The sequence below is a fragment of the Apteryx mantelli genome, chromosome 3 (genome assembly GCF_036417845.1).
Source record: "Apteryx mantelli isolate bAptMan1 chromosome 3, bAptMan1.hap1, whole genome shotgun sequence".
Taxonomy (NCBI): domain Eukaryota; kingdom Metazoa; phylum Chordata; class Aves; order Apterygiformes; family Apterygidae; genus Apteryx; species Apteryx mantelli.
The window spans coordinates 132784450-132845397 of NC_089980.1; the positions used below are offsets into that span (position 1 = coordinate 132784450).

A 60948-nucleotide genomic window follows, 5' to 3' on the forward strand; every position below is an offset into this window, starting at 1 on the left:
CATCACAGTAAATATTCTGGTCTGTGGAAGGGACCTTTCTATTACGGGGGTGAGACCCTGAACTGCTGCTGTGGTAAGCTGAGGAAGAATGGGAGCTCTTTGTCAAAGGAGCCAAGGGGGTCTTTGTCTTGATCTACATAAATTAAATGGTATCTTCCTACACATTTCTCACTGAACTTGGCCTCTAAAAATACTAAGACCACGAGTATGACAGCTTGCCTCTATGCACTGTAGCTCCTCAGCTGTTAAAGGAGAAGAACATTATTCTACTTTAACTTTACCAAATGTGATGAACATTTTCAGACTTGTTGGCCAAAGGACTTGCACACAGCAAAGGAAGATGACTTACAGCTCCTGGGCCATACATATACTGCACCAAACTCTGTCTGTGGGCTGGCTCAGCCCAAGGTGAATATCTACCTGTGTAACAAGGGGAATCGATCAGCACACAAGACGAGGAAGCAAGGACAGAGAAATTCTGACCACCCAAAACCCAGCTCTTTTCCACACACAGGCATGTGCCCCCTGCTCCCTCAAAGGACCTGTGCAAACAAGATGTGTGTTGAAGGATGTCTGCCCAGTTAGCCCACCAGCCTCCCTAAGGCCTCTAAGAATGAGAAGGCACAGGTTCCCCTTCCTCTCAATAGCACCATGGTCACAGGAGGACACAGAAGCCCCTAACTCCTTCTGAAGATCTTGTGGTGAAGCACTAGCAGGAAAAGTTCTATCTGAGATCCTCCACTGCATCCACAAGTCCTCGCCTTGGCACGGAGTAGTACAAAAGGCTTCACTGTGAGACATGGTTCTTCCAGTCTTGGTTATTTCACTGGCCCATATTGCACCACTACCCGAGCTTCCAGCCTTCACAAAGTCCCAAATAAGCAAACTAGACGTTTTAGACCCCTAAGATGCAGGTAAGCCCTGAAAGGGACTTTCCAAGCCATTTCAAAGCAAAAATCCATGTGAATATGGCAGTCCCCAAAGGTACCTGCAGGCTGGTAACTGACTTTGACTAGATATATCAGGATACTTATAAAATTCATCAAGAATAAATGCAAAGTCTGATAAGGAATAAGGAATAATCTCCTGCTACAAAACAGGCTGGGAACTGCCTGGCTGGAAAGCAGCTCTTCAGAAAAGGCCCCAGGGGACCTGGTGAACAGTAACCTGAACATGAGCCAGCAGTATGCCTTCGCAGCAAAGAAAGCCAACAGCCTCCCAAGCTGCATTAGGAAGACCATTGCCAGCAGGTCAAGAGAGACGATCCCTCCCCTCTGTTCAGCACTGGTGAGACCCATCTGGAGTGCTGGGTCCAGTTCTGGGCTCCTCGGTACAAGAGAGACATGGACATACTGGAGTGAGTCCTGCAAAGGGCCACTGAGATGCTCAGGGGGCTGAAGCACTTGCCCTGTGAGGGGAGGTTGAGGGAGCTCGGCTTGTTCAGCTGGAGAAGAGACAACCTGGGGAGGGATGCAACCTCCAATACTTACAAAGAGGTTAAGATGATGGATCCAGGCTCTGCACAGTGGTGAACGGTGAGAGGACAAGAGACAACAGTCACGAGTTGAAATAAGGCAGGCTCAGACTGGACATGAGGAAGAACTTTTCCATCATGAGGACAGTCAGGCAGTGAAGAAGGTTGCCCAGAGAGCTTGTGCAGTCTGTGTCCTTGGAGGTTTTCAAGAGCTGACTGGATAAAATCCTGAGCAACCCAGCCTGACCTTCTAGCTGGCCCTGCTTTGAGCAGAAGGTTGGGCTAAAGACCACCTGAGGTCCCTTCCCACCTTAATTACCCTGTGATCCTACAATCCCAAATACTGTGCCCAAGTCATACAGCATATCTGTGGGCGGAGCTGATGCTCAAACACTGGTCTTCCCATCTAGGAACAGGCCCTGGTAACAGCTTAGTCTTCCCTCCTGCAAGCCCTGCAGAACCACTACAAACTCACAGCTGGCAGATGGAAGCAAGCTGCCTTTTCGCCCTCAGCACTAGCAGAGAGGGGAGGAGGGGGAGCAGGGAGCTGCTTTGCATTCTCCCAGGCTTTCCTGGCTTGTAACTCTAACCACAACATATTGCTCTGAGCATCAAGCAACAACCCCAGATGAAGCAGCGCGTAGCAGGGGAGCAAAATACGCAGTCATGTCCGGGATGCTGCACGTCACCCATAGGAATAAAGCCTTGTGGATGAGGGGAGGGAGGGCTGTGCACTGCTCCATTCCCTGGGTACGTGGGAACAACAGGAAGGAAGGAGGAGAGTAAACCTTCCTTCTTTTTTGCAGTCAGCATTTGATTATCCACCACACGATCATAAAAGTCCCCCACTCATCTGGTAACAATAATGAGTTGAGGAACAGACAGTCACTTATTTGGCACCAGGTCATTTGTCAGTCTATCTGGTCAGAAATACACCTCCTGGTTTTTGTATTTTGAGTCTCTCCACTTCCACTCCTGCTTGAATAACAAGGTGAATCCAGTGATGAAAACCCAGAGATCTTCAAGTACTCCTGTTCATGGGTCAAATTCCTGTCTCCCTACCTCTCTGTGACCTTGAGGCCTCCAACTCCATACAGCAGCTATCAGAAATCCTTCATAAAAATGGTTTGTTCTTGGGGTTTTTACTTTACTTAGTCTTTTTCTCATAGAGGGCAATATGGGGTTCCTGCTAAGGAGCAGGCATCACTGAATAGCTAAAGAAGAGCAGTGGCTAATGGGATAGATAGATGGATGGGTGGATGGATGGATGGATGGACAGATGGATGGACAGACATCTGCTGCCTTGGAGAAATGCATAGCCTGAGGATTGACACCAGTGAACTCAGGTCTGGGAGAGTGCGGGACAGAGGAAGTACCAGTTTTCCTAGGAGGCCCCAGAAAAGTAAAAAGAAAGAGAGAGCTGAACTCTGTGTACTTTGGATGGTGTGGTTGTTTGTTGTTATATTATCTGTTTTCCTGTTTCCCTTGCCTCTCTTCCTTTCAATGAGGTACTGGTTTGCGAAGTTTCTTTGTCTGAAAGTGGGGAAGGACAGCTGGGAAGGGTAGAAGGGCAAGGAAGGCTGGGGAATGACAGTGGAGGAAGGACAGCAGAGGCAGGACGGTGGAGAAAGGGACGTAGAGGCAGGATAGGCCCTTGAGTACCCAGGCTGCTTTGACTGAATTTTCCCAGGTTTCTGGGTGAAGGATTCGTGATGTGTTTATAAGGATCCTTTAAAATTATGGGTTGCTTATTCGTCCTCTTGTTGCCGACAGCAAGGTTAACATTTATTACGATGTTAGCCCTAGACAGAGCAGCGTCCTGACCCTTTCGGGCTACGTCCTGGCTAAGCATTGTCAAGGACAACTTGTTGCACAGATGATACACAGCCTGGAAAGGAAGTTCACGGAGGTGCAAACAGAAGATAGAACTGGGCTGAGAACGGAAATGTGGTGGGTCCAGCCCTACCCTTCATGCTTCTCTTGGGCAGGCTCATCCCTCAGGCACGGCTCGTGGCGTCACACTGCCCCAGTGCTCCTTAACCAGGCCATGAAGGTGCAGAGCTCGGGTGGCCTGAGCCAAACTTGGCCTGGTGCCACCCCACAGCTCCCCACCACCGCCAGGGCACCGCAGGGGCTGGGGGCTGTCCAGGGCCGGTGGTGGCGGGGGGCTCCTGGTGGCGGCCGGGCCTGTCTCATCGCTGAAGGTGAAACAGGGATGGCCCAAAGCACTTCCCCAGCACCCTCCCAGCCTGGCCCCAGGAGAAAACCTGGGTTCATCCTCCCTCACGCCTCCTCTCCGGCTGGGGTGTAACTGCAGTGGCAGACACGATCGGAAACCATAGCAGGAGAGGGTCTGAAAAACTGCCAAAGGGAGTCCAGAAAAAACAGCCAGGACCCTGACGGGCTGGTGAGACCAGAGGGAAGAGTCCTTTGCTCAAGCTGGCGTGTGATCTCTCTGCTGTTTCACACATCAAGCCCTAAGAAGGGATGTTATTTTCTCAAGCAATAATCTGCGCTAAAGTTTCTCTTTTTCCAGAGTAATTTAACAGCGGGGATAATACTAAATTGCCTGGAGGAGGATTTGCACACTGTAAAAATGTGCGAATGCAGTAGAGTGCCAGACTCCAAGGGGTTTCCTACAGGCTTTTCTTGCCTCATAAACTGTTGCTTAAAGCAAGGCTTTAGTTCTCCCGTTCTGGAGGTCTTGCTCCCTGGGCCTTAGCCTCTACTAGAAAGCTCTCCGCGGCATAAGGAGCTCCTTATACAATCCACCAAGCTACTCTAACTGATGTTAAGTTGTTAAGTCCTAAGTCAGTCTTTAAGCTATGTTTGCTTATGTGCTGTTTAAATAGTCTGAATTGATTTAAATCAGCCAAAACTGGTTGAGGCTTTTAAGTAGTTTGGACAAGTGCCGAAGTGCAGGACACAACAGAAGGTGAGAACGACAAAGCCACTTTCCCTCAAAGCCGTTTTGTTCCTCTACCGTTCACCACAAGGACCACAACATCCAGCGCCGCTTGGATCCCAGGGAGCTGCGTATGATCAAATCAGGCTGCTCTAGGCATGCTTTTCACCGCTGAGCACTGCAGAAAACCACTCCCTTACAGCACTTAGCTGGTGCCTCTGGGTACACCCAATGCTGCAGGGACTGAGCTTGCACAGATTCTGATGATTCAGATACCAGCATGTTCCCAGGCTCCTTCTCCTACATACATTATGAGAAACCCCAGTTACTAATTCCCTGCTCACTTTTTCTGTATCGTTCATGATTTTATAGACCTCTGTCGTCTCCCGCCCAGCCTCATTTCTCCCCAAAGCTAAGGAGCCTGCTGAGTCTCTCCCCAACCAGGGGCTATATCACAGCCTGCCAGATCCACGCTGATGCAGGGGATGCTCTTTGCTGTCTTCGCCTGCTGCTGTGCTGTGCTGTGATATTCAGTAGGGAGTCTCTGGAAGGCTCTAGGATCTCGTTCCTGCATGGTGGTAATCCATGTGGAGCACTGGGCACTGTGTATGAGCCAGGTCGTTCCTCCTGCCCCAGTCCTTCCCCCTCTTCATGGACACTGAATTTTACATGTGCTCGTATTGCCTGATCATGCATTATTTTAAGCTTCTTGCATCTCTTCACAGTCACCTTTAGTGTTGACTGCCCTGTCCTGCACAGACACATCAAATATGATATGTAGTGCAGGGCCAGCGTAGTCCCTGTTATTGCTACTGTGAAACTGTCCCTTTACTCCTAGTCTCTGATTACTGTTTTTCACCCACAGGAGAACAGTCACCCTTATCCCGTGATAGACTAATTTCTTTAAAAGTCTTTTCCAAAGTATCACATCAAAAGCCTTTTGGAAATCCAGGGACTACCTATTGATTAGATTGCCATAAGAATATGTTTATGGAGAACAACACTTTTCTTAAGGGTTGGGTGAGAAAGCCAGGCTGAATGGTGTTTCCCAGTGCTGCCAAGACCAGTTCCTAACTGTTGACGCTATTATCACATATTTGGGATAAAGCCTCAGGAGACAGGTGAGCCACCGCACTGGTCATGGGCACCCACACCATAGCTTTGAAGTCCCTCTGTCCAGGAGCGGGGTCCCCCCTTCACCGGGAGAGTGACAGGAGCCCTTAAGCTGTAACATAAGATTATTCATGATCACTTGATAATTAGGTTTGCCTTGCTGGGTGCAGCTGAGTTGGCTGAGTAGGGTCACTAGTGAAGTGACATTCTCCTGGGGCTCCAAAAAAAACCCCACAGCAGTACATCTGGCTTTGAGCTCTCACTAGAGCGAAAACAAAAACAGTAGTTACATATCACTGTGCTGAGCTAAGATAAATGAACTGTGCTGGGTTAGAGGTGGTGAAAGTTATTTGCTGGTTTGTCTTTGTAGCAAGAGGATTTGGGCTGGATTAGGTAGTGTCAGTCCATGCCACTCCAAAACTCCTTCTGCAGGCGACATGAAGAGTAAAGCTGGCACTACCACATGCTCTGGGTAATTTGACTCAAACATCATCTTGTGTCCACAGCTGATCAGAGTTGTACTGATCAGAGAAGATGTGCAGAGGGCTTGTCCAGTGTCTTTTTCTGACCAGCTGAGACAAAATAGATATTACAGGACCTCTGGCAAAACAAGACTCCATATATTTCAAAGGGGTAAAACACACACACAAAAAAAGCATTATATTTCTTCTGAAAGGTGCAGACACGACTGCTGGGCTTGTTCCACCTGCACTGAATTCAGCATGAAGGCAGCTGTGGCTTTCAGAAGGAGATAAACTGTTCCACTTTAGAGCATTTGCATTATTGCACTGCTCTGGGGGAGAGAAGGGAAACATCTTTACAGCATGCCACTGACCTGGAAAGGATTTGATGTGCGAGTCCTGTGCGACCCTCTCCCCTTTCTTGCCAGGGTTGAAGAAGCAGCTCCAGCTGTGCTTCTTTCACAGGCTCATTTCCCTGTCCTACCTGCTCGTCATCTCATGGCCTTTACTCTGGATGCAGGGTTAAGCTCACTTAGAGTTGTTTACTGATGAGCTTCTTCCTTCTTTAAGCCCATGGGGAAAATATGCTCTTTGGCTGTGCATCAGCCTTTTACAAGACAGATCAGCTCAGAAGTGAAAGCCACCAAACTCGCGCTGAAGAGCGCCACGTTACATTTCCCAGTAGGGTACCATCTTGGGTTCCTCAGCTCTCTGCCCTGGTATCCCATGGGGTAACCAGGCAGGAAATCCATCAGCGATGTATATGTTGGTGAAGGAGCTCTCTCTTCTGCAAGATACTTCCCGCTTAGTGGAAGCAACATAATATATGAAAGCAGCCTGCAATGTTGCTGCTGGCAAGAAGTTTAAGGCAGGAACTGGATTCTTTACAAGAAGACCCAGCCTGATCTTGGCTCTGTAATGGAAAACATGATTTTATTTTCCCACAAGCATAAGGTGAGAAAAGCTAGCTTAATAGTGAGACACCACGCTCTGTCCCAGTCTGAACAAACATCCATGGCAGAGCTGCTCTGTTCTCTAATCTGGAGGACATTCTCATGCTCTTTTTAGTCGCCATTTCACATTGGAAGACCAGTGTTTTTTCCATTTCACCTCAACAGGTCAAAAGACCTTCCTGTAGGTAATCCTGCTTTTGGCATGGATCCAACTAGAAACCGTTGTGTTATGTGTTCCCACTGGGAAGAGCCGCAGTTAGTAGGTGTTTCCTTTCTCCATTCCCAGGAGATTATACAATTTCTACCAGAGTCTTCAAGATAATAGAAAGAAATTCATGCCAGCCTGATGCGAAAGTCAAGCCTCCTCAGAATCTTTTCTTCCGGATGCTTATTATGCCCCTACTATAACCTGGAGGTGAGGACAACTGTCACTCCAAATCATTCCTCCCAGTCAACCCCTCCTGGAAATATCTAAGACTGCAGAACACCAGATATGGCTGCTGGGGCCTTCTTACCTTATTCAACCATTTGGTCTTTAAAGACCAAATCCCAGTTTTCCAGAGAGAAAGAAAATGACAGGGACTAGAGACAGCATGACCGCTGAGCTGATCCTGCTGCTGGGAAGAGCCCAGGACGGCCCAGAGAGCACCAGAAGGGTGAAAACTCCCACCCAAATTCTCCTTTCCCAGACCCAGCTTAATTCTATGGGCTTTGCTGGTTTATCTTCCCGCTTTACATTTGTGCAAGTGGTAATTGTGGTTTTTATGTGAATTGGAACTGAAACAGGCCAGACTTTGCTGTGCAGTGGCTATTTTCATACAACAGTGACAGAAGATAGAAGAGCATTTTGTACAGAAGGTGTGGGCATGATTATCCATGTACAAAGAATGAGAAAGTCTGAATGTAAACTGTGATATCTGCCCAATTAATCTGGCTTCTTTTATTACAAATAAATGACCGGAACTTGCTTCCCAGAATGCTTCAGGTTTATACCAGACTAAGCAAGTGATGGTTCTGTAGAGTATTCTTTAACATTAACCAAGTAATTTCTTTTGGCCAAGTAATTCCTCACATTTCATGAACTTTAGAAAGAGCAAGATCTCCTCACTGCAGGTGCCAGATCATCGGAGACTTGTGTTTTAAATAGTATCAGGTGTCTAAGCATGATGCCTGGGTTTTCCTAACAACAGAGACTGTAGTTTCAGGGAGGATGTTTTTTGGTGGCAAATCAGGTCAGGGAGTTCCTGTCCCTCCGTTGCTCGTTTTGACTCCCACCACCACCTCAGTGAAGACCCACAGCTGTCTGGTGAACGAGAGCAGTGAGGTTCACCAACTTGGATTAAAAATACCCTCCTTTTTTTAACAGCGTTAGCAGTTTGCTGACCTGGTTTATCTTGCAGCCCTGTGACCCGTATTTGCATGACTCATAGGGTGGTACAAGGGGGGAAAAGGGAACCGAATGCAGAAAGGCGAGCAGGAACTTCTCAAGCCAGTGCTACCAAAAACACTTAACATGAAACTAGGACCAAGTCACCCACTTCTCTATTTTCCTTACAAAGTTTCAGAAAAGTAGAGATGTAGCAAGATGTACATTAATAAGCAATTTATGGAGCAGCCAGTAAGATCCAGTCTAGGCAATGTGACTCGTGTTTGTCTTTATAAGGGGGGTGGGATAGGGCAGAGCAGTCCATGCATTTTTGGATAATCCGTGGACTGCCTTTAGGTTCTGTATAAATAATAATAATTAAAAGCGGATGTAACTAATTGGAATCCATTCCACAGCAGTAACATGATCCCTTTTATTGCCAATCCCCCGAGTCACTCAGTTCTCCAGATGATTATTTTTCTGCTTTTCCCTAATACAACTTGAATACTGTCTTTCACACTGCTAATGGATCCAGCGTGGGTTGACGCTCTCAGAGCGTTTTAAGTCCACTGCTAGCCCAGACAGAACTAGCTCAGTTAGCTCTGCAGCAGCAGGGCAGACTTACCCTGTATTTCACCAGAAAGCTGCTCAATTTTGTACTTAAAATCACCTCTGCCATCCACAATTCTAGCACTAACCCAGCTGTGTTATTGCCTATTATTTGCCCAGTACATTCTGAATTAAAAGCAGTGATGGGCATCGCATGACGGCGGCTTCCTTCTGGGAAGCCTTACTGGCATTTGCTTCGCAACATGATCTGTATTTGGGACTTAGTGGCTTGAGTGAGATCTTTTATTTCCTGATGGCCAGACAACATGGACACTCCAAAAACTGCCCAACTGATATGCGTATGTCAAAAAAGCAAAGCTGCTGATGACAGCCACCCTGCCTGGGCAGCCACAAGGCTCAGAGGCGCCCCGTTGCAAGGCAGGGCTCCACTTTCTTGACCTCCCGGGAGGAGGAAGTTGTTCCTGGGTTTGGAGGTCCCAGGGGAAGGCAAAGCCCAGAGCTGTTACACAGCAACATGTCCAGATGCAGAGGAAGGTCCTCTCCCTGCACACGTGACACTGGGTCTCTGGTCACCTCATGGGAATGGCAGTCCTGTCACTGCCTCCCTGGACGGGGAGAGGGGAACCGTTCTCCAGGCTCATTCCCAGGCTCCTTTAGGTGGTTGCTCCCTTCCAGCTCACTCCCAGGGTTAGGAACAGAGCAAGTATGGGGAGAGAAAGTCCACCCTGACTGGAAGAGGAGGCTGCCTTTCAGGGGGGGTTGTAGAAAACCTTGCCAGGCCTGGTAGAGTTGCGAAGCACGTTTCCCTCCACCAGACACTGAACAGGGTCAGTGCAGGCAGGGCCACTGGAGGAGCGCTCTCAGTGCCGGGCAATGAGATCCACCCAGCAGGGACCGCGGGAAGCTGGTGGGCTTCACACCAGCCCTGGTGTTGCTATGGGTTTCGATCAAGGCAGTTTCTGCAGTATAAACTACGGCGCCTATTGCACTCAGTGGCTGTTGCCTAACAAATATGTTCCTGGCAAAGCTGATGACATCCGAGGGCTGGATTCAAACCTCTTTGAAATCAGGAGGCTTCTTATGGACTTTGAAAGAGTTTGGATGAGGTCCACAGCCCTGTGGAGCAAAAGCACCTCTTTTCTTCAGGAGCTTGGCTATTTCTGTCACTCATGTGGGATCTGTGCTCTTAGCTTTGGTGTGTCACTGAAACCCTCCCTTTTTTCATCTGCTTTCTGGATGCCTCCTAAAATAACATGTGTGATGGCAAATTGGGAAGCTGGCAGCCTGGTGGAAAGCAGGGCTCAAAAGCTCATATGAATTGATGGCTTCAGTTAGTTTTCAGCAAAGCCACAGCTCAGTGATGAAGTGAATGCAGGTTGCTAGCAGGGGATCAAATGCAGCCTAGCTGCATGGAGCAAAGCGCTTCCAGTACAAAGTCATCTTTGCTAGCTGACATTTCTTGAAAAAATTTTGAAGGGTTAATTCTGTCCTAACAGATTTTATGCCAGGTCAAGAACTTGTCTTGCAGGAACAAGTCCTGGACAGGTTTTTGAACCCTCGATTGATAACTATTTGTCAACAGGAATTCTGCAGGCTCTGAAGATCATGTGTTTGAAAACTTTCTTTCATGGGTAACCCAGCAACGTAGAGAGACATATAATGTCTTGATTTGGTGCGCCTGAAGGGGCTCACATTCTGTCAGGCACTGAAAGCACTAAAAGGCTTTAATGGTCCTAACCAACCTCACCTGAGGCTGCCCCCAAAACCCTGGCCCATGGGCTCCATTTCAGCTCAGGCCTGGGCCCTCAGTCCTGGCCTTGAGCTATGTTGAAGGTGTGCTGGTCTCAGATCTTGTCTCTAGCCCTGCCTCCTGGAAGGACCTCAGACCTACATTGTAGTGTCATCTCCGGTCCTGTCTCCTGGAAGGACCTCAGACCTATGTTGTAGCCTTGTTTCCAGTCCTGTCTCTGGCCCTGCTGCTGCCTGGGCTCCCTGGGCGGACCTGGTTCGGGTCCATCACTCACCATGCCTGGGGCTGCTGACAGCTCCTGTTACCAGATCCTGCTGTGCACCCTGTTCAGGTGCTGCAGGACTGCGCCCTGGTGGGTGAGAGCACTGCCTGGGCTGTGGTCACCCTCGGCTTGTAGCTCATCTGCCCTCAGGGAACAGCCCTGCTCTTGCTGCTCCCTGACACATCCTTTCATCACAGGAAATATCGTGGAGAAGAAAAAAGCAAAAAAAACCTGCACATGTTAAACAGTGATTGCTCCGCAAGTCTTATATGCTCATTGCCTTAGGAACAGTGAGCTCCACCCCGACAAAACTACCATGGGGAAGAGAAACTATTACTACCCCATTTTTATGGAGGACAAATAGAGGTAAGGAGATGCTGAAGTAACACGTGGCAGAACTGGAGCAAAACCATTCCCAGACTAGTGCTCCTGGGAGGATGGGTAAAGAACGTCTCTGGTTTGGGAGGACAGATTTTTCACCTTGCCTGTTGCATCCTGTACATCTTCAGGGACAGACCCAGGCAAAGACCGACTTTGGAGACTGCTGGCACCAGCTGTTCTGGCTCCCCACAGCCCCCTCCAGAATACCCCCTCCATAAAAGGCCCAGCACACCAGTCTTTCCAAAGTTGTGCCTTCTGCTTGGCAATGCAAGGCGTGAGCCCTGAAATGTCTTCTGTATCTCCTGCCGCCACGGGACTTAAACCTGCTGTGACAAAAATTAGTGGAATAATTCCTATTGACTTCAGCAGGGATGGGATCGATGCAGAAGCAGCGAGACCTGGGCTAGGGCTTTTGCTATCACAGGCTCTCGCATGGCCAGCTCATGGATTCCCCCAGGCAATACCTGAAGGAGCTGAATAATACAGATTGTGTCAATCCTTAGACCCTGGAGGGAAGGTGATGCTGCATCCATGCAGGCTGCTCTGACTCCTCTGCATGATCCGCAGGCAATGCTAGTTTCTCTCAGCACCTGCTTTGACACTAGCAGAGCTGGCTTAGAAATGCCTCTCCCATACCTCCTTGTCACGGGGGGTGTGTGTGGGGGGAATTCAGTCCTGAGCTGGAGGAAAAAAACAGGATGAATTGTATGGGTTTTTTCTTCTTTGATAGAAATCCTGCCGGCCCTTGGGACCTGGTCCGTGAGTGGCATTGCCCAATGCGCAGCAACGTCCATGTGTAGTCTGCTCGTTCTGCTTGTGGAAATGCCGGGATCTCACACAGGTATGGTGGGAGCCTGAACTTGCAAAGCTGGAGCACAGCACGAGCATCTCGTATGGCCCAGCTCTTCAAAACGCTTGAGGTGCTGACAGTCAGCACAGCTATGGATTTGGCATTGTGGAGTTGGAACGTTTTTTTCCAACCAACCACTCTCACAACACCTTTGTGGTGACAAGGTCCCCCCAAAGCCTCCAGCTCCCACCAGGCCCTCTCCTCCGTCCACGTGGCAGTGGTTCGGGTTCTTTGTTCATCTCTGCGACAGCCAACGCAGAGGAGCCGGGCGGGACTGAGACCCAGCGGCTCCTTCTCCCCAGCTCTCTGCTGCCGGGTCTCCTCTCCCTTTCTCCCAGCCTCAGCCCTGCTACTGGGGTGACTTTCTCCTCACTTCTTCTCCTTCCAGCCTGGGTCTGTGGCCAAGGGGGTTTGCAGTGGGTTATGCAGTTTAGGCTTTACCACTCCTCTGAACTCAAGTTCTGCCTCCTCCAAACAATAAGCAAAGCCCTCCACAAATGGCGCTTTTCCTAAAGCACTTCCAGTCATTCCTGCAGCCAGTTTGGGGGGAAATGAGCTACAGCTCAGTGCCCGGCAGGAGCTCCTGGCCACCCGGACAGGCCCCCTGCAACCTGCCTTGACTAGTCCGGCCGTGTGCGTGTCGCAAGCCGTGGGGCTGGGACCAGGGAGCCCGATTTTAAGGAGAAAAACGAGGGTGGGAAGCGGAGGGAAGGTGGGTGTTTTTCTTCTGTCGGTGCTGATTTCCCGGGGAAAAGGGCAAGCCGGGTCACTAGGTGCCACCAAGCGCGGAATTGCCTCAAACGCCGGGGGAAGAGCGGCAGATTGCATCACCCCCTCGGTGGGCGAGGCAACCGCGGAGCGCGGCCCTCGCCCGCGGGGGCAAGCGGGGCGCAGCAGGAGCCCGCGCGGGCTGCGCGGCGCTGCTGCATTGCGGGCGGCCCCGCAGAGGCTCCGCGCGCTGCGGGGGGCGCCCTTCCGCGCCGCTTCCGCGGGCCGTGACGCCACAAAGGGCGGCCCCGCCCCGCCCCGCGCCGCCCCACGTGCGCGCCGCCCCGCGCCGCCGCCGCCGCCACTGCGCCGCCGGCGGCGAGGCGGGCAGGTGGGAGCGCGGCAGGGCGGGCGCGCCGCCCCCCCGGCCCCTGCGCCCGGCCATGGGCGCCGCCGCGCCGCCCCCGCCGGCAGCCCCCCGCCGCAGCCCGCCGTGACGCCCTGCGTGCCCGCGCCCCGGCCCCGGTCCCAGTCCCGGCCCCGGCTCCGGCCCCGGCCCGCTATGCGGCGGCGCGGCTAGACGGCAGCGCCTCGCCCGCGCCCCGGTGCGGCGGGCGCCTCCCGCCACCATGGGGGCCCCGGCGGGCGCAGCCGCCGCCCGCCGCGCCGCGCTGCTCGCCGGCCTCCTCGCGGTGAGTGCGCCCGGGCGGAGGGGGGGGGGCACCGTGGGGGGGGGGGGGCGGCGCAGGTTCCGCGGCCGCGCGAGCCTCCGCCCCGCCGGGACGGCCGCCGACAGCGCCGGGGGGCTGCTGCCGGCCGGGGTGCGGATGGGGGTCGGGGGGACGAACGCCCCGGGAGATGGGGCCGGGGGGGCGATTGCAGTGAGAGAGGGATGGGGGGGCGCTTGCACAGGGAGTGGGGTTGAGGGGCACAGTGCACTGGGGGAGGGATGGGGGGCACAATGCCCTGGGGGAGGGATAGGGGGCAATGCATAGGGAGTGGGATTGGGGGGCACAACGCCCTGGGGGAGGGATGGGGGATGCGTTTGGGGCGCCTCGCGGCCCGTCGCCAGGCAGCCCCACGGCTGCGGCCGCCTGCCTGCTGCGGGGGCCGGGGAGCGGGGAAGCCGGGCCGGCTGCGCCCCCAGCCCCCTCGCCCTCACCGGCCGCCGGCCGGGCAGGTAAAAGGGCAGCGTCTCCCGTGCAGACCGCGCCGTCGGCCCTGCGGGACCTTCCTGAAGGATTCGGCGGCGGCGGCTGTGCCGTACGGGGAGCCGAGCCCGAGTCCTGCCTGCCCGCCCCGGGCTCCCGAAACCTCTGGGGCTGGGAGAGGCCGGGGGGGCTCCGGCTGGTGCCGCCGGCTGCTTTTTCCGCAGTCCTCGGGCGAGGAGGGAGAGCTGGCCGCGGGTATCGCGCCGTGGACGTGGGCTGGTTCTCGCGCCGAGCTCGCCTCGGCGTTTCCCTTCCCGGGCAGGGCTCTCCCGCTTCGGGGCTAAATCCCCATCTTTTCTGGGAGCGACGGTAATTTGGTGCGTCATGTACGTAACATAGTTAGCAGCACCTGGCCGAGTCCGAACTGAATTGTATAACGAAGGAGTGTGCTTGTTCTTGAAGTCAAGGTGGATTTTAGCAAGCTAGTGCTGGCTCGACAGGAATTTGAGTAAACAAAAATAATCTAAAGCTGAGCGAGAGAGCATTAACTGGGTATTGAATCCGAAGCATTGCTTTGCGGAGAGCGGCCGGGCCCGTGCAAGGCGCTTGCTCGGTGCGCGGACATCGGGATCGCGTTTTGACCCACTGAGGGAGGCAAATGCTGCTGCCGCATGTCTGAAAAATGAGATGTTGATACAGGGCTTGAAACAGAGCTCCGGTTGGGTTCGGGTTCCTCTAGGTCAGTCTAAAATGCTGGGTCTAGAGTGTCCTTAAAGGGTGGGTGGGGTGACAACATTAAAAAAAAAAAAAAAAAGTGTATATACAAATATATATATGCATTTACCCACCTATGTATATGTAGGTGGGTAAATGCAACAGCAGTTTTCCAAAATCAAGCTAAGAACCTGAGCAAATTCGTGCACGCACACGTGTCGCACACCCCTGCATGCGCTGCACTCAGACCTCTGCATCTACTGATTGTATGAGCAAACGAGCTGGAAAACCGAATTCCTGTATGCTTGCGACCTTGCTTTTTTTTTTTTTTTTTTGGCTGCCGTTCAGCAATATGGGACACGCCGGCAAAATTTTGGATCGCTCCCTTTGGCTTGCGAGGAGTTAATGTCTTTAAAGACCGACGCAAGGGCGTGCAAATCGATATTTGGTGGGTCCTTTCCTGCGATCGCAAACCCCAGGCGGCCCGGCCGCTGGGTGTTGGAGCGATGGCTGGGGCGGCGATTGCGTAACGCGGGTGTTTATAGCTGTTTACCTTGCCCGGCGTGGAGAAAAGTGTCTCCGGATGGCTTTCCTCCGCTGCGGGCTCCTCGTGCGCCCGCGGGTCTCGGCAAGGTAGTTTTCTCCTTTATCTCCCCCCGTTTCCTCACCTAGGATCAGCGCTGCCTGGTTTCGCCGGCGCCCCTCTGGGATTTGGAAAGCCTTGGGAATTTCGTCAGCTTTTTAGCGAGATGAATGAAGCGACTGCGATTTATGGCGCATACGGGCTCTGGGCTGCTTTAGCTGAAGTGCTGTAGACATAGCTGCCGTTTTAATAGGGAGCTGTCAGTACGGCTGCTTCATTTTCCCTCATGGAGACCAGATGAGCCTTTGCTGCCGTTTTGGCACATTCGGCTGTCTGCGTTTCACTCTCTGACCGTGTTACAGTGAGCAGGCTAAGCCCAGGGCTCATCGTTTCATTAAACCCCCGAACCACCTGAAATATTTTCTTTCTTTTAAAGAAGTGAAAACTTTTTTCCTTTGCCTTGAGACCCTCGTCACAGTCAACTTTTTGGGAGTGAGTGACTTAATCTTTCTTGCAATGTCTTGTTCCTCCTCTTCCCGATTCCCTTGGGCGTGAGAAGTGCCTAGAAGCTGCGATTTCAACCAAGAGTCAGGGAATTTTGCTGTTTTCTCTTGGAAACAATTCCCAGAGGGTCAGTTTAGCGTTGACGGTCTCTGCGTGCTTACAGCTCTCTGTGCCTGTGCTTCAGCTTTTTTCTCTACCTGGGTCACGTGCCCTGTGTTTGGCTGGCTTTTGCCTTTATTTTTCATTGTATTATTTTATTTTTTAAGTCTGTCATTGCCTTGATGCTGCCCGCAGGACTCTTAGGTGGGGTGGTGCTATACACAACCAAGATGACAACAGTCTCGAGGCGTTGCACTGTTTCAGGAGTTGCAGATTCCCATTATTTTGCCAATTTTCTGTTGGCGTCGCTGCCAGGCTCACCAGGATCGGGAGCAAATTTGGGCCCTGGCGGGGCTGTTGTCTTCTCTGCCATGGTCATCCCTCGTGCATTCACCCTGGAGCTCGTGGCCCTGTAAAAACGATTTACTGTGCAAGTTGTCCATTGGGCTTGTTTGACCCAGTCGATGTTATACTCAGTTGGCAACACTGGGCCTTGTTTAAGAGGGTGATAAAACACAACGTCAAGGTGGAGAAGATGGTCATCAAGCTCGGTGGCTGTAGGACGGGTCATGCCTAGTATCAGCTGCAGGGGTATTGCTGGCTCGAGGTTTTGGCACTTTTATTTTCCCTAACTTATTTGTTTCCAAGAATTCCCATCTGCTTTCCTCGTGCTGTAAAGCCTCTACGTGGTGGAGTAGATTGCAACCTCCGGCACGTCTTTGCTGACACAAGCGCCGTTCTGGCGCATGGCTGGAGTTGGAGCTGGAGTTGCTCCCCGAGATCCTGGAGCAGAAGGAGCATGGTTGTCCCGGCTGAGCATTTTTGCTGCAGAGCACTTTAACGTTCAGAGCTGCTTCCGTGTCTGACGCGGACACAGAGAGTGACACCGAAACTGCTTGAAACAAGACACACTCTGTAGTGTTGTCTTGCACCAGTTTCTTTTTTCTTGTTCTTTGCTACCCTATATGCTTTTTTTGGTGTTGGAGTAATGAAATGGGTTGTACTTAGCCATTGGATTTCGGTTTGTTACTCTTTCGCTTTTGCTGCTGAAACTGGGTGTATTAGGCAGATGAGCCAGGAAGGTCTGTCTTTTGATGCTGGTAAGCAGACCTGACGATGGGAGATCTAACCAGCAGACATGCTTTTTATTGAAGATGTCCCCCTGCTCCTGTTACTTTCAGAGATCTGAGTGGCGATGGCTGTAAAATCTGAGCAGCTGGATTTTTTTTTTCTTTTAACCAAGAAGCACAAATGCTATTAAATACTGGATGTTCAATACTAGATAGCCTTCCCCCACTTGCTGTTGTCCCTAAGCTTGGAAGTGCTATTGCAGCTGAAGATCTGGAGATGTTTAACCCAGGTGCTGGTGTATGTATTACTTGATGTGGGGGTGTTTGTGGTGGTGGAGCTCTTGAGAGCCTCCACTGATGGACAGGTTGTGTTCTGAGTGTGGTAGGGACAGTAAGGAGCCTTTTTACCCATGTTGCAATGGCATTTTTGATCCAAAAACTGCTGTGGGAGTTGCGGTACTGTTACGTTAGTCCCCTCAGCTTTAGTTACCCAGATGACGTATGGAAAATCTCCAGAGGTGGAGGTTAAAGGGTGTGTGTTGGAGAGCAGAACGGGGCTCCGTGGTGTGAGCCTTTGGCTTGGTTGTGCGTTGACTTTCCAGGATCTGGCTTGTGCAAAGGTAGGAATCGGGACCTGGGCCAGTGGCATGCAGCATCCTTTGCCGTGCAAGGCGAGAGAGCTGCTGCTCTGAGCACTCTCCCGATCCCCCATCCCACTCAGTTCAGCGAGAGCAGCACATTTGCACCCCCGTTAGTGTCTACGTTACAGTGTCAGAGCAGAAATCCAGGCTGCCCTCTCCCAAAGGGTTCCTGGCCAGAAGCTTTTTCCCGGATCAGCCGGCTTTAGAGATTTGCCCGTCTCCTGCTGGCAGAAGCAGCTGCAGAGGTGGACTGAGGTAGATGGACACCGGCTGGCCCTCAAGCCCTGCAACGGGGGGCACAGCGGTGTTCTCCGTGCCGCTAGTCTTATGGGAAACAGCCCTTGCTTCTCGCACCCCTGGGCAACGACTTGCGTGAGCCCTCCGGAGACTGAATCCTGTTGCATCTGGCTTGCTAATTTGGGGTTGCGTCACAGAGATTATGGGTGGCAGGTTTCCTCAGAGCTAGCTAAGCGCTTCATAAATTATGTCTTGAGGGAGGGGGGAAAAAATGCATCACAAGCCTTTACGGACTGCCAGCGCAGTCTCTCTTTTTGTTTTAATTTAACATGCGGTAATTGGCCTGGCCACTGCAGGATCGGTGTCAGCTCCTGCAGGCTTGTCTGCTTCTGTCTGCTCTGTAATTGCTGCTTCAGGAAAAAAACATATATATATATTTGTAGTGTTTTGTACAAACCCTGAGCCATAAATTATTTAGCAGGTGAAACAGCAATGTGCTGCCAGAGCATGTGTTTCCAGGAAGCAAGTGACTGCACCAAAAATGATGCGGCACAGCTTGCTGCCCTGCTGCTATGTGTGTTCTGCAGAGTCATGTTGTTGGGAGGCTTTTTTGAATATATTCTCTTTGGCTGGTATCCCAGAATAGGCGGCAGAGCGAAACCAAGGTCCCGCATAGCACAGCAAAGCGAGTCATGTCCCCAGCTGGTCAGTTGAGAAGCATTAGGTCTTTGGTCTGGATCACAGGTTCTTTTAAAATTTATTTGCTTTTAGTCTAAGAAATCACCTTTGGAAATTCAAGGTAATGTGAGCTGGTTCTTTTTTTTTTCCCCTACTTCCCTCCCCCTTTCTAAGTCTTAGCCTTCAGCTATTTGAAAATGTGTTTTCTAATGCCTCGCATGGCGAATAAGGTAATGATTGTGACAGCCTTTCCTTGGCGTGTCATTTGTTCTCAGTATGTTATCCCTGCTGGCATAGCTGATGTGAAACCTGTAGAGTAAAGGTTTTCTGGAGGAAGTGGAGGTCCTGCTTGGTAGGTGTAGCTTCTCTTGGGGAGATGGAGCAGCCTGCTGGAATTGGTGCAAAAAAAATAAGGGAATAATACCATGGAATTGGTAATAGGTACAGAGACGAACAGTCCTCTAGTTGTAATATAGCCAAACCCATCTGGGTACAGTTTGGTGTCCAGGAGCTTGGCTTGTTGCTCAAGAAATGAGGCGGAGACCTTTTACCTGCGTATGATGCAATGAGGAACTACATTACAGCAGGGCCCCTAAAAGAGCTTAAAAATAGCATTGTTTTTTCCCTCTTCTGTTGCAAATACATCCAGGCTGAAGTAAATTCAGATGTGGCTGGAAACCCAAAGCAGAAAATCTTGCAGCCTTGCCAAAGTTACTAGCAATGGAAGCCACTGTACAGATAGTGCGAGCGGTGCCGTATAGATAGGAGGAAGGTAGAGCAGCTGAGAAATAGTCTGGTAACACATGCTGGTTTGGGTTTCTTCCTGTCTTGTGTTATTTTAAAAGGTAACTCTTTGAAAACAGCAGACTAACAAATATAGAGGAAGAAAGTTTTACAGGTCAGAGCTGCCACCAGTGTTTTTGTCTTCTCAGCAACTGCCTGACTGTTATTGGGTTCCTGCTGAACCTCTCACCCTTGAAATGCAAAGCTGCTCTGAACTCTCTTGGGGTGGCCAGGTAGCACGTACTGCTGAAACACAGCTAGTAGTATTTACTGCCCTGGCAGGGTTGCACTGTAAATGATGCTTAGTCTTGCTGAGGAGCCTGGTATCAAATTTAAGGACTATAGTCATAGTCATTTCTTAATGCCTTCATAGCAAACTCCCTCTATCCAGGCTCTGGCTAAGTGTCCAGGAAGCATGCTGTCATCAGTGCCCTTTCTCCTCCACCCTAACGTTAGTGAGCTCTCTGCCCTGGGTGCAAGAACTTCTCCCTGGTTCCACAGTCCTGGGATGATATTCTTAGTGATCCTGCAAGGAACTGGCAACGTGCTTTCCGGGAGGAGTGTTTGGCGGAGAGGACTCCGGTTGTGTGCTGTTGTTGACTAATACTTTGCCTCTCTCTTTCAGTTGCTCATGCTCCTTGGCACCACTGATGCTCAGTCAAAGCTGACCTCTGAACAGAATGCCATAAGCCTCTCCTCTGGCAAGTACCGCCACCTCGACCGTGCCACTAACAAAGAGCTCATCTGCGACAAATGTCCTGCAGGAACCTATGTGTCTAAGCACTGTACAAAGAGTACCTTAAGAGAGTGCAGCCCATGTCCAGATGGGACCTTTACCAAGCATGAGAACGGCATAGAACGATGCCACGCTTGTAGGAAACCTTGTGAACTGCCAATGATTGAGAAAACTCATTGTACTGCCTTGACTGACCGCGAGTGCACTTGCCTGTCTGGTACGTTTCAGACTAATGACACCTGCATCCCTTATACAGTGTGCCCAGTTGGCTGGGGCGTCCGCAAGAAAGGAACCGAGACGGAAGACGTTAGGTGCAAGCCGTGCCCTCGTGGTACCTTTTCTGATGTGCCTTCTAGTGTGATGAAGTGCAAAACATATACTGACTGCTTTGGGAAAAACATGGTGGTGATAAAGCCAGGGACAAAAGAAAGTGACAACGTCTGTGGTTCTCCAGCATCTCTTCCTAATACGTCTTCGTCTTCATCAAACCCAGAAGCGGGTGGAGAGCCCTATGAAGTTCCATCAGCCGCTTATCTTCCCAAAGGTAATGTCAGCTGCTGAAATATAGCTATATTTTCAGCCATGTGATTGCATTCTTACCTCAGTTGAGGCTGCTGTTTGTAGATATTTTTATGCTGTTAAAAGGCAACCTGATCTAAAGTATGCATGGTGCTTCTGTTTTTTGGCCAGAGCACACTCCAGAGTATATCAGTTTGCCCTTATTTTTGCTAAACTGCATTTAACAATGTTTTCACTGAGACTTCAGTCATGGTTAGACTTTTGGCTGTGCTACTATTTGGGCTAAATGAACATCACTTTCCCCAGCCACTTTTCCCATCTATATATTGTGCTGGCACAAGTATTTGTGCATTTTTGCCAAACCTGAGAAGGGAGCTGGTGCAACAGAGAAGATCCAGAGGGGGAAGAGGAAAGCTTCTCTCCACTGGACTGGTTTCCTGATGGGTTCATTGCTTTCATGCCCATGCTTTCCCTGCCACATGTTGCCTGTACTGTGCAAACATATTGGCTTTAACTGAAACTGTTGCCAGAACAGAGATCAAGGAACCTAGACTGTGACATAGCTTCTTTTTTTAACCTCTGAGACATTCATTAGTTATCACTTGTGGGAAAAACTGGATTTAACTTGACATTCTGAAGCTTAATTAGAAATAATATATCATCACAATCTTTATGGGAAGACTCTCCTTGGGTAGGAGACAGCCTCATTTGAGGTGGTCCTCATCACTCTCAAAGGAAGAACCTCTTTTAGGTGTCTCAAATGGGGCATTTTAACAACAAAATGCAATTTGTAGTGGCCTTCAAGCCTTAGCCAGTAAATGCAATTGCAGAGAAGTATTGACGCTAATGAACTCTAGTGCTTCTACTTTGTTAGGTCTCAAAGCTTGATATGATGTTGATATGTGGTTGGGAGAGGAAGGGAGGATCTTCCCTGAACTTTGAAATCAACTGTAGGCAATTAGGTAGAAGTTAAAGTTTCTTCCCTGTTGGTGTCCTGATCAGAATGCTTTGAGTAACTGAATCCGAGACAAAGTCACTTTACAGATGGTTATACCCTCTCTCAGTCTTATTGGGGATGAGACACAATCTTTGAAAGCCTAGTTTCCAAAGTGGGCTCTAGTTCTTGCTGCAGCAGCCCTTCATCTTCTCACGAGGCTTTGGGTTACATGGCTCACTAGGACTTGAGAGCTGTCAGTAAAGCATAATTTATTGATAAGAAAACTCAGTAAAGGTTGAAAATAGATCTTAAGGGAAGGTTAGGTAGCTCACATCACTTTCAGAAACGTAGTCGATACCTCTACAACAGCTTGTGGTGCTGAGCTGATGCTTGTGCTTCTTTAAGAAAACTCATCAGCTCCCTTCGGTATCCAGCAGAGAGATAATAAGCCTCCAGATTTTCACCAGGGGTTTCTAGCCCAAATACCAAACTTCCAAGAATTGAAATAAAACTAATGTTAATAAAACTTTAAAAAGTGTGGTTTTCTAAAAATACTGAATTTGGGTCAAATACAGATTGACAACATCCCTTTAATCACTCGGTTTTTAACAAGCTGCCACTAACCTTAACCAGCAAAGGTCAGTTTTATCCTGAACTTAACTCTGTAACCGTAGCCATCTGTTCTTAGATCCAAACCTTAACTTAACCTCTTTACCTTCTGTCTGCCTGGCATTGGATTTCGGTCTCCTGGCCAAGCAGATGCCCAGACAGTTCTTAGACCATGACATTACGCTGTTTTGCGTCTCTGGTGCCATGACACCACACTCCCTCTTCCTTTCACAGGTCTGAACTCTTCAGTTCCCGGTTTTGCAGCCTCTCCCACACCACACGCGTACAACGGCACAGGGGACCTGACGGGGTACTACAACGAAACCTCAGTGAATGATACGGACGGTGCCAGCGGGATCCTTGCGGGCTCCGGGGCCGTGAGCCACGTGCAGAACTACCGGCACAAACACACCAGCCAAGCGCTCGAGAAGCAGCCGGCGATGGAGATGACGAGCAGTGAGAAGTCCAGCATCCCGTACAGGCCGCCCAGGAGAGGACCGCCGAGCACCCACAAGCACTTCGACATCAATGAACACTTGCCGTGGATGATCGTCCTCTTCCTGCTGCTGGTTCTCGTGGTTATAGTTGTCTGCAGCGTCAGGAAGAGCTCACGGACTCTGAAGAAGGGACCTAGGCAAGATCCCAGTGCCATTGTGGAGAAAGCTATCATGAAAAAATCCACGACCCCGACGCAGAACAGGGAGAAGTGGATCTATTACTGCAATGGGCACGGTGAGTAGTAACAACGGCAGATAGTAACAACAAACGGCAAATTGTAACAGCAGATAGTAACAACAAACGGCAAATTGTAACGGCAGATAGTAACAACAAACGGCAAATTGTAACAAACTGAGCAGCAGGCTTAGAGCGAATAGTATCTTGTCCTCCTTCAGGTTTTGAAGAAGCTTTTTCTTCCTCTGGGCAGTTGCAGATGTCAGACGGTGCTTTTGATGAGCTGCCCTCATGCCTGGTGACCAGCTGCTTTTCTAGTTTTTGGGGCTTTGCAGCAATCCAAAACCCATGTACTGTAGTTCCTCAACTATCTCTTAATCCTCTGCAGCTCCTCCTCCCCATCCTCTGTCTCCCCATCCCTGCTCCCATGACATCTCTCTGCTCCTGCTTTAACTGTTTCTGAAGGAGTGGTTAATGGGCAGAATGTTACCTGCTCTCCTTAGCTCCTGTCCTTGCTCCTTCTCTTCTCACCTACCCCCTTGCTAGGAGGATCTTGAAAAACTCCTCTTTTTCTCCTTCGATGGTGGTTCTGTTTCTCTCCCTCCTTATTTTCTCCGTGACTCAGGCGTGGGTCTGATTGTCTTTCACGCTGTTCTCTTTTCCATCACCAGTTTTGTTCCTGGAAGGCTGAGTCATCCCCTGCTTCTTGGCTGTGCCTCAATTTATGGTTCTTTCCCCTAAATCTTGACCTACTGGCTTGTTTCCTCTGCTTTTTTCCTTTGCCGGAGTGAGAAAGGTTATCCTTAATGGCTGTATTATGTATGGATCCCACTTCATGTATTTAGGGAGAACAGATCTTCCTGGAGAGTTTGCTTTTTAGTGTTTCCTATGCTTTAGGCAGATGACCTGCTGTCAACTTTGTGATGAGACTTAAAGGTGAACTGCGATGCTCATAAATGGAGACTTCTGAAAATCAGCTATCCATTAATGATGGCATGAACATGAGCAACCTCTATTAGCTATGAGGAGCTGTGATCTCCCTACTAGGGATGCACAGTTCTGCCTCTGCAAAGCGACGGTGGCAGTTTTGACCACCTTACCCTGCAAAGGCAGTACTGACAAGCAGTTCTTAAGGTTCAGATTGCTCAGCCTTAAACATCCTTTTACAGTTAACCTTCAGAAAAGCACATTTAACAAGGGGGGCCAAAAAAAGACGGAACAGATTGAAAAAAAGATTTAAAGGCTTAAGAGAGATCAGTCCTTGGTGAAAATCATCATTGAGTGCTTAAGCACAAGGCAAAGAAGGCTTTGAGTAGGGTGTCTTCTGCCATGTGCTGGGTTTTCCTTCCTGCTGATTAACAGACCCCCACTTTCTTTTCCTCCGTTAGTGTATTTATAGAGCAATTAAGATCTTGTTGGAATGAATTTTGTGCTTCCTTTTGGGTTTGCGCTGTTAGTTTACTTTTGTCTCTTTAGAATTCTCGGGTTGCAGTTTGTTGGGCTTTTTTCCCCCTTGCAACAAGTTCCAATAACTTTTTTCAGTAATTTCTGCACTCCTTTGTGCCTTAAACCTGTGGTGCCCAAACTGGTCCCTGAGGCTGTGGTGAGTGATCCGCAACAGGGCCGCAGAACCTTATTAAACAGTTTTACTTGTGTGTGCTTTAAGAAATACTATGGTTCATTGATTCGGCCGTGGTTTAATGGCCAAAAACGGCTGGTTATTACTGACTCAGTGTTTTTTTTCCAAGACCTTAATTACCAGTTCCCTGGGTTGGTTGAATTTCTCACTCTTTCCTTCTCTGGAAACAGTGAATTCTGTCATCTCAGAGGAGGGATTGAATTTATACAGCTTGGGCAGCGATCAAGTTCAGAGACTAGTGCATGTTGACTTGAGCAGATATGAAAACTCCTGCAGCTAGTTTTTCTGCTGATGTCCACAAGGAAGCTTGAGAAGCTGATGCTGTTTGCATGGAGGGGCACAGGGAGTTCAACTGCTCAGGCATAACGCAGGGGAGAAGGGGTCTGTCTCTTGGGATCCCTTACGGTGGGTGATGTAGCTGGAGTAGGCAGACTTTTAGTTTGGTGGGGTTGTTTGTTTTGCCTGAAGGTGAAAGGACTTCATTCAGCCCTAAGACCTTGGGGCTTAGCTGGCCACGCAGGTGTAACAGAGCAGATGCAACACTAGAGATGATGCTTCCTAACCTGGCTTTTCAACCCACATGCACTGCAGGTGGCCCTTCTCCCACGTGCAAAGAGCTCCCGTTGTGGGCAGTGCTGTGTATTAGATCACTGAGGTTAATTTAGGTCAGAGAAACTTCACAGATAAGATAATGTATGGTGAGCGATGAGGCTGAGTAAGATCGTTTAGGTATAACCCCACCTCCCAGATCTTGTCATCCTTTGCAGGACAGTGTAATTCGCGGGTCGTTGTGTGCTTCCCAAAATGAATCACTCCTGATCTTCCCTCTGTCTTCCTTTAAAAAGCTGAATTTGGCTATGACATGGGATTCATAAGATATTTGCAAAGTTTTCTCCCGGTCTTGGGAAATATGCAGAATGTATCTGCAGCAACAGCACTTAGTTAATAAACTGGCCCAGTATCTGATCCAGACTCTATAGTCTGGAGGCACAGATTCCCTAATTACTCCTGCCTGACCTGTTTTACACCTCACTCCTGATCCTTTCTGTGATGGTCAGCGGTGCCTGTGTGCCTGGATGGCTTCAGGACTTGCTTCTGCCATCAGAAGTCTTCATTTGAACTTCACACAGTGAAGGCAAGACAAGCACAAACCGACTGTTTTGTCTCGCTTTACGTGTGGCTGTGCTGTAGCTTAAATTGTGTTGGATGTGCCTGGGGCGGCCCTGCTGGTTAGCTCCTATTTGGTGGCATTGCCCTGGCCCTTCAGGTGTGAAACCTTTCTGCAGCAAGGCAATGTGTGAAGCCCTCTCTGGCTTTTCTTATTGAAAGATCCAGCTCTTAATGCTCTGTTTACATGAAACACCAGAAAGCATAGCAAAAGGGAATTTGCCTTTTTTTATTAACTGACCTCAAGGCTATAGCAAAAAGGAATTGGCCTTTTTTATTAACTGACCCTAAGGCTAAGATGTGCTGCAGAACTGAAGTGTTATGGCTTAGCTTGCTGCTGCTGTAGTGGTTTTTTGTACCCAAATCACGTTTTGCAGACTGTCACCTGAAATGATACTTTAGACGTGGGCGAATCTAGCTGGGAACAAATGTACCAGGCTTTCCAGAGAGGAAACTTCTTCTGTCCTATGTTAGTTCAGCCCACTCCATGGTAGGAAGCTACAAATAAGCCTCTAAATCGGGTGCAAGAGCCTGGTTTGTAGTTGCACTAGCGATGCACTGGGCAGGCAGCTACGCTTAAATTATCTTTCCGGGCTGGGGTGAAGGCCTGGGGTCGGACACTTGCAGTGCACTGATTTCTATATGATCTCCCCTGCCTATATGTGAACAGGGTTGCAGGGCCTGATGGTCTGGTGGCTCCGAAGGGCTGCAGCGACAAGGGTGTCAGGGTGTGTTTATCGCTGCTGTGAAGCAGGGACGTAACTGTTACGCACAGCCACCTCCCTGCCCCTGTTTGCCATCTCCTCCCTCTTAATCCTTTGAGTAAACAGCTTTAACCTTTGAAAGGGAAGATTGTGGAGCTCTGCTTAGGGAGGGGTGGACAACTGTGCCAGCACCCTGGCAGTTCTTGCACCGCTGATGATGCTGGGAGGATCAGGAGAGCAACAGCAGCATTGCCAGCACAGCAGACCTTGAAGACTTTCCACCTCTGGAGGGATTTTTTTTTTTTTTTTTTTTTTGGCTTGTGCCCGTTGGTTCCAAGTGAAGTATAATCAGAGAGGCAGTAGCACTGCTTAGCGTCGGAGCAAAGATGTCTTGCTATGGCTAGGCTCCTTCCCAAAAGAGAATTGAGGGGTGGGATTTTGTCTGGGGTTTTTTTTGCAAGGACTTACTGTTTTGAAGAGCGTTTTTGTGAGAATATTGGAATTATCCACATGCAGGAATTGCAGCATTAAAAATTACATGTGTGCACGTTGTAGTTGCTGCTCTGACAGACCTCGGTGAAAGCAGTGGCTCAAACTCATGCCCGGCTCCTGATGGCACTTAATACTGAATTGCTGACATGCTTGTGATACACTTGTCATCCTGAACAGCTATTGTTACCGCGGAGCATTTCGCTTGTCTTTATCCTCCTGTGAGCTGGCGTTTATGCCCCATGCTCTCTCTCTAGTCATAACACATGCCTTAAATAACAGCCTAAACCTAAAATTAGTAGTAGGTTGGGAGGCTGGTGTTAAAATGAGACCCATGTCCTTAATATGGACGTGTTCCAGCTCAGATGGCAAATGCTGATTATTCCAAACAGCTTAAACGGTTCAGAGGGTTGGGGACAGCTCTCGATGACTAATGACCTGAGCTCAGGGCAGGGTTGGCACACTGGAAAGTCCCTGGCCCTCGGTGAAGGAGCAAGGGCTGGGTTTCCTCCACATCTTCCTGAACAGCGGGGTCTCCTCGGAGCTCTCCCCAAGAGTCCCAGCATCTCATCCTGAAGATGAAGCACCGGCGGTGCTGCCATGCTCGGAGACGTTGGGTCTCGTGCCACTTCAGTTTGCTCTTATTTTCTAGATCTGCAGATGGAAATCCTGAGGGCAAAGGCAGTTTGCCCAAGATGGCCAAAGAAACCAGTGGTTAATTTTCAGTATAACCGTGGTGTCTAAACCATGCAGTGTCTGCACTGTAGGTCCTACTCTTTTCTTGCACAGGAAAGTGGTTTTAACCTTGTATGACTGGTTTCTTTTAGTGGATTCAGAACAGCCTACATATTGAAAATCTTTATTTTCCTCTAAACAATCCTTTCATTTTAGCAAATACCTATTTCCTTTCTTTAGCTGTTTCCAAAGGTGAAGAATAGAACCAGCAAAGCCCTTCTGTTAAAAATGGAGAGTCAAAGTCTTCTGTAAGTCTTGGAAATGCCAAATTTTGAATCAGTCTGTACAGCACATGAAGACGGGCTTGAAATCATCTTACAGAAACTGCTGATAGTGTTGCCTTTGACTTCCACCCATTGAGTAGCAGAGGGTGGAAGCATAGACCAAAATGATGTGTAAAAAAGTTATCTTTCCTTGTAAAACCACTTGCTTATAGAAGCATCCTGAAATGATATGCCAAGAGGCAAGAAGTGATGTGGTAATCTCGGAGTCGAAAGACTGAAGAACAGATCTTGGCAGCGCAGGCCGGAATGAGATTTCACTTCCCTTTTGTTTTTCAAGTCTGGTAATTGCACATTATTGCAGTGGGCAAGTAAGAGTGAAGCTAGGAAGCCTCTGGTTAAATAACCAGCTAGAAAGCAGCTGTTTGGAAAAAGCTACCTACAGCTGAGGGAGCTGAGCCATGATGGCAGGTAGAACAGAGCTTATGGCAAGTGGGTCAGGATCAGAGGCCCTGTCGAAAGGAAAGAGTGGGGAGTCGAGGGGTGATGCTGGAAAAATGGAGAGTGGTAGGACTTCATGGTCTCAGTTGCTCAGTTGCCATGTTGGGAGCCGGGATCTTCTCGGCCGGTGATTCACCAGGGATAGTGCTTGGCTTGCAGCTCTGTTGCTGCTGGAGCAAGGCTAGACTTGACCTTGCTTTGAGCAAAAAATCGTCAAAGCAAGTAGGTGAGGGTGTTGGAGAGGGACAGATCCTTGCTGGAAAGCAGGGTGCCCATGAGTGCCTGTCGCTGCAGGGGTCTTCAGAGTGAATCTAGCTGCAACAGGAGTGTTGGCAGTGTGCTGAGGACACCTTAGGTCATGCAGGCTTGTCCTCATGTGAAATCAGATGTATCACGTTGGAAGACACTTCTCAGTCAAATTACTTTGTTGTTTTGTTTTGTTTTTTGATGACCTCAAGGTTTTGTGCCCAGGCCTCAGGTAACATGGAAATGGCCAGCAATATCTGGCGAAGGCAGATGCACCCATTGCTGCTAAATACTTGCTTTTACGCCTGGGGAGGAACAGCCCTGAGCGTGTGTGTAAATCCCAGTATGACTCTGGCAGGCAGCACACGAGCTCAGGGATTAATGCCTGTCTACCTGCCAAAACGGAGAGGCAGAGGGTTTGTTTAAAAGCAGTCTCTCCTCTGGCATCTGCAGTTTAATGATCTGCAGATGTCGGTCTGATCCTCTAATACGAGCCTGTCCCCTTCTTCAAAATAAGATCCAGACAGAAATAGTAGCATCGATATTTCACTGTTTTTTATAGTTCAGTTCAACTGCTGCTCGGTTGAAATATCCCTTCAGCTGGGCCAAAGTTGCTCCTCTGGGAATTTCCCGCAGCTGAGACGGCATCGCTTGGCCTGGGACGGACCTTGCCCCGATAGCGTGAGTTTGGGGGAATTTTCATGTTTTCCCTTCCTAAGACCGTGCCCGCTGGCTGTTTACAGAGGTGCCGTTTTCTGGCTGCGGGTGCTGTGCATTCGGCGCCTTCAAGCGGGGCGGCTTTGTGCCTGCTGGCCAACCTCGCGCCGCTCGCTGGCTCGACCCTCGCTCGGGAGGCTGGCGTAGCCTCCCTCCCCTCCTCTGAAGAGCCTGCTCATTTAAGAGCTGGAAAAAGCAGAGTAGTTGAATGCTTTGCCTGGCGTCGGTCTATTCAGTGCAAGGGTTTTGTGTGCGGCCCCGCCGTCGCATGCTGCCGACGGCATTGTGCAAACGTCTCGCGTTTGCCCTCTTTCAGAAATCTCCCGCGATCAGCAGAGCTGAATACCCTCAAGTGGATTTTTTTGCTTTTTTCTTGGCAGGAGGGGGAGCCGAAATGGTGGACTAATGTGGAAATTGCACATGGGTAGGAGCGCATGGGGTCCCCAACCCGTGGAGCTGTCATCCAGGCCCTCCTGCCTCATGGCCTGCTTATTTTAACCTCCTTAGATTGGAAAGGGCAAGTATGTGCTTGGTGCCGTGAGCCACATAGGTGCTGTTGTGCTCCTGAGTCTCCAGGCGCTCTGGTGGCATGCTCTCGTTGGGACTTGTTCATGCGCAGGGCAACGCTGGGTGCTAAATTTGTTCCGACACAGGGCTTTTCGTTTCAAGGTAGCTCCGGGGTTAAAAACAACCCTTCCCATAGCCAGCTGCTTAGTCTGTCCTGGCAGCAGGAACCTGCCAGCATGGAGGAGGCAGCAGGAGTGGTGGCCCCACTGCTGAAGTTGGCCAGCCCCAAAGGCAGCACATGCGTGTTGGGCCAAATCCATCTTTGAGCTTTTGGGAAGTTGTGCAGTTTCCAAAGGGCTCGTGCACGAGTTGAGCAAGGCTTCGTGGTGAAAGGGGACCTTGGAAAATGCAAGTGAGCGAGGCTGGTGTTCTCCATAGGGGAAGGGAAACCTAATCAAGTGCAGGTTTATTATAGCTTGTTCCTGGGCCTTATTGCATTAGCAGGCCTGAAGACTGGTGCTTGATTGCTTTTAATATGCGTTGCTACACAAGCCATCTGTCCACAATGTGTGCAGGTCTGTGCGATGCTGGCCTCAGAAGATAGTACATTTGCTCCAAAATCTGCTTTAAAAAAAAAAAAAAAGCATTCAAAAATGCTAGGTGGCTCCTGGGTTAATTAAATAAGGGATCTGTGCTCACCTGTTATGGCAAGACTGAATGTCTAAGGCACAGTAACTCTGCTGGGAGAGGATGGTTACCCTTGGAGAAAAATGTGCTGCCAATTTCTTGAAATCCTGCACTTATTTCTGCATTGAAAAGACTGTGGTTTCTCATGTCTGTAAGACTCTAGCACATAACTCCTCGAGTAATGAGGCAGATTTTCCCCGCTCACTAAGGCTTCATCTGGGAAAAATTCAGGAGATGAATTTAATCCTAGGGCTGGCATCTGTTCCTATTTCGATGTTTATACGTCTCTGGCTGCAGCAGTTTGTTTAAGGGTTACCAGCCTGTCCAAGAGAGTTACAAAGATTACCTCTACAAAAGCTGTTATTTAATAATTGCATAAAATGTTTAAGCTGGTTGGCCGTCCCCTTTTACACCTAAAGAGAGTGAGTCTATCTGGACACTGTTATTTGGGGCACTGTGGAGTCCAGGCAGAGAAGGCACCCGCCAGGAGAGTTTCCAGTGGTGCTAGATGGGAGCTCACATGGGTTTCAGGAATTTTGAACCAAAAGTGATGGTCTCAATGTAGTGCGGGATGAAAGGAAGGTCCCAGAGCTACAGCGTGGGGATTACCGCCCAGCTTGTCCATCATTGCTCTTCATGCTGTCCATCAAGTCCCTGGGGTTAAAAATGTTCTTAACCACGCAGTGGCTTATCGTAAGCCTTCCTTGACTGTCTGGTCTTGCAGAGAGTTATTTTCCAGAGCGTGTGTGGGAAGTGTTTGTCAGGAGTCCGTTTCCTGCCCTGCAAGATTTCTTGTGTGTGTGTTTTTTGTGTTTTTTTTTTTTTTTCCTTTAACAAAAAAGACACCCTTCAGTGGTTTGTTGCCCAAACAGTGCTTGCTGAGGATGTGAATCACTGGCTTCTGGGAGGATCTGACACCAGCACTGTCCTCCATGGGAAAAACTAGCAAAGCGCTCTTCTCTAAATGCGTCTCCATAAATGCATCCTCTTCTCCTCTCTAGGCAAAGGCTCTTGTTCAATTGTACCTTTTTGAAAGTTCCTTCTGTAGGAGTTGAAATATATCTCTGTGTGGGAGGGAAGTCTTCAACAAAATCTTTTTTTTGGCTCACTCTGTCTCAAAGGTGAAATTTTCATATTTTGGAAGATTCTTGCATCTGGTATTTAGGATTTTTAAGCCCCAGACTTGACTTGCCAATCTGTGGTGTCCTGACAATTGGAGTTTGGATTTGTCGCATCCTGGCTCTGTTGTACATGTAGGTTTTTGGTGTGTTTTCAGAGGTAAAAATAGCCTGCTGTGGCTGTGTTTCACATGAGTCAGTAGGATATTTAGAGGTAGTAGGTGGGATGAGCTCAAGAACAGAGTTCAGTTAGTAGCGATTGAAGCTGTTATCTCAAGGTAGGAAAGGGTTGGGCTGTATCTCCACCACAGTCTTCCTGTCCGACTCCCGTGTACACCTCAGCTTTGTTCTCCACCCATGATATTTAATCCTCAAGGTTTCTGCAAATGTCGGAATCCAGCCAGCCTGACACAGTCAGGTCATGTCACCCCATGTGGTGTCATGTGCTCATGCCGCATGTGTGACGAAGATCCAGCAATGGTGAAGAGTTGACTTTTTAGCAGAGAAAAAGAGATGAATTTTAAGGGTCCCCTTACAGGAGGCCATGGTTGTGTTGATGTACAAGGCAGAAGGGGCTTGAAGCCTGGCAGATGTAAGATCAGGTTTGCCGTGGGTCGGGTAGGATCTCCCTGGCTTTCCTTCCCAGCTGAATAAGATGACTGGCACTTAAGCTGTTGCTGTGTTAACCCTTTCCTTCATGCTGTGTCTTGGGAGAGCTGTGCAGACCATGAAATATGAGATTGTTCTTAAAGAAGGCTGCTTCTCAATGAGCGCTTTTCTGATGAGTATCAAGTGACACTTGCCTTGAGCTCCGAAAATGAAAATAATGAATGCTTTTTGTTTGTGAGGGGGTGGGGAGAGGAAGGAACCGAAGTTCCTCTGTGGTTAGGCTCTTCTGACTTTCCCGTATCTGCTGTCAGGTGCTCGCATGTAGCCTTCTGGCGGGGTAGCTCTTCCACTTGATTTTTAAGTCATTGGAAGATGTCAACAAGCAATGGCAAAAAAGAGAAACGACTTCTTGTGGGTATTATCAAAATGAGATACGTGCTTGCTGGCACTGCTGGTCATACTCTGCTTAGCGCTGGCTTTTTGCCCCGTTTGAGGCCAAACAATCGCCAGAGAATTCCGTTCATTTCCAACTCGTAAATACCAGGGTTACGGGAGACAAGCAAGACTTGTCCAAAACGAGCTCAAGAGAGTCATTAAAGCACAAACAAGTCCCGCGCACTTGTCTGATGACCAATTAAGTGACTTTCATGAATGGAATGAGTGACCGCTCGGTTCAAGGCAAGTTTAAGCCAAACTCTGCGCTCCCTGGCAAGGCGGGAGACATCCAAAGAAGTTGGAAACAGATGAAAAAAATCTTTAACCCTACTCAAAACAAACAAGTGACTGGGAGTCGGGTCATGCAGGCAAAATAGCCTTTATGGGAAAGATCGGGGGGAGGCGTCTTGGAGACGGGATGTGGAGTTGCCAAAGCAACATGCTTGAAGGTTAGAAACCGTGCCGTTGTCTCTGGACTTCTCTCCACAAAGATCCTGCACGCAGTTCAGTGTGTTTGCGGTGTATTTTCGCTGGGCGCTTATTCAGCAGTGCTCTTTGCTTGCATGGCCGTGCAGGCGCCCGTTGGTCCCTGCCCTCTGGGAGCGGGGCTGTCTGTTTGCTTTTCGCAGGGTTTACTCTAGATGTGCCTGGGTGTGCCTGCGTTCCTGTGCGTCTAGGCCCTGGTGCGTGTACGCCCTCGGGGCCTGCGCGCAACGTGTCGGCCTTGGTCCTGGCTTTATAAAGGGAATTCTTCACCCTTCCGTCAGCGGTGCAGCCCGGGGTGCAGCTGCACTGTCCCCCTGGGTGGGAGCAGTGCCGGCACCAGCGCTGCCTGGCTGCTAACAGTCCTGCCGAGCCCCGGGACGCTGTGTCCGGAGCTATAAAGCAGCCCTGCGAGCAGGTAAAAGCCTGCAGCAAGGTCCGAGCTGCTCCAGATTAACTGCTGCTAGAGGCTTGTGCTGTGCTACTAGCTGGGAGCCTGGTTTTGGGGGGGAAAAGCCACCTCCGTCCTACCCACACGTGAACATTTCTTGTGATCTCATGGAGGCTTTGTCCTGCACCAGCGTTCTTGTAGCAACCCTGAAGTAACTTTGGATAAGCCATCCCTTTGCAAGTATTCTTTTTCTCCTCTATTTTTGCACTGAAGACCTCTTCCATTAAGTGATACCAATGCAATTTCATAGTAGACAGCTTAAATACTGAGTTTACACACCATAATAATAAGTTTGTGCAGAAAATCTCCACTTTTATGCTAATAGTAAAAGTACTAACTAGATTGCTTTCTTTGAAGAGCTTTGCCTTACGTAGGCATTCAGGGGTCATTATGACCTTAAAATACTAGGTTGTTACCTGGCATAGCTCATCCCAGTGTTTAGGCATTTGTGTGAGTAGACATGCCTGGATGTCCTAGATCCTTTGAAGTTGACCCTGCTGGTTTATACACAGTTCTGCTGAACAAATTGCAGGTGTAAGTCTGATACCAGCTGTGACTTCAGAGCGAGGGCTATTCCTGTTTAATTCCGGTGTCCTCCAAAGTGAGGTAATAAATAGGATCCAAAATGATGGTGATAGAGAAGATGTCACCTGCTGCATTAACAGGAAGGAGCCAGCTCTCCCGGTGCTGCTGTTCTTGGCCCTCGTTACAGCGGCAGCAAGAGGAGGGATGAAGGAGGGGAGCTGAGATGGTCAGGGGAGACAGGGTAGGAGATTCCGTAGCCTTCCTCATGTAAATGCAGGGCAGGCTGTGGCCTCAGCCTGGGTACAAGGTCTCCTTGGACGTTTCCTAGTTATTGGCAAGCTCAGAACCTCTTCAGTTTTGTGCTTATGTGGCAGTGACCACGGGAAACGTGGAACGGCTGGGTTAAAGTTCCGTCCCATGAGAGCTCAGTGGTTTTAATTGTGTTTTGGGGGCTCTGAAGGCTTCATGAGTTGCCTCTGGCCTCAGTGTTCAGATGAGCATAGTGGGAAAATGTCCAAGTAGTTGAGAAAACAGTGGTGGGTGGGGAAGACCCAGGGCTTCAGGTGGAGCTGTGGCTTTTCGTTTTGCGTCCTTGTAATAGGATGCACCGCAATGCCCAGAACAGACAAACACAAATTTCAAGCGGATGAAATGAAAAGCATGTGATACACCCTTATGGGCATGTTCTCATCAAAACTGGAAGCTGTGACACTCTTAGTACTCTACAGAGTAATTTTGGAAGGGTTCTGGAAATATGGAAATAGTATGACTGTAAGCCTATTATAAGCATTACCATTTTATTTTAGTCTTGAACAAGTGAATTAAGTTACTGTAAATGGCTTGAGCAGTAATACTTGGCAGTGTGCAGCAGCAACTTGTCATGTAATGGTTTTAACCTTATTTTTCAGAACAGAGGGAGTAATGGTTTTCCAATTGACTCAAGCCAAATCTGTGCTCAAGTCCGTCTCTTCCATATCTCTTTGGAGTTCTGTTTGCACAATATCCTAGTGGATGTAGTGAACATATGGGGCTTAAATTCATTTAATAGTTGCAGGAAAACAGATTTAAGGTTCTTAGAGTGTTAAGGTAAGAATTTCCAACTCTGTTCTTAATGGAACATTTATTCTCCGATGATTATTTTACATCATTAAGTTCTCCACTGTGTGGTGCATTCTGGTGCCATGGAATATTATTGCCAAAGGATATAAACATGTTTACGGGGCCACTTTATTGAATTGTGTGATTAAATATACTAAATTTGAAAACGTCAGTAGGACTTCTAGTGTTTTGTGCTGTAAATCTTGTTTGAAAACATGAGGACTAAATATTGTGTCAGTGATTATAAACTGGTGTAAATCAAGTTCTGACCAGCTAAAAACTTGCCTCGCCTCTACAGCAGCTATAAACACTGGTGTTTATAAGCATTAAACACATGGGAGGAGATACTATGTGGGTTTTTCCTTTCCGGGACGGTCTAAGTGTTCTACACAGGGTCATAAAAAGCAATTATATTTTAACGCTTCTGGATGACTGACTTGTGCAGGAGCAGGTATAAGAGAAGCTTCTGTCTAGCTTTAATGCTACATCTCACCCTGTCGCAGGATGAGTGGAGGCACCTTCTCTTGTTGGGGGGACCTGGAGGTGGTTGGCACTTGGAGACCGTAACTGATACGGGGAAGGGATTGTCTCGTTCTCCTTGCTGAAACACCAGGTTGAGTGAAATTTTACTGAACTTAATGGGAAAGCGACACTGTTAGGAAAGCTTTAAATGTATTTTGATTTTTATTTTGCTTTTCTCCTCCCCTCTGCTCTCAAAAACCTCCCTGTTTGGCTTATTTTATCTCGTAAGAACAACACATGCGCGAGCATCTGCTCAGCACCTCTGCCGTGGTTTGTAGATAAATGAGTAGTGCCAAACCGGCTTATCTTCCTGGCATAGCTCTCATTGCCTTCGTGCACAAGTTATGCAGAGCTTTTCTCTACCTTCATATTTAGGTTTATTCTGTTCCGTGTTGAAGGACAAAATTTAAAAGCATATTGGCTACGTGAACAAGCCGTTCTGCTGCTTGTGGTTTTCTGAATCTTGTCTGCACTGTAGCTGCGTGAGCCTGGACGACTTGCAGTATGTTATCCTTGGGGGCTTGTAAGAAAATCCTCTCTTGTTAGTAGTTTAAAAAAGATGAAATGTACTTCTGTTTGAACTTAGTGTTTTGCTGCTTTTATGCCAAAAATCGTTGAATTTGATAGTTTAAAGGATCGATGTCTTTTTTTTTTTTTTAATCCAATTTTGCTTACGTGCTGCTTTCTAAATATAGGTCTGTAATGTCCAAAAGGCATTTAGGGTTAGTCGGGGTGTAGTTCGCCATGGTTTAGCTGCCAGCGTAATTTGAAGTGTATGTAGTTTCTGTGCAGAATTGACAGCTTGCCCGGACCTAAAGGCACTGGCAGTGAGGGCCTGGGCTGTGTTTGGAAGCGCGCGGGTTATCTGTGTCGACCTGGACTAAGGACGGCCGGATCTTTGTGTGAGCAACTGGGATAGTTAACAAGATGAGACTTAATTCCTGTTACAGCTGCCGGCGTCTGCATGTTGAAATTTTATGGGTAATAACATTTTTATGTGTCTCAGATGATTAGACCCATCATAAAGCACAATAGCATATTTCACAGCTCTTTTTTATTCTTTAATGCTGGGGAACATATTCTTTGTCTCAGGCTTATTATGAAAAATGAGGAAGGCTTTTTTTTTTTTTGCTTTTTTTTTGCTTTCCCCCCAGCCCCAAACCTTCCCATAGTTAAAACCAAACCCTGTGGCTCTGGCTCCTGAGGACAGAGCTGGGAAAGCAACCCCTTGTCTTGCCGACTGTCAGTCCAAGATTGAAGCTGCTTGAGAAGCAGCTCAGTGATGCAGCTCTTTCCTTTTAACCCCCTTGGCTGCATGTCATGCTCAAAATATGGTTTTTAATCTCCGTGTTTTCTCGCTGCACCAGAGGGGACTCTCGGTGAACACCTGTAACCTGCTAATTTAAATGTGTTGTGCGGTTTTAAACGTGTGGCTGCCGACGCAGCTTCCCTCGGCAGCGTGAACGTTTCTGTAGATCGCATTAGTCCAACTGCTCCGCCTCAGCTGTACAGAGGATTAGAGAAATGTGTTAGCAACACACTCGCGGCCTCCGCGAGAGCCTTAAGTCCCCATGTGCCAGGAATAACACTAATGCAGGACTTGTTTGCCGCTCTTACGGGTTGCATCCCCCAAGCTGGGCTGGTGGGCAGAGACTTTGTGCTTGGCTCTAGGCAAGGTCTGCCAGAAACACTGCCCCTCAGATACCCTTGATTTCTGGTGAGATACTACATGCAGAGGCTTTTCAGGTGCTACCTGATGAGTACGGCCAAATTCTGCAAGGGGAAAGTTGAGCAGAGCCCAGATTGCACTGAACCTGTTGCCAGAGATTTTTTTTTTTCTTTTTCATTATGTTGGAAGGAGAGTAGGAATATACAAAATATGACATTTATTTAAATGAGTTGGCATTTCTGTTTATCAAGCAGGTTGAGTACCAGCTTAGATGTTCTGAGCATGGTAGGGTTATGACTGCTGGAAAATGCTATATGAATATGTAGCTTGAAAGTAAACACAAATGTCTTTATATGGCAGTTTTGATAAGCCTGTTTTAATACTTAGAGGGTTTTTTTTGTCAAAAATATGGTTTGGAGCTCTTGGAGCTCAGACTTGAGGGTACACTTGGGAGATTGGACTAAATTGCATTAAAGTTGCTAAATTTTGTAGCTGTGGGAAAGTTCGGGGCTATGAAATACTTCTCTGTAAGCAGCAATTTTTGCTGACACAGATGTTGGGTCTGTAGATGGAAGAAGAAATAGCCTGTGTAGTAATAGAAGAGTGCTGGCTCATGAGGAAACCTGAGATGTGGCAACATCTCTGAAAAATTGAACTTTTTGTGTGGATGGCTTTTGCTGACCCTTTATATGGTGGTTTGAAAGAGACATTCTTCAGCTTGGTAAAATAGGCTTAATTGGCTCTTGTGGAGAAAGGCTGTGGCTTCATTTGAAGACTTAACTCCTGACCTCTACTAGACACAAGGACAAGTGTGCTATTTGCATTGGTCCCAAAGCTTCAAGGAGAAAATCCTCATGGTCTTGAACCAATGTGTCTCAAGGGCTTGGGAGCAGAGATCTGGGGGAAATTCTGTTTTTGTACTCTTCAGATCCCATATCAAATCTTCTATTAATGTAAAACTGCTCTCTGATGCAGGGAATGTGAGTCTTCTGTCATACACCTGGGTCATTCTACTGGGTCTGCATCAGAAGTGATTTTAAATATGCTTATAACTACTATAGATACTCTCTGTTATGGAAATATTATTCATCTTCATAGAGATGCTTCAGTGACTCATCTCTTAATCCAGCTTCTATTCAAAGCTTTAGCCTTGATACAGGTCTAAGGGCGAGCACATTGCCATCTCTCGCTGAAGTCTCCCTGGAGAGGTATCCCTGTATTCCTACAGCCTCATGGTCCTGCCTGTGTTGGGGGCTAAATACTTGTTATTTTCTGTGCTGCTGAAAAACGGGCTATTGCAAAGCAGGGGGCAAGTGATTGGTGCTCTTTTAGTCCAAGCTTATGCTCACACCTTCTTTCCTGAGATGAAGTGAACATGGGGTAGTGGGCTATTTGGGTATATTTTTCCATGTCAAATGTGGCATGCTTTAAGAGCTTGTAGGCATCAGTTACTACACAGCTGATTTTAGAGTGATTTTTATTGTGCCTGTACTGGCACGTACGGATGGATTAAACAACTTTAACTTACACGGTAGATGTTAAAAGCGTTTGGGCATGTTGTGGAAGCTGCTTGTCTGCTGAGCTCCTTGCAGCCCAGAATGTTCCTTGCAGCTCCCTCTTGCTAATGAAAAGTCATTAAGGGGAAAAAAAAGAAGTGTGCGCCCATCCATCTAGGGGATGAAAAAGGTATAAAATGAGGGGAGGCTGCGAGCCTGGAAACCACTGTGCCTCATCAGTAGCTCTTCTGTCCCACAGGCATAGACATCCTGAAGCTCGTGGCAGCCCAGGTTGGAAGCCAGTGGAAGGATATCTACCAATTCCTGTGCAACGCCAGCGAGCGCGAGGTGGCGGCTTTCTCCAACGGCTACACGGCCGATCACGAAAGGGCCTACGCGGCCTTACAGCACTGGACCATCCGCGGGCCCGAAGCCAGCCTCGCCCAGCTCATCAGCGCCCTGCGCCAGCACAGGCGGAACGACGTGGTGGAGAAGATCAGGGGCCTGATGGAAGACACCACTACGGTAACGTGGGGCGCGTCTTGATGCTGATGTTACAGAAATGCTCTTTTTATAATGCTGTCTGATGTGTTGCGCTAATGAGCCCTGTCTCGCTGGCGCCAGCGCTTGGATGCGTGATACCAGGTTGAGGCTCTAGGTTAACTCGCAGTCAAGTAGCTAAACCCCATCTTACCCCAGAGCTCCCCAGGGGCTTGTATTTAAGTCATCTTTTGGCCAAAGCGTTTGCGTACAGCACTTTGTGGTTCGTTTGCAGCCTTGAAGTTCACCAGGAGGAGTCTGGCATCATAACGATCTGATACTTGAACCCTTGTATTGGGGAGGGGGGAGGAAAAAGCATCCCCTTTTCAAACTTCCTCTTAAATGCTGCCCCTGAATCCCCCAGGGTTTTTTCAAGGAAAGGCCAGGCATCGCTGAGCTCTCGAAGCTGTGGTGGTGCAATGGCAAGTTGGTGCCTCCAAGGCTCTGGCTGGTGGCAGAGGAAGAGCCGTGTCTCTCGTGAAGGCGGAGGGTCTGGGTGTGCTCAGCTGTTTCTGAAGCCCTCCAGGGTTGTCTGCTCCTGCAGCAGGTTCTCAGCATGGTGTAAACTTTTGGGGCTCAAGAGTGCTCTGACAACCTCCTGCCACGCTTTTTGGTTGGTTTCGGCCACCCCATGCCTTAGCTCTTGGCGTGCTTTTGATTTTTGGCTCTGTTAATTTGGTGGTCATCTAGAAAAGTTAATAAACATGGTGGATGAGACTTACTCTGAATGTGGAGGCCAATGGGAGAATATATGGATGGGGGGGGGGGAATCAAGGGAGAGCTAAACCAGCCGGTGAAATGTTTCCCGTTGGTTTTCAAACTGACTTTCACCCAAAAGGAAGCAAGCGACACCTTCAAACCTCTATTTGTTGTGTGTGTGCGCTCAACGAGGAAGCCCTTCATGGCCGTGTAAGAGCTTGTGGGGCAGAGCATTATCGTGGCAGGACATTGCCAAACCCTGTCACTGGGGCAGGACCGTCCCAAGCTGCCTCCTTGGAGGGACTGCAATGGCTTTGCTTTACCATGTCACCCCTTCCTCATTACTTTTTTCTTTTTTTTTTTTTTTTTTTTGGCAGTCTTAGCATGGAGCTGTGTACTGAACATTTTGGTCTTTTACAAGCCTAGTGCAGAATTACAGGTTTTCACATGCATTTGTGTGACTCCTGGACTTGCATTTTTGATGGCTCCTTGTAATCCCATCAATCGTTTGTGTACTGAGCACTCCCTCATTTTTTTTTATGCTCAAATTTTGAATAGGTTTGTCTGCGAGCCATGTAGCGTTCCTGTTCCGGTTTAATAGGTGTGCTTTGTCTCGTGGGTGTTTTTTTCTTTTCCTTCAAACTCATAGTAATTAAGCAGTATGTAACTCTTCTTTTGTACCATGCTCCAATTTTTTTTGTGTGTGTGTGTCCAAGATGGAAAAACAAAGTGAAAAACCTGAGACAAGGCTGTAGGAAAAGCGAGAGGCTGAGAAATTATCTTGCACGTGGCTTGCACATGTGTATGAAACTTCCATTATGTGCACTGTGCCGAAAGGACACGATGTCCTTTCGGTCTTCTTGAGCAGGTAGTAAACTCTCTGTTCTCCTGGTTACTCTTTTGACTTTGAATAATACCACAGTAAAGTGCTAGAACTAGGAGAGCAGATAAAAGGTTCGGTTGGTTTGTCAGCACAATGCCTAATTAACCACCTTGGAAAGACTGCGCGGTGTTCAGCGTTCCTGAACGCTGCTCTCTGTTTCGGCTAAGAATATCGGGTGCTTATTCTCAAATAGCAAAAAAAATGAGGATGATAACTTCAGGAGCTAGGTTTTACAGTGTGATCTGTCAAGGCACTTGATTTCTGGTGACTGAATAACCATTAACTATTTGCTTACATTAGACATGTGCCCTTAATTCCGAAAATCCAGTAATCGGAACAACTGTCTCTGAGAATAAGCAAATCCAAATCTTGCAGATACTTAAGTGTAAGTTTTCTGGATGTCGTTTAAAACTTGGATTTAGAGGACAGCTGTGGCGCCTCTTCAGCCAGGCATTTGAAAACTTGCACTGAAAAAACCTTCAGCCCTTTGGGATGAAATCCTACAAACTCTGTCCGAGGGGAGAAGCACATGGCTAATCAGGCTGTCTTGGTGGAAGGTGTCAAGGAATTGACACTCACCACTTGGAAATACTGTCGAGCCCTTCAGAGACAGGTGTTTTTGTCAGCAGCTGAAAGCTGTCTCCCTACTAGGATTTGAATGTGAAATATGTCAGCTCAAGTGTTCAACTCCCATTTTTCTGAGAATCTCGGTAGACTCGAAACCTTAAACTTCTTGCGAAGAGAAAAATAAGCTTGTTTTCCACTTTCCCGTTGGAGCCTGTAAAGAAAGTAGGATTTTTCGCCTTTGTGGGGTGGTTGCTGAGAGTTGCTGTACCCTGGAAACTCCACTCCAGGTGCTACACGGTGTAGAGGAAGATGAACACAGGCCCCGTCTCAACAGTGCATGTTGCAAAACGACTGGATTGCCCTATTCTCTTGCAAGATGTCTCCAATTCTTGCACGAGTTTGAAGCAAGTTGAAGCCAATATAGCAAGCAGGCCTTGGTCCTGAGCTAGCTGCCTAGGAACGCAAAGGCAGTAGCAAAGCAGCGTGTTGACAGCACTGTCTTTGCTGTAACAACCTGCATACGTTTGTGAATACCGGGGGGATGTGCATGCAGGAAACCAGCCTGAACGGTGGCATGTGATGAGTAGCATGAAGGCACCTCCAGCCAGCCCTTCGGCAAAAAATAATGAGACTGATGGCTCCGTCCCTTTGCACAGTAATTGCATTTGGGAAATGGAGGAATGGCACATGGGATGGAGCGAGTTACAGTGGATGAGGGAAGACTGAGGTCCTAGGAAACGTGCTTGTGTGGCAAAAAGTTGTTCAATCTAAAAATTCCTGAGCAGCCATCCTGGAAGAGGTTCTTTTTCTTAAAAACAATGTGTTATGTTCCCGAGCATCGTACAGCATCTGGAGACTGGCAGTCTGTAATGCTGCTTGACACTTTCTTGCTGTAGGTGTGATTTGCTTTCCTAGAAATGGGCAATATTGGGTCACTGATCTTTTGTGCAGACCAGCCTAAGCCTGCCTGCTGAAGAAACAGTGCTTGCTCCAGTAAAGGGTATGTTTTTAACAATTCACCTAAACTGATACATTCTCCTTCCCTATTCAATTTTTTTTTTAATGAGCTTAGACTGTTAATTACCTTCTGAAAGCTGCTGTGTGATGCTGAAAAACTCAGTCCTGCAACTAGATTGCATGTGCGCATCCTTCCTCCAACCTCCATCCCCATAACTCGCCTGCTGGCGTTCCCACTGGGGAACGGTGGGAGCCGGCCATCTTCTGCATTAGCAGCACTTGCATTTTACTCTTCTCCTACGATTCCTCGGTGAGGCAACACAGACATGCCCATGCTAATCTTTCTGGTGGAAATGGTGACAGTCAGCTGGTAGGTGACAAATGCCAGAAGGCCTAATGCTTGTATTTCTCTGGAGCAAGATTGCCACCAAGCTCGCATAGTTAATGGCTCCAAGCTTCCTTTTCTGGGGTATATTGTGTCTGTAAAGGCAAATATTGCATGTGGCTATTCTTATGCTGCGTCTCGGGCCTGAAGGTACCGTGCTGGTTATTGCACTGAAGTGGTGCGTGGGATGTTAAAGCTAAAAAGCACCCCTGAGTACGGACTTGACGTGGCCGCGCAGTGCATTTTTGCAAGGTATGATCCTGCCGCAGCCTGTTTACTTCCTTTCCCTGAATCAGATCCTGGCATTTTGATGAGGCCACTATAAAGGCCCCGGGAGATGGAGTAACCCGGGGGCTGCGGCGGGAGAGGCAGAAAGCCGTGGGAAGCGCCTGGTGCAAAGGCGAACGGGGCCCTCAAGCCTGGTGCAAACGGCTGCGTTGCAACACTGCAATCCAGAGCGCAAGGCTCACGTGAACCAAAGTGCCGTGAACGGGCAGGGGAGCCTATTGCTAAATGCCAGGAGCAGATGTTGAGGTTCTCGCCTTTTTTTTTTTTTTTTTAATCTATGCAAATATATGCATCCTCCTCCTTCCCGGCTCACCTGCCTGATGCATCTCCTACAGCTAAGGGCATGAAGCCCTGGGGGCAACAGAGGGCGGACCAGCTGCTGGCGGCGTGCATGTAAATGAGCTGCAGGAGCGCTCGGTGAACCAGTATTAGGAAACGCATGGAAATTCCCCTCTCCTGCAGAAAGCCGCTGCCTGCCAAAGGGACGAGGGGAAGGAGAGAGAAAGATCAGGCTTGAAACGGATGCGTCTGAGCACAGAAGCGTCTGCGCTGGCGGCAAGGTGCTGTGGCGATTGCTGCGCGAGGAGGCGTCCCGCTGCAGGGAGAGCCCCGGCGTCCGGGGGTTTCTCAGGGTTTTAGTCTGGCGCAATGTCAGCCGGGCCCGAGCAGAGGTCCTCGCTGCAGCCGCTGCCTTCGCGGCAGATCTGCGTCCCCCTGCCCTTCATCTGTTTTCTGTCCTCTTGTAGCGTCCCGCTCACAGAGAAGCCTTTGGGGCTCCAAAATATAAATATTTACACCTGCTGATAATTCAAGAATCAGGAATTAAGGCAAGTCTCTGGAGCATTACGTGGCATGAACGCTTTCCTTTGGGTAAGGAAAAGCTCCGCTGAATGCTTGGTGGCTTTTTTTTTAGCCCTGAAAGATTATGCTGGTTCTACCTCACAGTGACCAAATTTAGGTTAAAACTGGATTAGCCCTCTGAATCGCTTTGCTGGTTTTTGCAGTAGTCACTGATGCAGAAAATAGGAAGAGCAGAGCAGCTGCGGGAAGAAGCTTGGGGTGCGTTGAGCTGGCGCGGCTCCCACGCAGCTCGCGCGTCGGCGGCGAGCGTGTTTCCAGCTCGTCTCCGCGGTGGGAAATAGCTCTGCGAAGTCTCTGCCCTGCCGGGCGTGCTTTGCTGGAGCGGACAGCTGGCTTAGGGGTCAGCAGGCAGCGGCATGCAGATCCAGACACTAACCAGCCCGGGCATACCCCAAATAAGTGTTTTTGGCAACAAAAAAGAGGGAGAAGGACAGCTTTTGCACTGTGGTCCCTGGAAACTGCAGTTCTGAATTGTTGGGGTAGAGGAGGAAGAGCCGAACGTGGTACTGGGGGCAAGCGGGGTCTCTTGAGGATAAGCTGTCTTGCAGTTGTGTGCCGGCTGTAAGGCTGTATCGATCGCCAAGCAGTGTCCGTCGTCATCCTCCCGGCTGCAGCGTTCCTGGCACGGCTCGCTGCTGCTACTGCTGTAAGCACCCTACCGTGAGCAGTGCTTTAGTCTCTTATCTCTTTATTTATGGCTTTACTGGCCTTAGCTAAAATATTCCAAGGAACTGATAGAGGGAAGCAAACAGGCTTGCTTGAGGCATTCAAAATAAGCTAAAAAATAAACTGGGAAGGCAGGCGGTGGGGGGAATTGAAAATGGTGCAGCCCTGAGCCCAGCAAGATGTAGCACGTGGCTAATTGTGTGTTGCAGTCAATCCCGTAAATCAGCAGATACGTCAGAGGAAAGCTTGTTGCCGGGGCTCTGTCCTGCATGAACCTCAGTTGTGCAGTTTCCTCCTCTAAGGAGGCTGGAGGAGAAGAGGATGTGGAAGCCCTGTGTGAAGCTGTCCTGCAAGCAGGCAAACAGCTGTTGCAAGCTCCTCTTGTGCCTTTACTTCTTCTTTCACAGGCCAAAACCTTTGGGTCAAGAGCCTAGAGTAGCGTTCTTCAAGCAGAGCACAAAACTTGGTCTGTGTCCAGCTCCTGGTCTAGGAATGACTTGCTTGATTTCCTCTTTTTACAAAGCAGAACCGGGCTGGGCCGGTTAATTTGCCATGTGCTGCCTTAACTTAAAACGGCCAGCGGTGGAGAGAGGGTGAAGTTACTGCACAGATTTCCTTCCCAGGAGGTTCACGGCAGGACACTGGACACGGGGTGCTGCCCGTCCAAGGGCAGGGCTGTGAAATGCCGAGGCAGCTGGCTGAAGTTTGCATGCAACTTTCCTTTCTGGTTTTCCGTAACGTTTTAACCGTCTGTCTGCAAGAAGTTGTAATATAAATCAGTCAGCCTAGAGGGAGGCGACAAGAAGGAGCTTGGCTGTTCTCCGGCAGGCTCGCTCTAAGCCATGGGTTGACTTTCAGTGAACTGTGGGTTTGAACAAGCCTGGAGGATGTACAAGGAACACAAATATAATTTTACAGTAGACAGTTATATTTGGGGTCTCCCCACGTTTGTGGCCACATCTGCTTGGGCTCTACATATCATATCCAGTACAGAGGACTAAGGAGCATAAGATGAAACTAGAGAGCGGAGGGGTCAGAGCAAGCCAAAAGAGGTGCCGACTTGCTCATCATCAAGCTGGGGAACTCCTTGCCACAAGATTGTGGCTAAAAGTTTGAGTTCAAAAAGTGACTGGACAAATTCGTAGAGAGAAAAAAAACACCAGAAGCTTTCATGTAGGCACCATCTCCTGTTTTGAGAAGCACCAGATCCACAAATCACCAGGGCTGATGGGGGAAATGCTCTTCTGGTTCTTCTGCAAAATGGCTGCATTTTGGTCTCGGTATCTAGCCAACATCTAAATCCAGCTCAGCTCCCCAGACTAGGTGTTCCTCTTCCTAGAACATAAGAGACTCGATTTTTAGTAGCTGTTTTCCAGGGCTGCCTTACAAAGTGGTGAGCTCCAGGTCCATGCATGGTATAGTGGTGGCAAGTGCTCTTTGGAAACATGGCCAGTGAAACCAAGGAAGTGCAGGGGACACTTCTGCTTTCCCACCCCACCCTTGGATGTTGGAGCACCCACCTACGCTGTGAGAAAGTGGAGAAAGGTCGTTCCTCCACCCGAGGACATGTCATCTCAACTATGAGCCCTGGCAGGGAAGTGATGGACTTTCTCTCTCTCAACCTTCAGTTATTCTGTGCAAAATGTCCCAGTGTCAACTGGAGAGTATGAAAAGTGGGATCCCTGCCTCGGGCAAGATCCACCAGCCAGACCGTGGCTATGGGTCAGCATAGGGATGGGGGCAGGCTGGCAACAAAGTGGTAGAGGAAATGCTGCTACATCTGGGTGGCATCTTAGCTCCGATGTGTCTCGGGCACCATCCAATGTGCAGGCAGTGGCCTGTCCTGGTGCTGCTCCCTTCCCATCCATCTGGTTTAGGGGTTGCACGTTTTCCTCATGCCTTGGGTTCAGGCCAGGAAAATAACTGGAACATGTTTCTCCAGCATCTGAAGACTGTCGCTTGGTCTTTCTGCAACCTCTGTAAGACTTTGTGCCTTGGTAAAGGGTGTTTTGCTTTCAGAAGACATTCGGCCATAAATGTTGGCCCCAAACACAACGGAGCCATGACGGAATGACGCAGAGACCCTCTGTGTCACTGAAACGGAGAGAGCCGCCAGGGAATGATCTGTGTGGGTTCCTCCTTTAAGGTATCGTGCCGGAACTTGCATTTAAGGGCTTTACACAAGGTTTGTCATCACTCTTGGAGCGTACCCGTTTGGTGACCCCACCAGCTGCCCCTGCTGTCACTGGTAATCTAGACGCATCCGCCGAGAGAGCTGATTGGAGGTGACAATCCCATTTAACAGAAAAACTGTGCTGTTAGTGGAGTGCAAAGTTGCTCATCCAGGTGGGTCCTCCTCGCACGTAAGGTCCTTGCTAGCATTCCCAGGGTGCTGCTAGCCTTCCTGGGCATTTCTCCTGCTTTTTCCCACTCCAGAGTCCCATACGGAGGCGTAACAATCCTGGAAATAGGGCTGGTGTAAGCCGTGTAATCTTGGCACGGGGAATCCAGGAAATGGCATCCTCAGTGTTAAATTTAACACTCCCCCCCCCCCCCCCCCCCCAAAAAAAAAGGTGTGCAGCAAACTGCACGGCCACCTGACCTAGTGACTGCAAAATCTCCCTCCGGAGAGGTTTTTCCTCTGACCGCAGCCCCCTGCTAATTTTCCCCTTTTAAAAACAGCAGCCGTTTCATTTGCATTTGGGTTGGGCAAGAAAATTAACCTGGCCCAGGCACCGGCTGCTGCTCTGCTGGCGCCATGCCCAAAGCCCGGCTAATGCAATATCTAAATGCATTTTATGGCCCGGCTTCGTCCGAAGTTCAGCCGGTCGAAATCGCCCGGTCGCGTGGCCCAGCGGCAGAGGCAGCGTGCTCCGCGCTCCGGGGCCGGGCGCAGTCGTGACCAGGGTTCGCTCGCGCCCCACGTGCCTGGCCCCGCAGGTGGACTGAGCAGCTGAGCTCAGCGTTTTGTTTCAGGGCTTTCCCCGCCGTTTTGCTTGCAAGGCCCTGCTGCTTTTTTATTTATTTATTTTTTTCCTCCTGGGAAGGTATTCAGGAAGTCAATACATGGTGGGACTGGAGTTAGCGTCGATGTGAGACGCTTGGCCGGCTGCTGGCGTGCACGGAGGGCTCCCGTGAGGTCTCTGCGTTAGTGCAATTAGTAATGTCTCCAGCGGCACTTAAAACGGCTATTTCATGGCTGTGTCTTCTCTCACTTTGCAGATGATAGCCCTGACCCGTGCTTTTAAAAGCTGCTCCTGAATTTAAGGAGTGGTGCAAAGCTTCAGTGAGGAGGAATCTAGGACTAGCTGCTGAACTCCCCACTTGCCAAAACTAAATTTGCTGCGAACAAGGGAGGAGAACGGTGCATTCGGGGCCGTTAGCGAGCGAGGAGGAATTGGCAGGAGCTGAGCTTGGCAACAGCCCGTCAAATTCATCTTGCTATCTCCCCATCTGCGGCGGTGGGCGCCGGGAGCCGGGAAGGCAAGCTCTGGGCGCTTGCCTCGAGGTTCGTTCTGTTCGAGTTCGCAGAAGCGCCTGGGGCTCGCTCCTCCCGCGGCTGGGGTTGCTGAACTCCTGACGCCGCTGCCCGAGTCACTTCGATAGGGCGATCACGAGCTCGCCGGAGATCGCCTTGAGTGAGCAAACACAAATGCATTCCTCTTCATCAGCATTCGCTCTAAAGATCGATTCAGCGGGTTGATAAATGACTTTCAAGGGTTATTTTGAACTGATGCAGTACCAGCTAGAGAGACCTGCCAATAGCCCTGCTGATTGCTTTGTTTTTGTTTTTGGCTTTCGATCCCCATGATGCTTATCACTACTGTTATTGCAGGAAGAGTGACTAGGAAGCATCATCCAAGGAGGATTTTTCTTAATTCCCACAATCGGTCCTCCCTAATGTTAGCGTAGTCATTGCAGTTTATTTGTCCAGGTTGATCTTTTATTGCCATACAATAAAATTAAGACAAGCCCTTTTTAGCCAGAATAAGGGACCAGCCAGTTCAATGGAACTGGTGGGTGCAGTTGTGAGGGCAACATGTGGACCTGTTCCCCAGCCAGGTGTAACGGAGGAGTTTGTGCTTGGGCAGTTGCATAAATATCACATGAAAAGAAAAACAAGTTCAAGTGTATATTCTCTTTTTTGCATCCATTCCCTTTTCTTCCTGCCCAAAGGCTTTTAGGAAGAGCCTTCTCAAATGCTCCTGCTTAGAGCATCCTTCCAGGCCTAACCCAGGTTGCATTTAGGAACCAAAATGTTGCCATTGGGGCCTGCATCCTAAAGGGCTGTGAATACACAGGAGCCTTTAAAGTTTGTGGGTTTGTTTTTTTTTTTGTTTTTTTGGGTTTTTTTAAGCCTTGCAAACCTCTTGCTGCAGTGATCAAAAAAAATACTGGCCGAGTGCCCCAGTGCGATCGACCTGCGCTTCCTTGCAGGAGGCTGCTGATGCGTCAGAGCCCGTTGCATGCTTGGTTTTCAGGCTGAAATCCATTAACTTCTCACCAGGTGACAGCATTGCAGGCTCTCCGGCCTCGGGACCAGCTGGGGAGTCCTGCTGCACTCGGGACAGACGATGCACCTAACAGCCCCCTATATGTCTATGGGCACAGCTGCAATACAGCCCCTGGGGCAAATGCAGGGCTCTCCTAATGCTCGTCAGGTGAGAAACAAGGTAGCTCCAGAAAGCCTGGCTTTGGAGGAGCTCCAACTCGACGGCTTTCCACCATCGCCCTCCTGCCTTCAGGGATCAGTGCTGCAAAAGCACTGCAGGCAGGAGGCTTTTTCCAGCTGGATCGGAGGCATCCATCACTTCGCTCGAGCGTTGGTGTTCTTATAAGATTTGCAACGGTGGTTTCAAGCAAATGAGTCACAAGCTATTAATACTGTTTTTGTACCTTTTCCATGGGCTTTACCTCAGAGCAACCTTTTACTTTCCCTGGCCTTTCAAAACGCTGCCGTTCCCCTTTGCTTTCTTCCCTTGGTTTAAATATTAACACCCATTCGAGCATCCTGTTTACTTTGCTTAATAAGCTAACAAATGTTCAGCTATTTGGAACGCTTTGAGCTCCGAGGACACCTACGGTCGAGAAATAACCCTAGGTGATTTTCTAGAATGCTTTAGCAGCTGTTTGATTAAACACCAGATAACTTGCACATTTCTTCTGGGAAGTGTTTTCCCCTCTGCTTGGAAGGCAAGGCAAGGACAGGGGGTTTTTTCATGTCCTCAGGGTAATTTTTCCATGTTGGTCAGGCCCTTTTTGGAGATCAGGAGCTAGGCTGTGGCTGGAAAGTAAATGGATGGGTTTCAAGGGGAAAAACTAACCTCTGAGGTCTGTTTATTTTTAAAGGGGAAATCACAGCGTATTGCCACTTGGGAACTATCCAGTTGCTATTCTGGTTCTTCGCTTGCTGCTTTCTTCCCTGTTAATGACAACAGTCTAATTCTTGTCAATGAATTGTATTGAAAAGGGAATTTTAGAGGAGAACGCAGATTCTTTTAATTAAGAATTAACACTGGTTTGTATTTTTGCCATGCATATTACATAACATGCTGAACCAGAACAAATCCTCCCTTTTAATTTTCAGCTGAAAAACCCTTTTATTCCGCCACGAGCAGGCTGAAATGTTAACTTAATGTGAACTAATGGGCGTCTCGGCGGACATGTGATCCGTGGGTGGCAAATTCCTCGACACAGATGAAGAATGCACAATGACATCCGTGCGCGCGGCGGAGCACGGAAGAGCCATGCAGAGCCCGCCGGAGCCATGCGCTCTGGGTGTGCGCTGTATACAAATGCCGCTCTGTAGCCTGAGCGCGGAGCGAATTTGTATGGACGGGAGGAAACGACTGCAGGGAGCGCGCGCCCAGGGGAGGCAGCGGAGCGAGCGCCACCAGCAGCATCGTCCGCCTGCCGATGCGGGGACGGTGCTTCAGCTCCCTGCCCGGCGCAGCCTTTGATCCGAGCGCTGCCTTTAATCTCTCTGCCGTCGGCAGAAGCGTGCCAACACGAATCGCCTAGTCTTCCCCTCCAGCAGGGAAGACAGGGTTGTGAGATGCTACTGAGACCAAAGTTATCTTCCTTAAGGCTGCTTCTGGCAACATTATTGTGTATTATGAACTTTTGTTTAGGGAAGAGCGGGAGCATTTCCCTTGGGATACGTGCTTGGGATGTGCTGTGTTCTCCAGCACTGCATAGCATTTAGGAGAAAGTTGGCTGTGTGTGGAAATGGCTCTTAATTCTGCTCTTGGACAGATCAAGTGAGGATGGGAAGAGTTAAAACGTTCAGTGATGCTCCTTGGAGCAATCCACTCAGAGCAGGGAAGATTGACTGGTGACCTGTGATGTTTCCCCAAGTCTGTCCTACCTGTAGACCTTTGTGGGATGGCGGAAACCAGAAATGCTGTATGCTTAGGGTTTGCCATCCTGAAGGTGATGCTGAGAAACTTGGAAGGGCATAAGGTTTGCTTCAGGGGTAACTGGGCAAAACTGAAGGCCCTGAGCTGATGCTGTCCTTAACACGTGTCCCGGTTATCCTTTCCGACTGCAACCTCTGAGGGACGGAGGGCTCTGTAACATGTTCCATGTGCTTATGGGAGCCTGGGTGAGACAGGTCAAACAAATTATTAACTTGAAACGTGGCTCAACATCAAAAAATGGGTTAAGCTGTGGTCGACTTAAGTTCATCTGAGGGGATGCGTGACGGCATCATTTCTGTTCCTCGGGCACGTTGGCAGCAAAATCCCGCTGGGTCGCACTGGCACCGTCACAGGGCAGGTGTAACCCGGGAGCGCTTGTGCCCTGAAGAAAGCTTAAATCCCAGTGATGCGTGGAAAACTGGCGTCATAGACTGCTGGAGACGGTTCAGCAGTGCCGCACTCATAAACTGAGCATGCTGCAATGGAAATGACCAAGGGGTGTTGAGTGTCTCACCTTCCAACCTTTGCATCGGATAAAATCACAAGGCCAGGCTATGTCTTATGCTTGTGAAATGATGAATACGGAACAGTTTTAATCCACTGCTTGACCTGTGTAGCGGTGTTACTGGGAGCAATGGGACACGAGCTCCTGGGTATAGGTTATGGTGGAGGGATGCGTCTACTGGGAAAGGTGGTGTCCGGAGATTTCTCATGCTCTTGCGCCCTCCCTAATCTCTGTGTAGAGGACAGTGTGGTAGAAATGTCATGTCTAGAACAAGAGGGAGTCACACTAACCCTCACCAGCTCTTACTGTGGGCACAAGGGGTATCATGGTGTGACTGAATTAAAGCTGGATGTCCATACCCAGCACTCTGCTCCATCAAAAAGGATTATCTGCTTGATGATCATGGCCCTTAGCCCCCAACAGTTGTACTTTGGGCTTTAGTGACTTTTTCCCTGAGCGTGAGAATGAAAACCAAGTTAAAATACTCTGCTGTGGTTTCATATGTCATACTATCAAGAGTCCAGGTCACTTTACCCTCCTGCCTGTTGAATAGTGGTGTGCTGAATGCTAGCAGTGGTTTCCACCTCCAACTCTCCTCTGGTGCTTGTTTTGTGGGGCAAGGGCTTTGGGGATCAGCGACTGCAGGTTGCCTTGGAGGAGGCTACCCAAACGCGGCGTTCACTCGGGGGAGTTTGTTTCCACGGATGGGCTCGGATGGATTTGAAAGTCTCAGTGCTACTGTTGCGCTTAATTCCCCCTGGGATGCAGACAGTTTTGAACGTGAGCTCATTGCATAACATCCTCGTGAGTTACTTTTTCCGATATCTTCTTTGCAGCTGGAAGTTGACAAACTGGCGCTCCCGGTGAACCCCAGCCCGCTCAGCCCCACGCCCAGCCCCACTCCGAAGCCGCCCGAGGCGGCCGTCCTCACCGTGGAGCCCTCTCCTTCGGAGAAGAAGTGCTTCTTCGTTGACGAGTCGGAGCCCCTCCTGCGCTGCGATTCGACTTCCAGCGGCTCCTCTGCGCTCAGCCGAACAGGCTCTTTTATTACCAAAGGTACCGAAATCAGCTTGGGGTATGGGGGAGAGCGGGAGGATGAAAGTGCCGTGCCTGACGCCTGAAGGCTGGTCAGGGCACATCTCCTGCAGTCAGCACGCATAGAAAGTGCGGTAGAGCTGCCTAACGAGCAGTAGCAATGTGACGTCGTTAAGGTAAATAACTGGGGAAAACGGACTTTCCGGATATGTTTATCACATCCTGATTCAATGAAGATCAGATATTCATGAGACGACGAATATCCTGGTAGCAAACATAATACAGATTAGAGAGGGAAAACACCTTTAAAGACTTTTAACTCTTTCAAATGCTGCCGGAGAAGCGTAGCATCCCCAGATGTCTGGAGCTTCCCTTGCAGAAGCAGGGAAGGGTTTCTCCTGACTCCCAGCTGCTGCGTTAGCCCACAGTGCTGGGTTGTCGTGGCCTCCCAAGCTCTCTGGAAGTGAAGTCCCTCCCTCCCAAGGCTTATTGCCTGAGATTAACGCAGAAAAGCATGGTTTTGAGATTGATTTTTTTGCCCTTGGTCCTGCTCACTGCAGCATGTGACTTGCGATGTAAATCACTGTTAATTTGACGTGTTTCAAGGGGGTTTAATTTATTTCATTTAATTTGCTTCATTTAATCTTTGACTTTTGACGAAGGTGAAATATGAAGCTCAACCAATTTACCTAATTTATACTTTGGTGCAGAAACGAACCTGATCCAATGAAAATAACTCAAAGTATCAGGATTCAGCCTTTTTGGCTCCCCTCCACCCTTCTCCTTAGCTTTTCGGTATTGGCCATTCAGCATTTCTAAATACTCTATTTGCTATAGCAGGATACTGGGTGAGGCGGCTCCACAGCATTGCTGCAGCTCTAGCTTCTCTGTCTTCTCCCCTGCCCAACACATGCTGCCCCCCTCCTTTTTCCTTGTTTCTCTTTGTGGTAAATCACTCTGTAGAGGTGGAAGCTGGGAATGGACCCGGGTCTCCAGGGAGAACACGTCCTAGTTAGCAGGGGTCTTCTGAGTTAGCCTCTTAACACCAGGCTCCTCCTTCCTCCCACAGAAAAGAAGGACACAGTCTTGCGCCAGGTGCGCTTGGACCCTTGCGACCTGCAGCCCATCTTTGACGACATGCTGCACATCCTCAACCCTGAGGAGCTCCACGTGATAGAGGAGATCCCGCAAGCCGAAGACAAGCTGGACAGGCTATTCGAGATCGCCGGAGTCAAGAGCCAGGAAGCCAGCCAAACCCTCCTGGACTCCGTCTATAGCCACCTTCCCGACTTACTGTAGGCATCGGTCACCACGCACTCTCTGAATATCTGCTAGAACTAGCTTGGCACTTGTTAAGATGATCGACAATATGCAGGCAGGTTTTGTTGTAGAATACGTGGCCAGTATTTTCTTTGAGGTGTCCTTGGTTTCTGGAGGGGGACAGTTTGCAAGCATTGCACCTTTCAACCTTAACTCTATTGCTCAGTTAAAGTCTTCGCACCCTCTGCCCCCTTCTGAGTCTTTCTTTTCTTGCTCTCCTTCCAATCGGATCAGTCGATGCACTTTAAAATGCAGTTAATGAACTAGAAGACCACAAATCTGGTGTAACTTATACATTGAATCTGGGATTGCTCTGTAACCCATTTCAATTCTGTCAAAACTGTTATTCTGAATGACTCTCTCCTGCTACCTCCCTTCTGCCTTGGAGTGGTAAATGGTAAACCATGCAAAACTGATTGTTGCTGTTACCTTCTCTAATGCATCTAGCTTCCCCCAAGTTGACTTTTTTAATGTACTATTGTATAGCTCATATTCATTGCTGAAATTTTACTAGCACGGTTATTTATTGTATGGTTTTCACCTGGACAATGCATTGTGCTCCTATAAGCTAAAGCAGAAGTGTTTTAATGAAATTAAGAGGTTCAGTTCCACCAACCTTCAAGATTATAAAATGGTCCTTTGCCTGCAGTCGAATGTAATCCAAACAAGGAGTATCTTGCCTTGCCACTTAAGAGAACAGCAGGCCCTAAATAAATTGTTGCAATCAGCACTGGTGCTGGACTTTGGGAGGTGAAGGCAACCGCTGGTGGTACTGCTCTCCTTGTGGTGTAAGACTTACCAAGCTATGCTTTTACACTTGTGTCTCTTGTTTTTTATACAGACATGGCCAATAGGTTAGGTTCTCTGAAGGCCCTACCTGGTCTTAATAGTCTCTTCAAATCACACTTCACTTTTTATTAAAAGAAAAGAGGAAAAAAAAAAAGCTGCATCGTAAGAATTCTGTCTGATTATATTTGCAACTATTATGCTCCCGTAATGAACAGTCTGTAATATGCTCAATTTGAAGAAATTACGATATTAGGGTGGCATGTGCTACCTTTTGGGCAGGGGGTGGGAGTGGGGGGAAGAGGGGGAATGAATTGAAACATTGCCTTCCAGTGTACTAATTTATTAATAAATACTAGGTGTTTGTTACTTGACATGATTCTGTGTTAACCTCCTTAACAGCTGCCTCGACTCAGGGGAGGCAGTGGCCGGAGCAGGGGCTGTTCAGGGAGCGCCAGGCTTGATGGGGCAGGGGGGGACTTCGGGGTTTGGTGTGTGGAGGGGGCGGAGGTCTCTCCTTTAGCCTGTGCTGAGGCTTGCAAAGAAGATGTATTTGCCTTGTGTTGAAAACATCCCTTTGAATCTCCAGGATTGGTTTTTGCAATCGGAACAGCTCTGTAAAAGGCTTTGCAGGCATTCGGGGAGCTGGAGTGTTAATTTGCCTGGGATGCAGCTACCGCCCTGATTCACTCTTAAGCGAAGGTCTGTAGTTGCAGCATTTCTATTGCCCTGTTACATTATTGTTGTCCTTATTTATGGTCTCTGCTTCCAAATAAGAGATTCCTTGTTATTCTGTTCTACGTATGGAAACCTTAATGGGACAAATGCTTCTGTTTTATAATACTGTCGCTTCATATACTTCGATCCACAGAGTATTTTCTGCTAACCTGGGTGCTGTATTTTTTCTTTGCCTGGCATTGAAAATTCATGCTGTGGGAATATACATAGGTACAGGATTAAACTTTCAACACATGGACAAATGAAATACCTCTGACAGAGAGAAATAGAGTGCAAAATGGCAAGAACCTTTATTGGCAGAGCTGGGGGTTGGATCCTTCTCTTCTGGGAACGAGCTCTCGGTGGCTGCAACCTTTGTTCAAAGCATTGCAAAGAAATAGTGAGCATGGCTCGTATGCCTGGCATACACCGGGTTGTTAAAAGCAGTATTTCGAGGTGGAGCTCAGTACCACCCTGTCTGAGTGCTGCTTTATCTCTGTTTTGGGAGCGGTGTCACTTGCTGTCACTCTGCCTGGACGTGACAAGGAAAGAGAAACCACGCATATGGAAATGCATGTAATGATACACTAAGTCAACCACACTTAAGCACAACCAACCTGATTAAAATTATCTTTAGCAAATGCTTGGTTACCCTAGGAGTGCCTAGTCCTGCATTGCTCCCTCCTTTGCTTGGACTTCACCGTTCGTCTTGTCTCTGGCCGTATCCCTGCCTCTTTCCTAGCTGTGGCCCCCAAACAGCACTTCAGTGTATGCATACATATATGTATGTGTGTGTATGTGTATAAAATTTATTTGGTTTATGCAAATTATATTATGTATAAAATTTATCTTTTTCTAGATACAGATCTAGATCTACCCTTCGCGTTCCCAACTTATTCCCTCGTCCCTTGCCCTACGCCGTGTTGGCGTGCAGGGGCTGGGAGTGTGTAGGGGACGTGTCTGAGAGCAGCTGAGCGCTCATCCTGCTTTGTACACGCGCGGTATTTCCTGGGGCCGCTGGGCGTGGGAGGTGTGAGGAGCTGCACCCCCTGAGGCCCCCCCTCTTTCTGCCTGCGAGCTGCCTTACGCCTTAAGAAAATTAGCAAGCCATACATGTGCCTGCACGGGGCTGGCTGGAGGAGGAGGAAGGGACGTTTGGGTGCTGGGGTGGCGGCGTGTGCAGCCTCCCCCCTTCTGCTCTGCTTCTTGCATCAGGCTGAAAGGTCCTTCCTAGAGGGCACGCGAGCCACCAGCTAGTCTGGTCTGGCTTGCTGTCAAGTTGAGGTAGGTTTGGGCCAGAGGCACGAAAACTGCATCCGACCTCCAGATCACCACGTTCCCCAGGACAAAACCTGCCGTTCTCAGGGCTGTGTCCATCCCTCGGGCTGGGTGTCCGTCCCTGGGGCCAGGCGTGCCCTGTGGTGCAATGCACGACTGTCGGGCTGGCTCGTTCTGCACCCCGGGGCAACACATTGCCTCTCCCCCAGCCCACGTAGAGTTTGCTCTGTTGGGGAATTAATTACAACCATCCAATAGGGTTATGAGCAAGCTCGCGTCCCTGGTTCGAAAAGCAGCCAGGGTCCTGCGAGAGGTTATTCAGCCTTCCAGCAGGTTTTATGTCATCTCGTCAGCGAGTTGCAACACCGTCCCTGTGCAGGAGGAATAATGTGTACGGTCCTTGTGTGAACAACACGCTTGGAGATGGGTCATGCCACCGCGGCGATCCCTCTCTGCCCGAGGAAGCCCAGGAGGGTGAAACCACCCAGGTCCACCATGCAGCGTGAGGTAAAACACAGCCACTGCACCTCATCCGCTGGCATCTGCAGGACAAGCTCTGCGACACGTGGGAGGGATGCTTGGAGCTGCGGCGAGTTCGCACAGAAAAGGCTTATTTTGAAATAATTATCTTCTGGCATCTCTTTGCAGGGAGCTTTAACCATTGCAAAGCCATTTTGACTGGGTTTGCTTCTGTTGGACTTTGCTCCTGTGAGTAACGTAACGAAGTTTCCAGGGCAACTGGTGGGAAATAGGAAGATGAAGTAGAAATAAGAGGAGTAATCATTTATGTATTCATTGAACTGCTGGTTAGTGGTGGCAGTCTCCTGGCTTGTTTATCAAACCGGCCTTTAGGACCAGGCTTCCCCTTCCCTACACTGACATTTAGAAGGGCTGCTTACTGTCTCCTTCCAACTGTAATTTAATTTGGTCTTCCCAGCTTCAATATCTTCCTCAAGCCTTTTCTTAATCAGTGTAATCCAAGGGCGGGGGAATAAAAAGTAAACTAGAAGCAGCCAGATAACGTGGGATCAGATGTGAAGATGCTGGTCAGAAGCTGAGGCAGGGATATCACGGGGTTTCCTAATGTGGCTGCCCAAAACCTCCTGCAAGGTTAGGTGCCTTACAGCCTGATGAGGTTCTCATCTCCTGGAGATGCCCAAAATGCTCTTTGAATATCTGGCTTTGAAGTCACTTAAGCACTGTTGGAAATGTCCCCCTCTGTGCTTTTCAAATTTGCCTTGCCAGCTGCCACGTAGGGCGTTTCTTTGGCTGCATGATTAATCAGTGATAACGATGTAATTCCAAATCAGTTTTTCCCTGAGATATTTCTTGGAGGAAAAAAAGAGGCAGGGCTAGTCTGGTATTGCACTGGCGCGGGTGGGAGAGACTTGCTGCTCACGGGCACAGGGCAGTCCACCTGCAAGAAGGGATTTACTCGGTGGCCCTGCTCTGTTCTCACTAGCCAAAATCTCTCGGCCATTCCCCAAGCAGTTTCGCTCATGTTGGAGGGCTAGAAATACACCTTTTACTTGCTATTTCTTTAACAGATCCACTGTAAAAGCTGGTGCTTCTTGCCCCATTGGGATGTGCTTTCTCCTGGGGTTCCTCACCACTTCCCAGAGGAGGAAGGGCCCCAAGTGTTGATATGTTGAGCGCTGGCCTTCCAGTCAGATGTTGGCAATGAAACTTTGCGTTGAGCAAGGGCAGATGGGGATTTAACGTCCTAAAGACAAGCCACACTGAGACACCGGGAGCTGAGGCACCATGGATGCTCTCTGTGCCCGTGGGCTGCTCCTCCCAGAAATAAATCTGGAGGTATTTCATGTTTTTCCCCTTTGCAAGCCAACGTCTCTCATAGTGTTGGTCTCCCCTAAATCCCTATGGCCTGTTGGCAAAACCAGGCTGGACATGGCTCACGTGGCTGCCTTAAGCCTTAGGATGACCCCCTTTACCTTTGCAGGCGCCAAGCAGCTCTGCAAACCGGCCTTTTTGCCATTGCTCTCTCGTGGTTGCTCACCTGCGAGATGCCTCACCTGCCTGGCTGCACCGTGCAAGGCCGCCGGAGATTGCCCTTGTTTGCAGGCGTTTGCTGTAAGTAAAACACGACATAAATTATGCACGACATCTTCTTTGTGCCGGGCTCAGTGAACAGGTTTCACAGAGCTGGTGAAACCCTGAGCCCAGCGGGGCTGGGAGCAACGTGGCAGCATGCAGGATGGTGCCCAGGACGGCTGGGGCCAAGTTTTGGAGTTGTCGCCCGGGGCTGCCTGACCGAGATGTCCCCCATCATCTCCTCAAAACAGCATTTCTGCTGCTTCCCAGTCACTCCCAAAGTTTTCTGCTGTGTTCTCCTGCAAACCAGGGACACCTCGTTCGGGTCATGGGCACCTGTGCCAAGATCAGCAGGGTTTTTCCACCAAAGATGCTGGGAATGGCTCACGTGAGGCTGCTCTGCTCTGCAAGCCAGGGAGCCGTGTCCACGGCGGAGCCATGCCCGGGCGGATTCACAGGGCAGAAGAGCTGTGTTTCTTTGGGCATCAAGTCAAGGCAAATACATGGCAGCATAGCGTCCCGGGCACAGTTAGCTTCGGGACTGGTGCCCTTTCCAGTTAACCGTGTCCTCTGCAAACTCCCTCTCTCTCCGCACTACCTAGGTATGCACACGTGTAAAATAAGTGTGGGCAAGCAAAAGAGGTCTGAGACCTCTTGTCACCTGGTATTTGTGAGTGTCCTACAGGGACCCCAGAGCCTGCTGTAAAACCACCCACAGCTGCGGCTGGTTTATTTTTAGGAAATTCAGCCTTTAGCTGTAGCTGCTGTTGCCGTTTGTGCTTTATCTAGTGACCTTCCTCATTCTTCATGAAGTGCATAAAGAAGATGACCGGGGCCAGAGACTCTTCCAAAAAACACGCTGCCGCTTCTCTGCGCAGCAAGCTCGTCGGCTCCTGTGACGTCACAGCCGGTAGCTGCGGCGCTCGCAGTGACGTCACAAGCAGCACTGCGACTTCCGGCTGACAAGGAGCAACAGGATGGGCAAAGCGGTGACGAAGAGCGGTGTCACACGAGGCAGCAGGACGCAGGGAGAAGGGACACGAGCTTTTCTGCTGTCCTTCGGCGCCGCTGACTCCTCTTTAGTTCCGTTAAGATCCCCTGCTCGACCAGGGGCATGGAGACCCCTTAGCCACGCAGCGGCAGACAGCCTTGCGTTTTTGAGCGCCGACCTGCGGACCGGGGGAGGCCAGAGGCCAGTTTTGGTGCCGAGGTGATTTCTTGTCTTCTCTCTGTTGCAAGGCTCTCCTGCTCCTTCCCTGCCTGGCCCCGGGGCAGACACCGTCTCCCACTCCTGGCATTTTGGTGGTTTCTTAGAAGATCACTGCGTTCTGTCTTGTGGACACCCAGGGCAAGAAGCTCCTATCTCCAGGCTGGCTGGAAACTGGGCTGGCTTCCCAGTGGCCTCTGGCCAGGGTTAATTAGGGCTCACCTCCTGGGAACGCTTGGTGCAGCCCAGCTAAAATCCCCTGGCTCATGCCTCAGACATCACCACCCTTGGCTTTCCCCCAGTCCTGCCATCTCCAGCTGCTTCCTCCGACCCCTGGCCACCCCATCTGCAGATCTTCATTTGGGCCCTGGACTCCCAGCAATCCTCCCCAGGAGGAGCACTGAGGACAGCCGGGCACAGGGACCACCAGGGACGCCAGGGCGTCATGGCCAGGCTGGGTGACCCTGTGCCTCCCTCCATGGACAGCTCGCAAGGGATTAGGAAGTCTGTTACTGCTTCTTCTGGAGGGCTTTACCTCCTACGGCCACCAGAGCTGCTCAGGAGGTCCTGGGACAGGGCAGGGGCTGATTTTTCAAGCCATAACATGAAATAGGAATCTGAAGCCATAGGGTGTTTGTTGTCCAGCAGTGGCCACCTTTCCGAGCATGGTCCCTATTCTGCTTCACCAGTTTTGTTTTTTACCTTTTATGAAGTTGCTTCACTGCTTGCAGGGCATCGGTTTCACCGGCAGATAAAGTTTCCTGGCACAGCCCTGGGAGTGTCAGGCTGAGATTTCTCCCTAGGAGTGCTATTTTGGGTCTTGCACATCTCCGTAGGGTAGGAGCAAAATGCCCCAGAAGGCCTCAGTGCATCAGGGGCTGATGTTTTGGGGGGCTACGTGTCCCCCAGTGGCTGTGGGAGGCCCGAGGGCAGGACGGCACAGGGGTATTTTGGCTGTTGGGCTGACGTCTGTGGCTGAGGTCACCTCTGCCCTCCCCTGTGGGAGAGCAGCTTGGGGCTACCTCCATAACAAGGTGG

The 60948-nt window shown here is 49.4% G+C and overlaps 1 protein-coding gene across 2 annotated transcripts; it reads left to right on the top strand.

Moving 5' to 3' along the window:
* The first annotated feature begins 13417 nt into the window (after window positions 1–13417).
* Window positions 13418–54813, top strand: TNFRSF21 (TNF receptor superfamily member 21). Of its 2 annotated transcripts, none has more exons than XM_067294378.1 (6): window positions 13418–13485; window positions 19879–20533; window positions 22289–22786; window positions 39005–39270; window positions 52352–52571; window positions 53620–54813. In XM_067294378.1, the coding sequence occupies exons 1-6, from the start codon at window positions 13423–13425 to the stop codon at window positions 53847–53849; spliced, it is 1932 nt and encodes a 643-aa protein (XP_067150479.1). In that variant the 5' UTR covers window positions 13418–13422; the 3' UTR covers window positions 53850–54813. The 2 variants fall into 2 exon arrangements, with proteins under 2 accessions (XP_067150479.1, XP_013811089.1); XM_013955635.2 differs by lacking the exon at window positions 13418–13485 and adding an exon at window positions 14621–14683.
* Window positions 54814–60948: the final 6135 nt, after the last annotated feature.

Excerpts from the sequence above, each read along its gene's own strand:
- TNFRSF21 (XM_067294378.1), top strand. The coding sequence starts at position 13,423 with ATGGGGGCCCCGGCGGGCGCAGCCGCCGCCCGCCGCGCCGCGCTGCTC. Across the intron at positions 22,787-39,004 it reads CTATTACTGCAATGGGCACG|GCATAGACATCCTGAAGCTC; the intron begins GTGAGTAGTAAC and ends TCTGTCCCACAG. Across the intron at positions 52,572-53,619 it reads AGGCTCTTTTATTACCAAAG|AAAAGAAGGACACAGTCTTG; the intron begins GTACCGAAATCA and ends TTCCTCCCACAG.